The sequence below is a fragment of the Cetorhinus maximus genome, chromosome 1 (assembly GCF_964194155.1).
Source record: "Cetorhinus maximus chromosome 1, sCetMax3.hap1.1, whole genome shotgun sequence".
NCBI classification, from domain to species: Eukaryota; Metazoa; Chordata; class Chondrichthyes; order Lamniformes; family Cetorhinidae; genus Cetorhinus; species Cetorhinus maximus.
Genome location: NC_135879.1, coordinates 241,091,745 through 241,156,807, shown reverse-complemented (window position 1 = coordinate 241,156,807; position 65,063 = coordinate 241,091,745). Strand labels below are relative to the sequence as shown.

Below are 65,063 nucleotides of genomic sequence, written 5' to 3'. Positions count from 1 at the left end.
CCAACAACCTCACCCTCATACTTTATTCGTTAACCCCTAAAGGAACCGGGGTGGGGTACTCACCTCGATAGAACAAAGAAGGTCGTTGATCCACTTGCGACAGTGCAGCCAGAGGGCGGTCCCATAGCTATTGACCTCCTTGGTAATCTCCACGCAGGCTTGCTTGATGAGGTAGGGGGGGGTCTCCTCTTTCTAGCCCTGGGGAAGAGGACTTCCTGTTTTTCCCAAGTCGAAGCAGAACCTACCGGCAGTGGTCACTGATCTTCCCTCTGCCATGTTGACAGTGCCTCAGTCCTCAAGCCCTCACAGTGTTGCTTCACTGAGCTCAGCCTTCTCCCACTGGCAGGGCTGCACTGCTGGCTGGCTCTTCAAGAAAGGCTTCAGTCAGGGATGTCCTCAGCTGCATCCCGGGTGCTGGCAGCCCTTTAAAGAGGGTACTAACATATCCGTCGGCGTCAGGTGAATGCATGATAGTCACCTCAATGCCTGCCTCCGTCCCTGGAATGGTTGTCCCACCCCTGACCAAACCCTCCTGCTCCACTTGCCAACAGTTAATTGGACAGCCAGAGAGACAGTGTTGCTACAGAGGATCAGTTGGGGGCGTCAGCACCACCATCTTGGGGCCCTGGCTGCCACTTCTTGGCTCTGTACAGAAAATACTGGCCAAAGTATCCAAAGCAGGGTCATAGAAGAGGCAGCTTATTGGCCTGAAGATCACGTGATATTCAACTGGTTTAATCCCCGAGGAACATAGGAATAGGAGAAAGCCATCCAGCCCTTCAAGCCTCTTCCGTTATTCTGATTTGGATGCCAACTCAATGATGCTACCCTTGTTTCGTATCCCTTGATGCTCTTACCCAACCAAAACCTCATCAGGTCAGGCAGCATGTGTGGAGAGAGAGAGACAGCTAGCTGTCTGACCCTGCTGAAACATTAATTCTGTTTCTCTCCTCAGATGCTGCTTGAGCATTTCCAGCCTTTTTTGCTTTCATTTCAAAATCGATTAACCTGCGTTGTGAAACCTTCAGCACATTTACACTATTGACCCAGTATCAACTACCATTGGTGGAAGAGAGTTCCAAACCTCTTCCTCCCTTTGCATGCAGATTTCACTCCTGAGAGGTCTGGCCCCAAATCTTTAGGCTATGTCCTGATTTCTGGTTTCCCCAACTAGTTTTGCTCCAATTACCCTGTCAATATCTTGAAGCCTTCAATCAAATTCTTTTAAAGTTTATTCTTCCATGGGATATGGGTGTCACAGGCAAGGCCAGCATTTGTTGCCCATCCCTAATTGCCCTTTAACTCAGTGGCTTGCTCAGATCCACATTGTTGTGGGTCTGAAGTCAGAACAGATAAGGGCAGATTTAACTTCCCTTTCCTAAAGGGCATCGGTGTACTAGACAGGTGATAGTTTCATGGTCACCATTACTGAGGCAAGCTTTATATTCCAGATTTTAATTAAGTGACTTTAAATTCCACCAGCAGCTGTGGTGAGATTTGAATCCATGTACCCAGAGCATTAGGCTGGGACTCTGGGTTACTAGTTCAGTCACATTACCACCACGCCACCATCTCCCTTCAGAGTGCTCCTTAACATTCTAAATTCCAGGGAATCTAGTTGTAGTTTGTGTAACCTTGCCTTGTATTTTAACCCTTGGAGTCCAGGAATCATGCTAGTAAATCTACACTGCACTCCCTCCAATGCCGATCTATCTCCCTAAGGTTCACAGGAAGCTAAGGAATTTCCCACTGAACCATCAGCTCAAAACACAGCGGGAGAAACATCAAGGAATTTTACCCCTTCCACCTAAGCTGATGTGCAAGGCTTGAGGTAAGATAACAGAGTGCTGTCAGTGACAGCTGAACCAAATCTTCCCCCCACCACCCCGCCAAAGTCTGTTCCCTCTTTTGGGAAAAAAAATAGACTGAGCGAGAAAGAAACCCTGAATAAGGATGAGTTGTTGGATCTTACCATGGTGCTGACTGGGAAGGTTCAACTAGTTGAAGAAGTTCAGAGGCCAACCTCAGAAGAAGAAAAAAAGGATAATTAAAATCATATTATCTCGAGGTGCGGAAGTGAAATGAAAATTCAAGAAATAAGATTGTCAGGGATAATTATTTTTGCCCCTTCTCAGGATGTGGGCATCACTGGTAAGTTTGGCATTTATTACCCATCCCTAGTTGCCCTGGTTTGATGCTTGCGAGGGCCAATGAGAGTTGATCACACTGGTGTGCAACTGGAGTCACATATTGGTCCACACTAACTAACGGTGGTAGATCCCCTTCCCTTCAGGATATCAGTGAAGCATTTCGATTCTTATGCCATTGTGATAGCTTCATGGTCACTTTTACTGATGCTGGTTTTGCTATTTAAACTGGCCAGATGGAATTTGAACTCATTCTAACTGGATACTAATCCAGTAACATAACCACTATCTTTTTTCTTTCATGGGCTGCGAGCATTCCTAATTGTATTTGAACACATTTCAGAGGGGCAGTTAAGAGTCGACCACATTGCTGTGGGTCTGGGGTCATACATAAACTAAACCAGTAGATTTCCTTAGTGAACTAGATGAGTTTGTTTTTTTTTAATGACAATCGATGATAGTAATAGTGACCATGAAACTGAGGCTAGTTTTTCAATTCCACATTTTATTAATTGAATTCAAACTCCACCAGCTGTAGTGGGATTTGAACCCATGTTTCCCAGAGCATTAGCTTGGGCCTCAGGATTATTACTAGTCATACCAATCATATTACCACTACACAACCATCTCCACCCCGCCTCTCCACTACCGTGCCCCGAATTCAGGTATTATCTTCCAGACACTCGTGAAGCCATGACACCTGGATGTCATGATGAGGGTCTCGGGTCTTTAATGGAGTCATATGGAGCAGACCTAGTCAGATTCTGGATGTCCTCATTCAAACCTTAACCATGTTAATTGGTTAAGTTTCACTTTAATATTTCTCTGCTTGAACGACAAAAGCAGCAGGTCCTTGGGAACACCATGACCTCCAAGTCACACAAACTCTTGACTGAGATATGTATTGCTGTTCCTTCACTGTCACAGGGTCAACATCCTGGAGCTCCCTACCTAAAGGCACTTTGGGACCACCATCGTCACTTGGGCTGCAGCAGTTCAATAAGACTCACCACCACCTCCTCAAGGGGCAACTGGGGATGGGCAATGAACTCCAGCTTTGCCAGCAATGCCCACCTCCTCCAGAATGCATTTTCTTTTAAAACATCACTTATGGGAACAAAGTTAGCCTAAGGAGTTTCTTTGGAGTTCATAAATTACCTCCTGTTAAATTGTTCTAGTAACTCCACGATTCTCTTTGTCCTGCTTCTTCAAAGATTTACAATATACTTTCTTCCAAGTTAATTGTCATAAGGCCTATGTGTGTTTGTGTGGGCTTGTGTGTGTGTTTGGAGATGAACTGTGCTGTTACATTTTATTTTACAAGAAGAAATATAGTTCATTCATTATGATGTCAATGTCAACTCTTATGACATCAATGCCCACAGTAATTTATTTGACCAATTTTCTCCCCACTCCTGGAGCTCCCATTTCTTGCTAGGGTAGAGTTCCAGCTCATCAGAGTTCCAGCTTTCTTGCCCAGATGGGCAGTCGTTATGCATGAAGATGACTCAGTGGGTATCACACACTTCAAGAGTCAGAAGTGTTAGACTTAATCTCGTTGGCGCATTTGTGTAATTAATGAGGCTTAAATTATCAAATTGTACTGTACATAAGCTTAGTCATGAAAAGTCTTAATTTGGATGTAATATGGGGATAATTCATGAACTTTCATTAAGAAGTCTGAAAATTGACATGGAGCTTTAAGAAAAAAAAACATGAAGTTATGGTCAAGAAGGTGGTCAGAGTGCCTGGCGTTCCAGGACCTCCTGTCAAAAAAGATAGAAGTTATAGTCAGCAGTTAGAAGGGACGCCAAGTCTGCAAAGCTGATTGGCTTAATTTATTGTGGGAAATTGTTCCCATTCTCCAAGAGTTGCAAATGTTTGTTTAGAAGTTGTTAGTTGTGTTGACACAGGTGCACATACTTAGGCCAAATGTTGATAAACTACCTGCAAAAAGGCTATAAAAATAGGAGTGCATCACTGAGCACTTCACACTTGCCGGGGAACAGCATTTGTCGCAGGACACTGGCTGACTGGCATTTGTCAGGAGAGACAGTTAGGAATGGCATTGGACATTGCCAGTTGATGGGCAATTGTAATGGGCGGATGGGTTACCCTAAGAACCCAACAGTGACTAAACTAATTGTCACAGGTTTGGAATTGCTGTGAGAATCCTAAATTCAGGCTAAAGTGTTTGCCTTAAGAGAAAGTGAATAGTCTTTGTGAGGAAGCTGCTTTCAGCTAGAGAGACAGACAGCTGTACAGCTTCAGCAGTTCAGGTGGACTGGGGAACTAGAGCTGAAGTCTTAAAGCTGCATAGGGGTTTATGTGCATGTTAGTGTTAAGTTGACAAAGTTAAAATCTCAAAGGACATTATAAGTCAAGAGACTAGATTCAATGAACCAAGAAGAAGGATCTCAGAAGTCCCGGGATCCACAGAAAGTCAGACCAACATGTGTGTCATGCCGAGCCTTGACTAGTGGAATGTTAAGTGTTAATCTTTGCAAACTAACAAGGTTTATCGAACAACAATCTAAATTAGTGATTGTCCTTTTTTGCCAATAAGGCTATTACTCAACAAGAACTTTCTTACTCTGGGGTTTAGTATAGAGCCCAAATCCCAACAGAAGATTGTGGGTTCGAAGCCAACTCCAAAGACTTGAATGTGTGCAATCCAGTTTGAAGTTCCCAGTACATTACTGAGAGAGTGCTGCACTCGTTGGAGGTGCCATTTTTTGGATGAGACGCTAAACCGAGACCCCATGTGCCCTCTTTTGTGGATGTAAAAGATCCCATGGCACTATTTTGAAGATTAATTCTTCAAACTTGGTTGCACATTTCCTACATTCTGACAGTAACTACACTTCAAAAGTACTTAAATCAGGAAATCTGAAATAAACAGAAATTTCCAAATACTTATTTCAATTTAGTTTAATGTAGGCACTGCTCAAGATACGGTCTCCTCTACATTAGGGAGACAAAGAACAGATTGGGTGACCACTTTGTAGGTCACCTCCTTCAGTCCACGTGATGCTGAGCTTCTGGTCACCTGTCATTTTAATTCTATGGTCCACTTGCACTCTGACCTCTCTATCCTCTGCCTTCTACACTGTTCTAATGAAGCTTAACCTAAGCTCAAAACAACTATTCACCTTTTAATTAGATGCAAGACAGCCTTCTGGACTTAACATTGGGCTCAACAATTTCAGATCATGACCACTGCCCTCATTTTTTTCAGACAGCAATTGTTAGTATAAGACACTCATTAGACCTCAGCTGGAATATTATGTACAGTTCTAGGCACCACATTCTAGGAAGGATGTGAACACATTGGAGAGGGTGCGGAAGAGGTTTACTAGAATGGTTCTAGGGATGAGAAACTTCAGCTATGAGGATAGATTGGAAAGGTTAGGACTGCTCTCCTTGGAGAGGAGAAAGCTAAGAGGAGATTTGATAGAAATGTTCAAAATCATGAGGGGCCTGGGCAGAGTAGATAGGGAGAAGCTGCTCCCACCCATAGAAGGATCGAGAATGAGAGGGCACAGATTTGAAGTGATTCGCAAAAGAAGCAAATATGATGTGAGAAAAAACTTTTTCACGCAACGAGTGGTTTGGGTCTGGAATGCACTGCCTGAAAGTAAGGTGGAGGCAGGTTCAATCGAGGTATCCAAGAGGATATTAGATGAATATTTGAATAGAAACAATGTGCAAGAGTACAGGGAAAAAGGCAGGGCAATGGCACAAGGTCATAATGCTCATTTGGAGACATGATGGGTCGAATGGCCTCCTTCTGTGCCATTAAGATCCTGTGAAACAGTGGTAATGATCCTACAATTCCCATTTACACTTCTCCTAGACCCATCGTTTGTTTCTTTACTTGTCCCAATATTGTCGTCTTTTACCTTGCACCATCGTCCCTTTCGTAACTTAATTTTCCCTGCCCCCCGCCCCATCATAGGCCTTCCCTTTGGTTCTTTCCCCCCCACCCACTCCTTTCCCTGCCTCCGCACTTGCTTTAAAAAAAACTGCTACATCTCCACATCTTGCCAGTTCTGAGGAAAAGACATTAACCCGAAACGTTAACTCTGTTCCTCCCTCCACAATACTGCCTGCCCCGCTTAACGTTTCCTGCATTTGCTGTTTTTACTTCAAAATACTTCATTGGTTGTAAAAATGCTTCAGGTCACTTATCTGGCCATGAAACCCCAATAACAGAGATGAACTTAACGGTTGAAAAACCTTTAAACTATATAATATAAATCAGGAAATGGTTAGCTGGTCTATAAAACATCAATTTTAATAAAACATTCAAAGGAAGTGCACATAGCTGGAACACTGACAAGACATAAGGCAAAAAGCATGGGGAGCATTTGTCGCACAAGGATCCGTGTTGGGGCCCCAACCACTCACTGTACGTATCAACAATGTGATACAGAGCCACACAACCCAGCTTGTCGATGGCACATAGACAGGCGGCATTGCAAGCAGTAAGCAAATGGAAACTGTAGTAATTATGGGTTTTATTTAGTGTGCAATGTGCCTTTAAGAATAATTCTTGTTTGGAAAGATCACACGATCTCTCATAGCCAATAGGAACGTAGCTCAGGTGACCTCAGCAGACCGTGTGGAGATAGAGTTGGAGTTGAAAGCACCCGTGTCGTTGCTGCTGAGTACATTGTAAATAAACTTAATGTTTCCACGTAAGAAGTGTCTGCTGTTCAACTTTATCAGTAGTAGCGACTCGGCCACCCTCACAACAAACTGGCGATGAGGATAAAACAGGATTGAACAGAAGAAATCAAGTTAGAACAAAATTGGCACTGCACCTTGCCCAGTGATTGTAAGTAGCAAGTTCTGTTAGAATTAAGGAAGCTATCCCCTCTCAAAATGCCACAAGTTGGGAGGAGTGATCCTTTTGAACCAGCCACAGATAATTGGTCTCATTACATAGAAAGCCTCATATTCTCTTTTCAAGCGAACGAGATTACAGGGGAAGAGGAGAGGCAAGCGACCCTCTTGAGTACATGTGGGAGTAAAACTTACGATTTGATTCAAAGTTTGACGGCACCCAGTGCCCCAGACTCGAAAAATATCGATGAATTGGTGGACCTCGTGAAGGGTCATTTCCAACAAAAGCCCTCAGTCACGCTGCAGCGGTTCAGGTTTAATTCATGAAATGGAGCCCCAGGTGAGGCAATTGCATGCTACGTGGCAAATCTGAAGCATCTGAACACTGTGAGTTTGGTACGACTCTGAATGACATGCTCAGAGATCATTTCGTGTGTGTGTGAATGAGGACTATTCAGAGAAGATTATTGTCTGAAGTGAATCTAGCGCAGAACTTTCCCCTTGTCGGGCAGGTGGACCCAGGAGCAGTTGCGCAACAGTCTGCCACCCGTGATTGGGCCCTGACTGCGATTTCACACTGGCTGGCCAATTAACAGCTAGCCAGTGTGAATCGTGCGCTGAAACACTCAAAGCTGCCTGGGTGGGGGTGGGGGTGGGGTGTGGGAGGGGGTTGGGTGAAGAGGAGGGCTAGTGTGGAAGTCAGCGCACGTGTGCAGGTGCGCTCAGTAAAAAGCTCCCTGATGCACAGAGCTGCCTCAGGGAGCTGATGAAAAATAAAGAATGGAAAAATAAGGGAAACATGTCCCTCATGCGACCCTATCACATGAACATGTGGATGAGATTTTGCAAAAAACGCAAATGCCGTCTGGCTTATTCGCCTGCCCGCCCACCGAACAGCTGGACAGGCAGTGAAAAATTCCATTTAATTAATTGATTAAGGGCCTTAATGGGCCTCTTAATTGTCGGCGGGTGCGTTGCCGCCTCTTGCGCAAGCCCCACCGAGCAAAATATCGCTAGAGGTGCGCGATGAGGTCGGGACGCTAGCCCGATGACATCGCGCGCTATTTTACTCCCATTTGTGTCGGGCGCGCACCCACGCGACGAGGGAAAAATTCTTCCCCTGGATTTCAAGAAGGCGCTGGAGATAACACTGGCCATGGAAGGCACAGTAAGAGATTCAAAAGCCATACAGCCTGCGCAAAATGGCGCCGCCCTCCATATTGGCTGGGGTTTCCCAGCTGAAAAGGGCGAAATAATGCCAGGAAGCGGGAAACAGCCCCCACTAGCCAAAGAATAAAGAAAATAACTTTGCAGCGAAATCAAAGAATAATTTTAATAGAGGTGGAAACAAGCAGTCTTTCATCGATTGGCAGTTTAAAAAAAACCGAATGCTACTATTGTCACAGAAATGGACATATAATGAGGCAGAGCAAGGAAAGATTCAAGCAGGCTTGTAAACAAAAGAATAAGCCCAATGGAATCGACAATGTAGAAGAGCCTGAAACAACAGATTCTGACAAAGACTCATTGTGTAATCTGAAAGTTGGAAAGACAGAACCAATATTTGTCACAGTGAAAGTTAACGGCAAACCTGTTAGAATGGAAGTGGACACGGGAGCTTCCACTATAGCAATTAGGGAACATACCTTCAGATATCTGACTAATGGTGACTATCAATTATGTTTAGAAGAAACAACTGTCAAACTAAAAACATACATGGGTGGAGACATTTGAGTAAAAGGCATAAGCAGAGTAACTGTCCATTGTGGAAGCCAATCGGCAAAGCTACCAGTGTTGGTATTGAGAGGCGGAGGACCAAGCCTTCTAGGGCGAAATTGGCTAAGGGAAATCGATCTCGATTGGCCACTAAGATTCCAAAAGGAAGCTGGAAAGAATTCCCGTTTTGAAAAAGGAAAGTGTAAGGACTCAACAACCTGAAGAAATGCAGGCTGTCTTAAGCCAAAACCTGGAAGAACATCAGAAGAAACTTGGAGGGACCCTTCATGGTGACAGAGTTCAAAACGAAGTGAGCAACTTCGCAGGGAAAAGGAAAACTTGTTGAAAGACCTTCACACACTACAAGATGCCCTCAAGTCAGAGTTTGTACCCATGGAAAAGTACAAAGAGAAACAGAAAGAATTCAGTATTTCTCTGAACAAACTGGAGAATGAGTTGGCAGAGAAGACACAACAATGTTCAATTAGCATTCAAAGCCAGATTTATTAATTGAATTCATTTTTCTATGGTGGGATTTTAACTCATGTTCCCAGACCATCAGCCTGGGTCTCTGGATTACTAGTCCGATGATATTACCACGACACTACATTTCCCTTTGCCTTTACAAGGTCTGGTCCATTCTATGCTATCAGTGCTTCAAGACGGAGGTCCATCACTATCTTCTCAAGGACAACTGGGGATGGACAATTAATGCTGGCCTTCACAGCCCCCGCAAAATTTTATGTTTCAATTAAGATCACCCTCTCATTCTTCTATACGCCAGTGAATATAAGCCCAACCATTTCAGCCTTTCCTCATATGAGCAACCCCGTGTTCGAGGAATCAAACTAGTGGACTGGCTCCAATGCAGGTATTTCCCTGCTTAAATAAGGTGACCAAAACTGCATGCATTACTATTGGTGTGATCTCAACAACACCCTGTACAGTTGTAACAAGACTTCCCTACTTTTATACTCCATCTCCTTGCAATTAAGCCATTCCATTGTCTTCCTAATTATTTGCTGTGCCTGCATGCTAATGTACCAGGAACCCAACATTCTGTAGCCTCTGTCCATTTAAATAATATTCTGCTTATCTATTCTTCCTACCAAAGTGGATAACCTCACATTTCCTTCATTTTACTTGATCTGTCAAAATTATGCCCACTTAATTAACATATCGATATTCCTTTGAAGACTCTATGTTCTCATAATTTGTTTTCCCATCTATTTTGTATCATCAGGAAATTTGGCTACAATACACTCTGTCCCTTCATCAAAGTCATTAATATAGATTGTAAATAGTTGAGGCCCCAGCACTGGTTCCTGTGGCAATCCATTAGTTACAGTTTGCCAACCTGAAAATCCATTTATTCCAACTCTTCTTTTCCTGTTAGTTAGAAAATCTCTCTATCTATGCTAATATATTTCCCCCAATATTCTACCTTATGGTAGGTCTTATCTTGTGTAGTAAACTTCATGTGCCAACTTACCAAGTGCCTTTTGGGAATCCAAATACACTACATCCACTGGTTCCCCTTATCCATCCTGCTCGTTACATCCCTATATATAATATAAATATATAATATAATAAATTTGTCAAACATGATTTACCATTCATACAGTCAGACAGATTCAACATGGTTTTATTATCATTTTCTGAATGTCTACTACTACTTGCTTAATAATGGATTTCAGCATTTTCCCAATGACAGACGTCTGGCTGACCAGCTATTAGTTTCCTGCTTTCAGTCTCCCTCCTTTCTTGAATAGAGGATTTATATTTATGGTTTTCTAATCCTCTAGGACCATTGCAAAATCTAGGGAATTTTGGAAGATTACGATGAATTCATCCACCACCTCTGCAGCCACTCTAGGATGCAGGCCATCAGGTCCTGGGGACTTGTCAGCCTTTAGTCCCATTAGTTTGCCTAGTACTTTTTCTCAGGCTTCTCCCTCTCTTTTGCCCCTTGATTTTCTACTATTCTTGGGATGCATTTAGTGTCTTCTGCCACGAAGACGGCTGCTGCTTGTAGCTACTCCTATAAGGAGACTGGTATCTCACGCTTATCTGTCTTAAGCCATCCTCACACATTCACTGTAGCTCGTGTGCAACCACTCTGTGATATCTGTCATCCAACTATGCTTAGGGTGACCCTTCTTTCTGCTGCCCTCCAGGGAGCTCTGTAGCTTTTCAAATTCCACTCAAATGGCCAAAATAGACGTTTTCTTTTCTGGATATCATTTCTGAGTCCTTTTTACTTTTGCAATTTTAAGCATATGTCTTAGTATTCACTTTTCAAAGGCCTCTATTTTCCTCCACATATCTTTACTTATTGTCCAAGGCACACAGGAAAATGGATAGAGTGCCGAATCTTATGAGTTTTTCTGAGTTACAAGCTTGAGTTTTCTTGTTACAAATCCTTCATTTTCACAAAATTCTGGCTATCTCTAGCCTTCTTCTGACGTCGGCATCGCATCTACCAACTTCTTTGAACATTTTTTTTAAGTAACAAACCTACCTACTTATACTAGTGTGACACCATGAAGACATACAAAGTATTTGTTCAAAATCTCTGCCATTTCTTTGTTTCACATTATTAATCCCCCAGTCTCATCCTCTAAGGGACCAGTTTACTTTAGCTACTGTCTTCCTTTTTATATACTATAGAAATTCTTACTGTCCATTTTTATATTTCCTGCAAGTTTACTCCCATATTCTAATTTCTCCTTCTGTTAATAATGCTTTGCTGATTTCTAAAATTCTTACCAATCTTCTGGCTTACCGTTAATCTTCACAAGATTGCACACTTTTTCTTCCTTAAATGTTTGCCACTGCTTATCGATGGGCTTACTTTTTAAACCTATTTCCCCAGTCTAGTTTAACCAACTCTGTCTTCATACCCTTGCAGTTACCTTTATTTAAGTTTAAGTCATTAAGTCTTAAGTTTCTCATCCTCAAACTGAATGCGAAACTCGATCATATTATGATTACTCTTCCCTAGAGAATCCTCTGGGGATATTTGTTCCCTTTTCCTTACTGCAGAGCACTCATTTGTGCTCGTGTTGGTAGTAATCATAACTGTATGGAAAGAAAGGATTGTTTCAACATCCTAAATTCCTGATATGTTGATTATTTAAGATTATACCAGTTATTTGGCCCATATAAACCTAGTTTGTAAATTAATACTCAGAAAGAATAAAAATAAACCTACTAAGCTTTAGAGATGAATCAGTGGGAACTTGCTACCAGGAAGGTGTGTTTCTTCACTTTCTTTCTGTGCAGACTGGCAGAAGAACCACAGGTGACATGAGGAATAACATTTTTAAACAGCATGTGATTAGGATCTTGATTGCACTACCCGAGAGTGTGGCAGAGACAGATTCAATCATGGCTTTCAAAAGGGAATTGGATAATTATCTAAAGAAATTTGCAGGGCTATGGGGAAAAGGCGGTGGGGGGAGGGGAGGGGCTCGAGACTAGCTGAGTTACTCACACAAAGAGCCAGCACAGATATGACAGGCTGTATAGCCGCTTCATGTGCCATAATCATTCTATGATTATATTCTACCGCTTTAAGGCCCATGCTAGACACCCTGACACTGCAACCAATGCAGCTCATGATTATTGTCTGAGAAACCTCTTCCAGAGATCTCCCCTGCTCATCCACCATTCCTCATCTCACTCCTGAATGGCCTATCTCTGATTTGAAGGCCAGGTCCCCTTGTTCCGGACTCCTCCATCAGACAGAATAGTTTCTCTGTACCTATTTTATAGAATTGTTTAGTCATCTGTCATGCCCAGTGAATGTCATGTCATATTCCTACCTTTCAACTGTATTCAATGCTGACTCTGAAATGACCTTTTCTTTTTAAAAATAGCCAATATGCTGTAAAGATGGCTGTCAAAGGTCAGACGTACATGGCTTATGTATTCAAAAACTGCCTCACTGTCTCAAGGACAAAAAGATACATTACCACCTAAGAGGTGTCAACTTTCTCCCATCCTGCAACCAACAGGAGATATTCATGAATTGAACTGATCTTTTTGAAACAAAGAAAATGATTGTATTAACCCCCTCAGGATGAATGTCTTCAAACAATAAACTAGGATCTGGATCTGGATATGGTGCTGTTGTTGTCTGGCGCACTGACCTCTACCTCGCAGAGGCTGAGCGTCAACTCGCAGATACTTCCTCCTACCTCCCCCTGGACCATGACCCCACCACTGAACATCAAGCCATTGTTTCCAGGACTGTTACTGCCCTCATCTCCTCTAGAGATCTTCCCTCCAGAGCTTCCAACCTCATAGTCTCCCAACCTCGGACGGCCCACTTCTACCTCCTACCCAAAATCCACAAACAGGACTGTCCCGGCAGACCGATCGTGTCAGCCTGTTCCTGCCCCACGGAACTCATTTCTTGCTATCTTGACTCCATTCTCTCTCCCCTTGTCCAGTCCCTTCCCATCTACATCCGTGATTCCTCATACACCTTACATCATTTCAACAATTTCCAGTTCCCTGGCCCCAACCGCCTCCTCTTCACCATGGATGTCCAATCCCTCTACACCTCCATCCCCCACCGGGATGGTCTGATGGCTCTCCGCTTCTTCCTCGAACAGAGGCCCGAACAATCCCCATCCACCACTACTCTCCTCCATCTGGCTGAACTTGTTCTCACACTGAACAATTTCTCCTTAAGCTCCTCTCACTTTCTCCAAATAAAAGGTGTGGCTATGGGTACCCGCATGGGCCCCAGCTATGCCTGTCTCTTTATGGGGTATGTGGAACATTCCTTGTTCCAGTCCTACTCTGTCCCCCTCCCACAACTCTTTCTCTGGTACATCGATGATTACTTCAGTGCTGCTTCATGCTCTTGTCTGGACCTGGAAAAATTGATTAATTTTGCTTCCAATTTCCACCCCTCCATCATTTTCACATGGTCCATCTCTGACACTTCCCTTCCTTGACCTCTCTGTCTCAATTTCTGATGATAGACTGTCCACCAATATTCATTACAAGCCTACCGACTCCCACAGCTACCTCGACTACAGCTCCTCACACCCCGCTTCCTGTAAGGACTCCATCCCATTCTCTCAGTTCCTTCACCTCCGTCGCATCTGTTCTGATGATGCCACTTTCAAAAACAGTTCCTCTGACATGTCTTCCTTCTTCCTTAACCGAGGTTTTCCACCCACGGTGGTTGACGGAGCCCTCAACCGTGTCCGGCCCATCTCCCGCGCATCTGCCCTCACACCTTCCTCTCCCTCCCAGAAAAACGATAGGGTCCCCCTTGTCCTCACTTATCACCCCACCAGTCTCCGCATTCAAAGGATCATCCTCCGCCATTTCTGCCAACTCCAGCATGATGCCACCACCAAACACATCTTCCCTTCACCCACCCCGGTGGCATTCCGGGACACCCTGATCCACTCCTCCATCACCCCCTACACCTCAACCCCCTCCCACGGCACCTTCCCATGCAACTGCAGAAGGTGCAACACCTGCCTCTTTACTTCCCCTCTCCTCACCGTCCAAGGGCCCAAACACTCCTTTCAAGTGAAACAGCATTTCACTTGCACTTCCCTCAATTTAGTCTACTGCATTCGTTGCTCCCAATGCAGTTTCCTCTACATTGGAGAGACCAAACGCAGACTGGGTGACCGCTTTGCAGAACACCTTCGGTCTGTCCACAAGCATTACCCAGACTTCCCTGTCGCTTGCCATTTCAGCACTCCACCCTGCTCTCATGTCCGTCCTTGGCCTGCTGCATTGTTCCAGTGAAGCTCAATGCAAACTGGATGAACAGCACCTCAACTTCCGACTAGGCACTTTACAGCCTTCTGGACTGAATATTGAGTTCAACAATTTTAGATCATGAACTCTCTCCTCCATCCCCACCCCCTTTCCGATAGCCCTTTTTTCCAATAATTTATATAGATTTTTCTTTTCCCACCTATTTCCATTATTTTTAAATGTATTTCCATCCATTGTTTTATCTCTACCTTTTAGCCTTTTTCAATTCCTTCACCCCCCCGCCCCCCCACCCCTCCGCCCCCCCACCACCCCCACTAGGGCTATCTGTATCTTGCTTGTCCTGCTTTCTACCCTTAATTAGCACATTCCTTAGATAATATCACCACCTTCAACACCTCTTTGTCCTTTTGTCTGTGACATCTTTTGGTTATCTCCACTTATCACTGGCCCTCTATCCAGCTCTACTTGTCCCACCCTCCCCTTAAACCAGCTTATATTTCACCTCTCTTTTATTTTTACTTAGTTCTGTTGAAGGGTCATTCGGACTTGAAATGTTAACTGTGTTCCTCTCCGCAGATGCTGTCAGACCTGCTGAGTTTTTCCAGGTATTTTTGTTTTTGTTCTGGATAATCAATCCAAGACCAGCAGCGGATTTGGGAAAGGTACTATCATTGTGAGGATTTCAGCAGTTTTTTAGCACTCTGTCCATAACATGCCTTAAAACATCTCATTTAGATAATATTCCTCTCCGCAGATGCTGCCAGACCTGCTGAGTTTTTCCAGGTATTTTTGTTTTCGTTTTGGATTTCCAGCATCCGCAGTTTTTTGCTTTCATTTAGATAACCCCCTTTAGCTATACTGAGAGGGATACAAGCCTGGTCCATTAAACCTTTTATATTCTTGATCATCTCCTATCATACATTTTTGCCGGAGAGGTCAGCAATACCAGATTAAGGTCATGCCTGATCTTTCTGCACACTTAAAGGCTGTGCTGCTGTTACATTGTTCAAAACTTATGAAATGGGAGTTGGAGTAAGCTATTTAGAGTATGCATAAACGGGTCTTTGTCTGATCAGCGGGATGTGACTAGTGGAGTCCTGCAGGGGCCTGTGCTGGGGCCTGAAATTTTGCAACTTACATCAATGACTTAGATGAGGGGAATGAAGGCATGGTAGCTAAATTTACAGACAACACAGATAGGTAGGAAAGTATGTTGCGATGATGACATAAGGAGTTTGCAGATGGATATAGATAAGTTGAGTGAGTGGGCAAAAAATCTGTCAGATGGAGTATAGTGTGGGAAAATGTGAAGTTGTTCATTTTGGCAGGAAGAATAAGAAAATCAGAATATTACTTAAACGGAGAACGATTGCAGAATTCTGAGGTGCAGAAGGATTTGGGTGTTCTCCTGCATGAGTCACAAAAAGTTAGCATGCAGGTACAGCAAGTAATCAAGAAGACTAATGGACTGCTATCCTTTATTATGAGGGGAATTGAACATAACAGTAAGGATGTTATGCTTCAGTTATACAGGGCATTGGTGAGACCACATCTCAAATACTGTGTGCAGTTTGGTCTCATTTAAAGAAGGATGTAAATGCGTTAAGAGGCGGTTCAGCGGAGGTTTACTGGATTGATGCCTAGAATGAGCAGGCTGTCTTATGAGGATAGGTTGGAAAGACTGGGAATGTTTCCACTGGAATTTAGAAGAGTAAGGGGTGACTTGATAATATAAGATCCTGAAAGGTCTTGACAAGGTGGACATGGAAAGGATGTTTCTTCTTGTGGGTGAGTCCAGAACTAGGGAGCATTGTTTTAAAATTAGGGGGGGCACCGTTATAGAACTCTCTGCCCCAGAAGGCGGTGGGAGCAGGGCCACAATATTTTTGAGGTAGATAGATTTTTGTTAGGCAAGGGAATCAAAAGTTATGGGGGTTAAATGGGAAAGTAGAACACAACACAAACAGATCAACCATGATCTTATCAAATGGTGGAGCAGGCTCGAGGGGCCGAATGGCCTACTTCTTTACTCACTGCCTGAAAAGATGGTAGAGGCAGAAACCCTCATAGCATTGAAGAAGTATTTGGATGTGCACTTGCGATGCCATGGCATACAGGGCTATGGGCCTCGTGGTGGAAAGGGGGATTAGAATAGTTAGGTACTTGTTTGACCGGCGCAGACTTGATGGGCCGAAGGGCCTTTTTCTGTGTTGTACGACTCTATGACTCCATTTCATATGTTCATATTTGACTCTTTTGAGCCCGCTCTGTCACTCAACAAGATCACGGCCGATCTTCTACCTCAAATCCACTTTTCTGCACTAGTCCCAAGAATCTATCGATCTCTGTTTTGCATATACTCAATGACTGAGCATTCACAGCTCTCTGGGTAGAAAATTTCAAAAATTTGCAACCTTCTGGGTAAAGAAACTTCTCATTTCAGTCCTAAATAGCTGACACCTTGGGGAGAATTTTCCCCATGTTGGGTAGGCCGAGCGGGAGCAGACTTGATTGTCACCCACGATCAGGTCCACACTACCATTTTACGTGGGCAGGCCAATTAAGGTCCGCCCAGCGTGCTACACGGCTCCTGTGCATAGCGGGAGTGGGCGGGCGGTGGTGGGTGCACTCAGCCCGCTGGGTCCAATGGCGACCCGGCGGCCTGTATAAAGGAAGGCCTGGCAGCCTTGGAAAGGCTGCTCGCAATGGCTGGGCAAAAGGCTCTGCAGAGGGGCAATGGAGGTGATGCAAGTCCGGAGGGTAGGCCATCGGGGCAGGCCAGGCCGGAGGATAGGCCATCGGGGCAGTGTGCCCCTCACTTTTCAGACGAGTGCCTAGCTGCCCTCCTGGAGGAGGTGGCAGTGTGGCGGGAGGTCCGTCTTCCGAGGGATGGGAGGTGGAAGCCCCCTCACCTGACCAAACGTGCCTGGGAGGAGGTGGTCAAGAGTGTTAGCTCCCATGATGTGGTGCGGTGCACATGGCCCCAATGCCGCAAAAGGTTCAATGATCTCCTGCGCTCGGGAAGGGTGAGTACCATGTTGCCTCAAGTCACTTAATGCAGCCGCCACCCTTTCCCCCCACACCCCCACCAACTCTGAGTACAGTAACGTCATTGAATCCCTCACTGCACGGCTCCCTCGCTGGGTGTGACAGCAGAGATTGCCCTTATCCAGTTCACCCTGAGAAGGTTGAGCTAGGATGTGTTCTGCATCCTCAGCATGTGCGACACTGACACCCAGAGTATAGAATGGGGTTGAAAGTCAAGGGTCTGCACCTAGGCAGATTGCTGGAACTGCGAAGCACGTCAAAGTCAGGGTGCTAAGATGCTGGGAGGGGAGCTTCCAGTTGGCGGGGCACCAATCCATCTTCTGGTGTTTGCGCTCCATGGGCTTGTGCCTCCTTGCTTAGCAAAGAGTCACCTTGCGATGCCACGCATGTGAAGGAGGCAGCATTTGGGCAATGGTGGAGGCGGGGTGAGGGAGGGGGAGGTCAGCCCTGGCTTGTTTGGGTGAGTGTGCGGCAGCTGCGGGCTGACGAATCACTGGAATCCTGCAATGTCCCACTCTGGCTGGGTTGGCAGGGATATGATGGGAATTCAGGTGCAGGCTGGACTAATCAATGCTTCTCTCGCCTTTTCAGGAAAAGACGGTGCACAATGCGTCGGAACAAATGCGGACGGGTGGAGGCCAGGCCCAGTTGGCCATTCTTACGCCTTTTGAACAGCAGGCCATGGACCTTGAGAGGTGCCATACCCCCCGAGTCCGCCGGTGGCAGTGAGGCTGGGGTGCCACGGGGAGGTATGTTTGGCAAGCACTCAGGCCACCGTGTGTGTCATAGAAGCCACGGCACTGCTGAATGCTCCGTGATTGAACTTAGCAACATGGGTTTACCCTTAACTATGGAAGGACAAGCGCATAATAATCTGGCGGAGCGGCATGCAAATTGACATTGTCCGCACTGTAACTAATCAAATGTCCTTTTCCTTCCTTTCAGCATCACTGGAGCAGGGCCGGGAGCAGGAGACAGAGGGCCCACCTCTCACCCCTGAAGTCCCTGAGCCAATGCACTCTCCAGCGTCACGCCATCACAGCCAGGGAGGCACCAGCGCAGATACTAGCTCCTCGGTGGGAATTAGATCTTTGGCTCGTGTCCCGGGGCATGGCGGTGAGGGCACTTCATACTCGAATGAGGTGTGGGCAGAGACAGAGAGTGCCCAGGGCACCAGCAGTCAGAGGAATGCTGGGGGCCAGGTACTTGCTTGGTTGGTGTGCCTCTGGAGTCGTCCGTGAGGCAGTGAACGCTGGAATTGCAGCAGAGTATGCGGGACGATCTGGCAGAGATACATGAGGCTACGCGTGGCATGGTGCCCATGCTGGAGGAGCCAACGCAGAGCATCACCGATGCAATGAGTCTCATGGCCGAGCGCCATGCTTCCTCCATGGAGAGAGTGGCGACTCTCATGGAGAGGCACGTCCAGGAGAACAATCATCCTGGGGTTGCGCTCGGGCCTGCAAGCCCTCACAGTGGCATTGGCCACAGCTGGTCAGTGCCAGTGTGGGAGATGGTCTGGGCACTAATTATCCCAGCTCAGCGCCCATCCATCTACTGTGAGCAGGGAGGTCCGAAGCGACCTCACATTGGCGCAGCAGCTGCCTGTCGTCTCTGCGGGCTCTTCTCAAGGCACTCGGGATGAGGGCAGCAGCTCTTCCACCCCTCTGCCAGTGACCTTGGCATCCGATGGGGCTGCGGCAACTGGAGAGAAGCCAGCTGTGGAGCTGGCCGCTCCCTCCCAGGCAGGGTCATTTAATGCTCCGTGGGCTAGGGGATGACTGCCCAGGTCATCGAGGCCAACAAGACAGCACAGTGAGCAAGCTGTCTCAGATGTCAGTACCAGCGAGGGGACAGCACCTAGACGTAGCACCTGTACGTGCAAATTTAAGGCACCTTAGGCACACCACGGGTTTCTCACTGGTGCTTTTATGTTGGCCCATAGTACTTAGTCGAAGACTTGGCGTAATGTCTAACACTGTTTTTGTTTTGCTTTATGAATTTACTTTTGTTTGCTCATTAAATTTTGACATGCTGCCATGCCTCAGGGTGATTCCTTACTTCTGCATGTGTACAGGAAGCCATGATGTTATGAGTGAGTTGTTTGACTTTGAGCTTTATTGACAAGGGCCTTAGTTAATGTTATTATCCAGGCTGACTTAGCACTCAGGTATCGAGTATGGAGCCTGCAACCCTGGCATGTATGGAAGGTCTACCTGTGGTGGGTTAGCTGAAGGTTCTTTAGATTAAAGTCTCCTGGGTGTCCTGCCTCCCTGGAGTGTGCCCAGGTTAGCGTCTACCCCCTCAACATTCTCCTGTGCGTGCTCATCCTCGGACTCACTGCTGGATTCATCGTGTGCATCTGGAGCAACTGTGTCCACATCTTCCTCGTCCACTGCGTCACCCTTTTCCAGTGCCAGATTATGGAGAGCGCAGCATGCAACCACTATCAGCGACACACAATCTGGGGTGTATTGCAGTGTGGTCCAGGCACCGGAAGCGCATCTTGAGAAGACCGATGGTTCTCTCTACCACAGCCCTTGTGGAGGCGCGGCTCCTATTGTACCGCAACTCAGCTTCTGTTCTTGGATGGTGGAGAGACGTCATGAGCCACCTTCTGAGGGGATAGCCCTTGTCACCCAGCAGTCATCCATCCAGCCGGGCTGGAGCACTGAAGAGCCTCAGCACCTGGGTGTGTATGTAAGTGTCGTGGGAGCTGCCTGGGTACCTGACACAGACTTGTAAAATCAGCACCCTGTGATTACACACTATCTGCACGTTCATGGAGTGGAATCCCTTCCTGTTCACAAAGGCACCGGGCTCACCTGCTGGCGCCTTGATGGCCACATGTGTGCAGCCTATAGCACCCTGGACACGGGGGAAACCAGCAATCATTGCAAAGCCTCTGGCTCGTTCTGTCTGACTGGCATCATCCCAGTGGAAGTGGATGAAAGTCAATGCATAACTCAGTAGAGCGTCTGTCACCTGCTTGACACAAGTGTGGACAGCTGATTGGGAGACTCCGCAGAGATCACCCACCGACCTTTGGAAAGAGCCAGAGGCATAGAAGTTGAAGGCAGCTGTGACCTTTAGGGGCATTGGCATGGGATGTCCACCCACAGAGTTTGCGGAGGTCTCAGGGCCTATCATCTGACAGATGGAGGTGACCAACTCCTTTGAGAGACGGAGCCTCCTTCGGCACTGGACCTCAGACATATTGAGGTAGCTGCTTCACCGCCTGTAAACCCTGGCAGCAGGATATTGGTGTCTTCTGCGGCCCCTTCCGCCTTACACTTCCTGTTGGCCCTGCTCCCCTTGTGCCTGCACCTCTCCTCCCAAAGGTGGCTCTCCTAGAGGCTGAATATGGACACCTGGCCTCCTCCCCTTTCTGGCCCTCCCTTCCTCCTCAGCGGAGGTGCCTCCAGTGGAGAGCAGCATGACTCCCATTCCCAGGCTAAGGGAAGGCTTCCTGAAAGCTGCCGGCCTCGGAAATGATTTTTACCGTAGAGTCCTGACCAAGGCTTTCACTCCTGTCCTAGCAGCTGGTATGAGTTTTGAAATCTCCCTGTTCACTCAGGCAAGTAAAATTTACTTTCACACTTAAATCCCTCAAATATCACATTCACGACCCCACTCACCCCTCATCTCACCCGTGGATGAGCTTTGTACAAATGGCTCCTACCCGCCTGCCCGAGCGACGTCCTGAAGATCGCACAGGCTGCGAAAAATCGAAATCAATTGGCTACCACAGGGGCCGTAACTGGCCCGTTAATCGATGGTGGTTGCGCATCCAAACTTATAGCACCCACCTTCCCAAATATTGCGAATGGCACCTGGTGACGTTAGGACGCTCGCCTGACGTCACCGCGCGTCACTTTACACACGGACGTGCAGGGCCCGCCTCCGCACGCCAATGGGAAAGTTCTGGAACCTTATTTTGTGACAGTGACCCCAGTCAGCCTGGTTCAAAAAAAAAGAGGGGAGTAAAAGCAAAATACCGCAGATGCTGGAAATCCGAAATAAAAACACCAAGTGCGGGAAATACTAAGCAGGTACGGCAGCCTCTGTGGAGACAGAAAGAGAGTTAATATTTCAAGTCCAATCTGACTCTTCCAGCACTTCCTGTTTTTACTGGCCCAGGTCTTCCGATCTGCAGATCGCTGGAGACTGGTCTCCTCAGAAGTCCCAATGCGGGACTTTCCTGGGAAGTCTGAACTTCCGATGGACAATTCCCCTGCTCCCCGGGACCACCTGAAAAAATCTCTAATTCTGTGGGAGTTGGAGACTTCGGACAGTTCCGACTTGCTTAAATGGGATAGTTAGTTATCCAGGGAATGTTAGACAAAAGAAGTCTTAGTCTCGTTCTTGGGTAACTATACAAATGACCCCCCTGCCCCCAGCAACCCTGACTGCCCCACTCTACTGCCGACCTGACTAGCCCCCACCTACCCCCTCACTCGCCTGCCTCCCTATGCACCTGCCAAATTACCTCACCCACCTACCCACTTACACATTCACCCACCCATTCACTAACACACCGAGAAGCTCGGGGATCTTTTAAACACTTGCTAGAATACAGCAGCTGCTGCCGTAAAAAGGGGACATGGCTTGTCTTCGCCCCCAGCCCCGACGCTCCAGCACCACGATGAAGCTCTCCAAGGGACTGTTAAACCCCACGTTTCTGGAGGTTGGGATTGTGGAAGGGACTAGAACTAGGGGACAGAGTTTAAAAATAAGCGGTCTCCCATTTAAGACGGAGATGAGGAAAAACATTTTTTCTCTGAGCGCTGAGAATCTGTGGAGCTCTCTTCCTCAGAGGGTGGTGCAGGCAGTGTCATTGAATAATTTTAAGGTTGAGTTAGATTCTTGATTGACAAGCGACTCAAAGGGTATAGTAGGCATGAAGGAAAGTGGAGTTGAGGCTACAATCAGATCAGCCATGATCTTACTTGATGACGGAGTGGGCTCGAGGGGCCAAATGGCCTACTGCTCCAAATTCATACGTTTGTATGTATGGAACACAACAGCAGGTCAAGGACAGAAATGTGAGCATGACAGCAGGGTGGTGAATTAAAATGGCAAGCAACTGGAAGGTCAGGATCATGCTTGCAGACTGAGTGGTACTGCTCTGCAAAGCAGTCACCCAGTCTGCATTTGGGCTCCCCAATGTAGAGGAGACTGCAATGTGAGCAAGAATTCAGCTGCTGACAGTTACAGAGAAACACCCCCCATCAGGCCAACCTGTCCACATTAACTATAAACTGGGTCATCAGCAAACATTTCCCTCAACTCCAATGCTTCACGCTGATCAGCCATATAAATACTGTGGACTACAAGAGCAGGTCGGAGGCTAGGAATCATGCAACGAGTAACTCATCTCCTGACTCCCCAAAGCCTGTCCTCCATCGACAAGGCACAAGTCAGGAGTGTGAAGGAAGACTCTCCACTTGCCTGGATGAGTACAGCTCACGCAACACTGAAGAAGCTTGACACCATCCAGGACAAAGCAGCCCGTTTGATTGGCACCACATCCACCAACATTCACTTCCTCCACCATCGACGCACAGTAGCAGCGGTATGTACCATCTACAAGATGCACTGCAGGAATTCATCAAGGTTCCTTCAACAGTACCTTCCAAACCCACGACCACTACCATCTAGAAGGACAATGGCAGCAGATAGCTGGGAAAACCACCACCTAGAAGTTCCCCTCCAAGTCACTCACCGTCCTGGCTTGGAAATATATCGCCATTCCTTCACTGTCGTTGGGTCAAAATCCTGGAACTCCCTAACAGCATTGTGGGTGTACCCACACCACATGGACTGCAGTGGTTCAAAAAGGCAGCTCACCACCACCTTTTCAAGGGCAACTAGGGATGGGCAATAAATGGCCAGCCAGCGAAGCCTACATCCCATGAATGAATAAAAAAGATTAGATACGGTATTGGGCCAGTGTGGACAGCCAGCAACTTGTACTTAAGGCCTCAGATGCCATGCATCCACCAGAGAGAATTATGCACAGGTTGACCAATTCCACCAACCCTCCACCCCACCCCACCCACCCTCTAACCTCTTTTCCAAAGACAAGCAATCAAGAAAGGGTTCAATTATCTCAGAGAAGGAGTAAGGTACCATCTCCCTTAGGGAAAAGGAGTCACCAGTGAATGTCCATCTAATAGGGAGAGAAAGACTGAGAGATACCAGTCAGTATATAGATTTCTGAGAGAGGGGGACTGAGAGACACCAGGGAGCAGATATCTCCCTGAGAGAGGGACTAAGAGACACCAGTGTACAGTTATCTCCCTGAGAAAAGGAGAGGGACTGAGAGACACCAGTCATTGTACAGGTGTCTCCCTGAGAGAGTGGGGACAGAGATATCAGTGTACAGGTATCTCTTGCAATGAGATTGTTCAGTAATATCAGGTGAATACAATGCGTCTCTGATCAGGAAGTGAGTGTAATGCAATTAGACCTCGAATAAATTGATTTTTTTTTGGTCACGGAACATATACAAAACCGGTCAATTAAAAAAAAGCACGTTGAACAATATCACATCCTGAGTTATAAGACCATGACCTCAATGGCCAAAGTCAATCATTCTGTTGTCAAAACAATATATAAGTCTCTAGAGACTGAAGTAGTGTTGAAAGAAGATGTCTACATTTTCTGCATAGTTCATTGGTAAATTGTGACCAATGTGTCTGGCACCAAGACTGGCTGCACCCAGAGCTGAAGAGTATTTCAGTTTCATCATGGTAAATTTGTATAGATTCCTTCCCATTGGCTTTTGTCTGGCTTCCTTCAACACCTCCATAAATCCTAGGAAAAAGGAAAGAACATGCATTTATATCATACCTTTCACAGCCTCAAGCCATCCCAAAGGGCTTCACAATAAATTATGTATATTTACGTTTTTCCAATTTGCACATAGCAAGATTCCATAAGAACATAAGAAATAGGGGCAGCAGTATGCCATACAGCCCATCCAGCCTGCTCCACCATTCCATATGATCATGGCTGATCTTGGGCTTCAACTTCATTTTCCTGCCCGCTCCCCATATCTCTTAATGTCCCGAGAGACCAATAATCTGTCTATCTCAGCCTTAAATGTATTCAACAATGGAGCATCCACAACCCAAGATTCACATCCCAATGAGCGAAGAAATTTCTCCTCATCTCAGTCTTAAACGATCGGCCCCTTACCCTGAGACTGTGCCCCCCGTGTTTTAGATTCCTCGGCCAGCGGAAGCCATCTCTCAGCGTCTACCATTATCAAGTCCCTTCAGAATTTGAAACAAAAATAAAAATAGCTGGAAAAATTCAGCAGGTCTGACACCGTCTGCGGAGAGGAATACAGTTAACGCTTCGAGTCCGTATGACTCTTCATCAGAATGTTGTCGGCTTCAATGAGATCGTCTCTCATTCTTCTAAACTCCAGAGATTAAAAGCCCAATTTACTCAGCCGCTCATCATAGGACAGTCAACCCCCTCGTCCCAGGGACCAATTTAGTGGACCTTCACAGTACCAGCTGCAGTGCATTCCACTATGTTATGACACAGGAAACGGTAAATGCTGAGCTGTTCAAATCTGAGAGGGAAACTTGAAACAACTGTCACAACCAATTTTCAGTTTGTATGCATTTCGAGATGCGTGCTTCGAATTCAGTAGTAAAAAGGCCACCCCGAGTCATATAGTTTTTTTTTTATAAAACTAGATTAAACATTTATTAATATGAGAAAATGGTTTTAAATACATACATAGATCTACAAATTACTATGATAACTTCTAAATCCCCAAATCAATCTAACTCCCAGTTACGCTTTCGTTAAGGCAACAGTAAGACACATAGATTTTAAAAGACCCAGGCAAAGAAACATGATATCCTGAACAAGTCGACTTCCAAGTGAGTTTTCTAAACTTCAGTCCTTTGAAGACAACAGCTTGAGGCATAGATGCTGAATCAGGCTTTTCATACTTAAAAATGCCTTTCCCTTATACACAGTCTTTGCTCCTTTATACATATCTTCCTCTTTGAATGCAAATACCCATTGTTTCACTATGTCTTTGGATTTTATCTTCCTGATAATAAAACCCTCTCATAGCACTAAGTTTTACCAGTAATCTTTGGGAAAAACAAACACACAGTTTCTAAACTTCACCTGTCTAGGTGACACATTTCACCCCTCCTTTGAAAACAATCTAGTCCGGTTTATTTCAAAATACAAATGCTCCCTTTACACCTATGTTTCTCAACTTCCCCATGTTTATCTAATTGTTTCAAACCTAACCTCTCTTCTTAGACCAAAGCACCCAGACTAGCTGCCTCTAATTCAATTAAATCTCTCACACATAGGCGCATCCCACTATTACACTATTTTACAATAAATTCCAATTACATTATGAGGATTATTATATCCTCTTGACAACAAACAACAATGCAATAATGACCAGGTCATCTGTTTTCTTTTCAAATGATGTTGGTTGGCCAAGACACTGGGGGAAAACTTCTTCCTTTTTACGTCCATCCGACAGGGTGGGGCCTGGGTTTAACATTTTGTCTGAAAAATTCTCAAAAACAACATAATTTGCCTTGGACAGGAGATTTATTAAAATAATACCAGGGGCTTCAGTTACATGGAGACTGAGAAAGGTGAAATTGCTCTCCCTAGAACAGAAAAGCTTAAGGGGAGATTTACTAGAGGTGTTCAAAATAATGAGGGGTTTTGATACAGTAAATAAGGAGAAACTGTTTCCAGTGGCACTAATCAGTCCACAGATTTAAGGTAAGCAACAAAAGAGAGAGGGAGGGGAAATTAGGGGAATTCTTTCTTTAAACAGTGAATTGTGATAATCTGGAATGTGCTGCCTGCAAGGGTGGATGAAGCAGATTCAAGAGTAACTTTCAAAAGGGAACTGGACAAATACTTGAACGAGGGGAAATTGCAGAGCTATAGGGAAAGAGCAGGGGAGTGGAACTAATCCGGCACAGAGATGATGGGCTGAATGGCTTCCTTCTGCACTGTATATCTATGTTCCCAAATGAGTAGTTCTTTCAAAGAGCCTGCACAGGCACAATGGGCTGAATGGCCTCCTTTTGTGCTACAATGTTCTATGATGGTACCATCGAAACTGAGATCAGCTGACGAGGCAAAGTCAGTGGACTGAACCGGAAATATGCTAGTCGCAGTAAATTACTACACCACAGGTAAATCACTCCAGGTCCTCTCCCGCAGAGGCACAGGGATGTCCCATCACAACTTACCATCTCTCAGGAAGTTCCAGCTGTTCCACACGGATCCCACACAGACTATAGGTAGACCAAGCTCCCCCTCAAGCAGCCTCTGGAACAGGAAGAGCAGTTAAACACACACCCAAATCTTTCCAAAGAAACAGGTCGGCTCCAACAGCCGTCCACCAACAGATGTAAAGAAGCAATAAAGGCAGCACAGCCATTCAATCTCTCCCCGTCATAAGTTCACTGCATTCACTCTTTCTTAAAGCTCATGTTGCCCCTCGGTAACATCATCCGAAAACAATAAGTCAGCTTCCATATGCCCACATTGACGATACCCAGCTCTACCTCACCACCAAGCTCTCTCTGGTCACTGTCTCGAGGTTCAACCAGACTATTTGCAACGCCATGGCCCTGGGCTGAGCTTTCGACCCCATATTTGCTCCAACACCGGTACTGCCTATGTCCACCTCTGCAACATCTGTTGTCTGTGCCCCTTGCCTCAGCTCATCTGCTGGCGAAACCCTCACCCATTAACGTTGTTAGCCCTACATTTTTCCAACGCTCTCGTGGCTGGCCTCCCACCTTGCACAGTTGGTAAACTTCTGCTTATTTTTTTATCCATTCATTTATGGGATGTGGGCTTCGCTGGCTAGGCCAGCATTTATTACTCATCCCTAATTGTCCTTGAGAAGGTGGTGGTGAGCTGCCTTCTTGAACCGCTGCAGTCCATGGGGTGCAGGTATACCCACAGTGCTGTTAGGGAGGGAGTTCCAGGATTTTTACACAGCGACAGTGAAGGAATAGAGGTATATTTCCAAGTCAGGATGGTGAGTGGCTTGGAGGGGAACTTCCAGGTGGTGGCGTTCCCATGAGTTTGCTGCCCTTGTCCTTCTAGATGGTAGTGGTCATGGGTTTGGAAGGTGCTGTCTAAGGAGCTTTGGTGAGTTCCTGCAGTGCATCTTGTAGATGGTATACACTGCTACTACTGTGCATTGATGCTGGAGGGAGTGAATGCTTGAGGATGTGGTGCCAGTAAAGTGGGCTGCTTTGCCCTGGATGGTGTCGAGCTTCTTGTGTGTTGTTGGAGCTGCACTCATCCAGGCAAGCGGAGAGTATTCCATCACACTCCTGGCTTGTGCCTTGTAGATGATGGACAGGCTTTGGGAGTCAGGAGGTGAGTTATTCGCCAAAGGATTCCTAGCCTCTGACCTGCTCTTGTAGCCACAGTATTTATATGGCTGGTCCAGTTCAGTTTCTGGTCAATGGTAACCCCCAGGATGTTGATAGTGGAGGATTCAGCGGTGGTAATACCTTTGAATGTCAAGGGGCGATGGTTAGATTCTCTCCTGTTGGAGATGGTCATTGCCTGGCACTTGTGTGGCATTTAAAATTCTGCTGCCTGCACCCCAATTCACACCACTTGTGCTCGCTGACCCTCAATGTCCACCAACCTTTTGTAACTTTCGTCAGCCCTACAACTGTCAGCAATCTCTGCCCTCCTCCAACTCCAATTGGCCTTTCGAGCCAATGATTCCTTTGCCTGCATCTTGGCTGCATTTTGGATCTGCTGCAGCTCGGTGTTAATGCGGGGCCACTCCATCTCGTGGGGTGCCGTGCCCACAAGAAGAAACATAAAGGCATTCGATAGGGCGGGTAGGGAGAACAACTTCTCCTGTTGGAAATCCAGAACAAAGGGGGAATCTAAGGCTAAATGGCCTAGCTCTAGGTCAACTGAAATTTTGAAGGCTCCGATTAATAATTTTTGTTGGGTCAGGGAAATCTGGTCATTATCACATTGCTATTTGTGGGAGTGTGCTGTGCTCACATGGACTGCCATGCTTTTGATTTTGAAGAGTTGCATAGGGCGTACAACACAGAAACAGCCCGCCCAGTCCATGCTGATGTTTACGCTCCATTTGAATCTCCTCCCTCCTTTCCTCAACGAACCCAGCCTTCAATAACACGAAGATAAAAGCAAAATGCTGCGGACGCTGGAAATCTGAAATAAAAACAGAAAACGGTGGAAAAACTCAGCAGGTCTGGCAGCATCTGTGGAGAGAGAAACAGAGTCAACGTTTTGAGCCAGACCTGCTGAGTTTTTCTAGCATTTTCTGTTTCCAGCCATCATAACCCTCTATTCCCTTCTCCCTCATATGCTTATCTAGCCTCCCCTTAATTGTATCTATGTTATTCGCCTCAATCATCCTTGTGATAACATTCTCACCACTCTCTAAGTAAAGAAGCTTCTTCTGAATTGCGAAGAATTGAGACTAAAGGTGTTAAAGGGCTCAAAAGCTTGACTTCTGAACCAACAGACAGCTTTTCATTTTATTTTACCTTGTCTGCATGTGGCAGCACAGCCACAACGTGCCGGGCAAGTTCCTGACCCGCGCTTCTGAAGATATGACAAGATAAATGGTCTCCAGCAGCTGCCCCTGAAAATAAGTTTTAAAAGATATTTTTTAAGTGCGTTTTCTTCTCCCCATTCAACCCCATCCATCACGGTTAACTGGGCTGACAGAAATAGCAGAGGCCATAGCATGGTGATAATGTCACTGGATTAGCAACCCAGAGGCCCAGGCTAATGCTCTGGGGACATGGGTTCAAATCTCACCATAGCAGCTGGTGGAATTTAAATTCAATTAAGAAACCTGGAATATAAAGCTAGTCTCAGTAACGGTGACTGTCGTACAACTGATTGTTGTAAAGACCCATCTGGTTTCCACTAATGTCCCTTCGGGGAAGGAAATCTGCTGTCCTTACCTGGTCTGGCCTACATGTGGCTCTTACCTGCACTCTGAAATAGCCGAGCAAGACACTCCAGTTCAAGGGCAATTAGGGATGGGCAACAAATGCTGACCTTGCCAGCAACGCCCACGCCCCATGAATGAATGAAAAAAGGCTTCATACTGAGTCACCCATTATACCAGCACCGCTCCACAAGCTGAGAATGGGTCGGGTAGCCTAGCGGTTATGCTACTGGACTGGCAGAGGTTGTGAATCTTAATCCTCCATTGCAAGCAGAGAGATTGAAATCAATAAATAAGTTGCATTTGCAGTAGTTATTGCACATGCAGTAGTCGCAGTAGTAATGTGGGAAATACTGCAGGTAATTTGCTTGTGCACAGCAAGCTCCCACAAGCAGTACTGTGGTGAATGACCAGGTAATGTGTTTCAGTGATGTTGGCGGAGAGATAACAATTTCGGCCTGCACAGCAGTGAGACCAATCCTGTTCTTCTTCAAAATACTGCCATGGAATCTTTCATATCCACCTAAGAGGGCAAGACAAAGCCTCGTTTTAAGGTTTGACAGTGCAGCATTCCCTCAGTGTTGCACTGGACTGTCAGCCTAGATTTTTTGCTCAAATCTCTGGAGTTGGATTTGAACTCTGAACCTGTTGACTCAGGAGGCTACCAACTGAATCACAGAAAACACGGCAATTTAAGAGCCGCTGCCAAACTACGACCAAAATAAAAAAGGTGTAATTATTCATTTAAAATTAGGTTTACCTTCTGCTAGCCTTCGACAAAACCCAGCAATTTTGGACTTCTCAAAGGTACGATACAGGTGAGTGAGGAGGGCCATTCGATTAGATACCTGCGTAACATGGAGAGAGAATAAAAAGTTGGTGTCAAATCTGAAGAGTTCATACAATCACAGAACAGAAGGAGATTGCACCAGCTCTTTTAAAGAGCAATCCAATTAGTCCCACTCCCCAGCTCCTTCCCCAAATCTTTGTAAATATTTCTCCTTCAATGTTTATTCGTAGCAGCTTGATACCACCGAGTGGCTTAGTAGGCCATATCAGTTAAGAGTCGACTACATTGCTGTGGATCTGGAGTCACATGTAGGCCAGATCAAGTGAAAGATTTCCTTCCCCAAGGAACATAGGTGAACCAGTTGGGCTTTAATGACAATCCGTTAGTTTCATGGTCATCATTACTGGGACTAGCTTTTAAATTCCACGTTTATTTTGGTTGAATCTAAATTCCCCTGCTGCCATGGTGAGATCTGAACTAATGTCTCCGGAGCATTAGTTCAGGCCTCTGGAATTATTAGTCCACAGTTACCGCTATGTTATCGATCTCATTCGATGCCCAGGCTAGGAATCATGCGGCGATCATGACTCCCCAAAGCCTGTCCACCATCTACAAGGCACAAGTCAGGAGTGTGATGGGATACTCTCCACTTGCCTGATGAGTGCAGCCCCAAAAATACTAAAGCAGCTTGACACCGTCCAGGACAAAGCAGCCCACTTGATTGGCACCCCATCCACAAACATTCACTCCCTCCACCACCAACGAACAGTGGCAGCACTTTGCACCACCTACAAGATGCACTGCAGGAACACACCAAGCCTCCTTCGACAACATCTTTCAAACCTACGACCACTACCATCTAGAAGGACAAGGTCAGAAGACACATGAGAACACCACCACCTGCAAGTTCCCCTCCAAGCCACTCACCATCCTGACTTGGAAATATATCACTGTTCCTTCACTCTTGCTGGGTCAAAATCCTGGAACTCTCTCCCTAACAGCACAGTGGGTGTACCTACACCACAGGGACTGCAGCAGTTCAAGGCAGCAGCTCACCACCACCTTCTCAAGGCAAATAGGGATGGGCCAGCGATGTCATGAATGAAAAAAAAGTCCTGTCCGCAAAAAAGCAGGACAAATCCAATGTGGCCAATTACCACTCCATCGGTTTACTTTCAATCAACAGCAAAATGAGGTGTCATCAACAGTGCAATCAAACCACACTTACTCAGCAATACCCTGCACACCAATTTACAGTTTACATTTGCCAGGAAAAATCGGCTCCTGACTTCATTGCAGCCTTGGTTCAAACATGGACAAAACAACTGAACTCCAGAGGTGAGCTGAGAGTGACTGCCCTTCAGATCAAAGCAGAATTTGACCAATTGTGGCATCAAGGAGTCTTGGGAAAATGGAAGTCAATGGGAATCTGGGGGAAAATTCTCCACTGGTTGGAGTCATACCTAGTACAAAGGAAGATGGTTGTGGCTGTTAAAGGCCAATCATCTTAGCTCCAGGACATCACTGCAGAAGTTCCTCAGGCTAGTGTCCTTGGCCGAACCATCTTCAGCTGCTTCATCAATGACTTTCTCTCCATTATATGGTAAGAAGTGGGGATGTTCATGGATGGTTGCATAAAGATCAGTACCATTTGTGACTCCTCAGTTAATAAAGCAATCTTTGCCCACATGCAGCAGGATCTAGGCAACATTCAGACTTGGGCTGATAAGTGACAAGTAACACTTGCAACATATAAGTGCCAGGTATTGGCTATCAACAATTGACAATCAATGGCATTATTGTCACTGGCCCCACCAATGACCAGAAACAGAACTGAACCAGCCATATAAATGCTGTGGCTGCAAGAGCAGATCAGAAACTAGGAATCCTGCAGTGAGTAACTCACCTCCTGACTCCCCAAAGCCTGTCCATCATCTACAAGGCACAAGTCAGGAGTGTGATGGGATACTCTCCACTTGCCTGGATGAGTGCAGACCCGACAACACTCAAGAGGCTTGACACTGTCCAGGACAAAGCAGCCCACTTGATCGGACTCAATCTACCACCAGAAATATTCACTCCCTCCACCACTGACATACAGTGGCAGCAGTGTGTACCATATACAATTTGCACTGCAGCAACTCAAGGCTTCTTCAACAGCACCTTCAGGATATAATAACATAAAGTTGGCCATTTGGCCCCTCGACTTTGCTCTGTCATTCAATAAAATCATGGCTAATCTGATTGTGGCCTTCACTCCACTTTACTGTCTGTCCCCCAAATTCCTAGTCTACCATACATCTTAAAAATCTTTATAACTCAGCCTTGAATATATTCAATGACCCAGCCTTCATTACTATCAGAGATAGAGAATTTCAAAGAAATTCCTTCATTACTATCAGAGATAGAGAATTTCAAAGAAATTCCTCCTCATCTCCATCTTAAATTGGAGACGCTTTATTTTTAGAAACTGTCTCTCCTAGTTCTAGATTCGCCAACACTCACCCTGTCAGGCCCCCTCTGAATCTTATACACTTCAATAAGATCATCTCTAATTCTTCTTAACTCCAATGAGGGTAGGCCCACCGTTTCTCATAAGATAACCCTTTCATTGCAGAAATCAACCTAGTGAACCTTCTCTGAACCGCCACCAATGCAAGTATATTACTTCTTAAATAAGGAGGGCAAAACTGTAGGCAGTGCTCTAGATGTGGTCTCACCAATGCACAGTTGTAGCAAGATTTCCCTACATTTATACTCTATTCCCCTTGCAATAAAGGCCAAACTCATGGCCTATACCACCTAGAAGAACAAAGACAACAGGTGGATGGGAACACTATAAGCTGCAAGTCGCACACTGGAACTCCCTCACTAATAGCACTGTGGGTGTACCTACACCACATGGACTGCAAGAGTTCAAGAAGGTGGCTCATCACCACCTTCTTAATGGCAATTAAGGATGGGCAAAAAATGCTGGACTTGCCAGTGATGCCCACAATCTATGAATTGAATTTTTTAAAAATCCAACTCTTCTTTCCAAGGCTACAATCAAACCTTTATCCACTACTCTATCAGGCAGTACGTTCCAGATCATAATCATTCGTTTCTGGAGCAGGGAAGGAGTTTGAACAATGCAAGCTTTGAAAGGAGTTATATAATTACAAGTCTCTCTATTCTTTGCCTCGTGCAGCATTTATCAGTCAATAAATAGCAACCATAAAACAGATCAACAGTCATTTACCTCATTGCTGTTTGTCGGAAACTGTTGCCACATTTAGTTAAAGAAAGGACTTTCATTTTCTTTTATTCTTTCATTGGATCTGGGCATCAATGGCAAGGCCAGCATTTGTAGCCCATCTGTAATTGCCCTTGAACTGAGGGGCTGGCTAGGCCGTTTCAGAGGGCAGTTACAAGTCAACCACATTGCTGTGGTTCTGGAGTCCAGTGAACCAGATGGGTTTTTACGACAATCGACAACAATTTCATTATCACTATTTCTGAAACTAGCTTTATATTTCAGATTTTATTAATTGAATTCAAATTCCACCAGCTGCCATGGTAGGATTTTAACCCATGTCCCCAGAGCAATAGCCTGGGCCTCTGGATTGCTAGTCCAGTGACATTACCACAATCTCCTTACAAGTGCCCTTCATGATCTCTGGACGTGCAAAAGCACTTTTATTGCCAATGAAGTACTTATGATTTTTAGTCATTGGTCAAATAATGGAAATACACAATAATTATTGAGTTTCAGAAATAATGAAGTCCTAACAAGATTTTCTATAAACTCAATGATGGTATTGTGTTTATTGTTTTGGATATAATTTTTCCTCCATGAACATTCGCAAGGTTAATTACCTGCCCTGCAAATCACCATCAGATAATCTATTTTAGTGGTGTTGGTTGAGAGACAAAGGCCGTTCAGTACACCGGAGGGAATGTTTCTACTCTTCTTTGCATAGTGCAATATGATCATTTATATCCACCCGAGTATGCAGATGGGTAGGGGTGTAGTCTCCTGTTAACACTGCGTCCGAAAGATGATAGTACAACACTCCCTCAGTACTGTATTGGGAGTGACAACCTGGATTATGCATCCAGTTTCTCTGAGTAGTTCATGAACCCATGACCTTTTGACTCGGTGGCAAGGGTGCTACGTACTGAGCCACAGTCGACACCACATGCGGAAACCATTTGGGACCTGCAGGCCTGGAACATTGCAGATTTGATCTCCCTCTCAGGATATTCAATCTGAGGTGGAGTGGCAACAGCTGGCCTCAGCACCCTTTACCTAGTGAATGCAGGACATATGAATGGCTTCAGATGATGATAAATTTCATAGCTTCAACAGCACAGAAACCTAGTCCGCCCAACTGGTCCATGCCTCCACCCATCTCTCTACATCTATCCCCATGGAGGTGTCGGGGGAGTTGGTAGTGTAATGGTAATTACTAGACTAGTAATTCAGAGGGTCAGGTTATTGCTCTGGGGACATGGGTTCAAATCCCAGCACAGCAGCTTGTGGAATTTAAATTCAATTAATCAATCTGGAATTGAAAGCGAGTCTCAGTAATGGTGACCATGAAAATATCACAGATTGTCATTAAAAACCCATCCGGTTCACTAATGTTATTTAGGGAAGGAAATCTGCTGTCCTTGCCTTGGTCTGGCCTACATGTGATTCCAATTTGATTGACTCTTAACTGCCCTCTGAAATGTTCAGTTCAAGGGCAATTAGGGATGGGCAACAAATGCTGGCTTTGCCAACGACACCCACGTCCCATAAAAGAATAGAGAAAAAAAATGAGAATAACCTTCTTTCCTCTTGTGCTTATCTAACTTTTCCTTAACCTATGGTAGTCGCCCCAATTCCACGTGGTAGTGAGTCGTACATTCTATGGGAGGAGTAGTGTTATTGCCACTGGACTAGTACTCCAGAGACCCAGGGTATTGCTCTGGGGACCAGAGTTCGAATCCTACCGTGGCAGATGGTGAAATCTGAATCCAATTAAAAACATGGAATTAAAAGTCTGAAGATGACCACAAAACCATAGCCGATTGTCGTAAAAACCTATCTGGTTCTCTAATGTTCACTAATTTAGGGGAGGAAATCTGTCACCCTTACTTGGTCTGGCCTACATGTGACTTCTGACCCACAGCAATGTGTTGACTCTTGAATGCCCTCTGAACAAGGGCAATTGGGGTTGGGCAACAAATGCTGGCCTAGGCAGCGATGCCCACATCCCATGAATGGATAAAAAAAAACTTTCATTGGCTGAAGCCTAGAGTATAAGAACAGGCAGGTAATACTTAAACTGTATAAAATAGTTAAAATGCAGCTACGGTATTGCTTAGTTCTGACCACCACTTTATAGGAAACATGTGACTACGTTAGAGAGGGAACAGTGAAGATTTACAAGAACATTGCCAGGAATGGAGAATTTTAGCTATAGGAAAGATTGGATAGACTGGTGTTACTTTGTTTGGAACGGAGGAGGCTGAGGGGAAATTTAATTAAGGTGTATGTAATTATGACGGCTGAGATAGAGTGCACTGGAAGGACCTATTTTCATTAGCAGAGAGATCATTAATCAGGGAGCATAGATTTAAAGCAATTGTTGAATGAATTAGGGGGTATTGAGTAGTAATATTTTTCAGCAGAGGAGTCTGGAAACACTGCCTGATAAGCTGTTCGAGGCAAAGGCTCTCGTCACTTTTAGAAAAGATACTTGGGCATAAATTTGAGGTGCTGTAGCCTGCAGGGCTAAAGGCAAAGAGCTGGAAAGTGGAATTAGATTGGGTAGCTCTTTTATAGCTGGCAGACACACAATGGGCAGAATGGCCTCTTTCTGTGCCATAAACCATTCCATTTTTATATGCTCAGCATTTTTTGGGTAAGGAAATTTTTCCTAAAGTCACTATGGCATTTATTAATCACCATCTCATATTTATGGCTCCACGTCTTCTCCACGTCTATCCTATGAAGCTCTTTTGTAATCTTAAAGCCCTTCATTAGGTCACTGCTCAGTCTTCTATTTTCTGGAGGAGAGTTAGTCTTTCATGATGGCAATAATCTTGCAGGTCTTCTTTTCACCTTCTTCAGTGCTTCTACATCCTTTTTTGCAATATGGAAACCAGAACTGCACAATGAATTCTAAATGTGGCCCTCTAAAAGGCCCTCATCAAACAACAGATCACTATGGTGACAGCTTCTAACCTGGAAGTAATTGTACATGGCCTCCTCGACCAGGCAGATGTTGAACGGTGTGTGCTTGAAGTTGTCAATAGAATCATACACGGTCTTTATAGCCAAGTGAGACATCCAATAAGCTGCAAATAAGAAGTGAAGCATTTCAGCTATGTCTATTACCATTATCTCTTCCTCACTGCTCCACCATCAAAGACACTTACTGTTGCTGGGGGAAGGGGCTGGGGTGGGGTGGGGAGTGTGGGTTAGAGGGTTCAGGGGAGATAGTTCCACAGGCACCAGCAGCCTTACTAACAAGTGCTAGCAGGCTGATTGACAATGACCTAGTGGTAAGACCAACTCTGGATTTTAGGTCCAGCAACCTTTTCATTGGCACAGACCACTACAGTCTATCCTTTCACAGATAAAGGCTTTCTTCCAGAGTGGATACAATAGGCAGTTGTCTTTATCGAGTGGGCATCCTTCATTGAATCTGGAACTCCAAGGCCTTGCTATACTACCACTCATGGTAGGCAGTTCCACATTCTAACTGCTCTCTAGGTAAAGAAGTTCCTCCCAATTTCCTTATCGGATATATTCACGACTAACTTGTGTTGATGATCCCCAATTTTAGACACCCCGCAAGTTCTCTACCTCTACCCTATCAATCCCCTTCATAATTTTTAAATCCTCCGTCAGATTGCCCCCTCATTCTTCCCTGTTATTGAGAAAAGAGGCCCAGCTTGTTTAATCAATTCCCTCAGATCTGGTATCATCCTCGTTATTTTGCACTTTCTCCAGCAGAACTAATGCTGTACGAGAATGGTGCAAAATTCCAAACTCTCTGGAACAAGTGTAAAATACTGGAACTCTTGCAACATACTGAAAGAAAGGCCAGTGTCTTGCCCGCACACACCCATGCCTGTACTCTAAAGCCCGGGTTTCTTAAAACCGCGATTCCTCCTCACTCACCTGATCCCTCGTCTCCGATCAGGTGACCCCAACCTCCACAGCCTACCACCGATCCATCTGGATTGACGAGTTTGCAGTTGGAACCAGTTCCTGAGATCAACACAATTCCACCTGGTGTGCATTTGTTGGGGAGGGAGGGTGGGGGTGGTAAGGGGTAAAGAGGTTACACGACTTGCATTAGTTCCTGATGCAGCATACCACACAATCGGTCAACACAAGAGGGAACCCTTGGCAGCAGGTCTGGCAAAAGAGTACAGGCTTACCCTGGAAGCAAGTCTGACCTCACCCAAACAACTGGTGCCATTTGTAGATTGATGCAGAAAGCTAACATTTATTATCAAAGCAACTCGCTATCAGGAGCCAAGTATGGGCTCAAGTTTGGGTGTGGCGGAGGGGCATGGTGCAGTGACATCAGGCAGCCACTTGACTAATTTCTTGGTGTGGTTTGAAACACCATTCACCATCCCAAGCAACTCTCCTTGGGAAGAGACACCTTGCAACTATCTAGACAAATGGTGATAATGGTTACATGACATTACTGGACTAACAATCTGGAGTTCAAATCCCAACATGACAGCTTGAGAATTAGAACTCACTTTTTAAAAATTCTGGAAAATTAAAAAACGGTGGAAGTAAAAGTGGATCGTGAAGTTGCTAGATAGTCAAAAAAACTCAACAATCTCCACCACCCCGCCACCTTAAACCAGCTTATATTTCACCCCTCTCCTATTTTTACTTAGTTCTGTTGAAGGGTCATGAGGACTCGAAACGTCAACTTTGTTCTTCTCTGCCGATGCTGCCAGACCTGCTGAGTTTTTCCAGGTATTTCTGTTTTTGTTCAACAATTTCACTGATGTCCCTCTTGAGAAGGAACCCTACCATCCTTACTCAGACTGGGCCTTTATGTGACTCCGGCCCCACATTAATGTGGTTGACTCTCACCTACCCTCTGAAATGGCCTATCAAGACACTCAGTTATACCGAACCATTTGCAACAGTTCAAGAAGGCCCACCACCCGCTTCTCGCGGCAACTAGGGATTTTTTTCCTTTATTCTTTCATGGGATGTGGGCGTCACTGGCAAGGCCAGCATTTGTTGCCCATCCCTAATTGCCCTTGAACTGAGTGGTTTGCTCGGCCATTTCAGAGGGCGGTTAAGAGTCAACCACATTGCTGTGGATCTGGAGTCACATGTAGACCAGGCTGGGTAAAGATGGCGGATTTCCTTCCCTAGAGGGCATTAGTGAACCAGATGGGTTTTTGCGACAATCGATGGTAGTTTCACATCTTTCAGTCGAGCTTTCAGTTCCAGATTTTATTAATTGAATTTAAATTCTAGCAGCAAACGTAATGGGATTTGAACCCACGCCCCCAGAGCATTAGCCTGGCCCTCTGGATTATTAGTCCAATGGCGTTACCACTATGCCACCATTTCCCCCAAAATGGGAGAAGGCCAATAAATGCTGGCCACGCCAGCTGAGGCCGGATCGATAGTGCAGAGAGCGAACTTTAAAGTGCAACCACTGGATGAAACAGAAAGCACCCAATTCCCCAGCCTATAAATTCATAATCTTAAAACACAAATGAATTGTCTGTCTTGAATCTTACCCATATCGGTGGCAGTCGATATCCCCCCGATTGCATCTGTAGTGATGCAGTAATTCTCACTCAGTTTTGGGAACCTCTCCTTCAGCTGTTGAATCAATTTGCCAATAGCCTCCTCCTGCTCCCCTCCACTCAGAGTCATTCCCTGAGAAAGCAGCAAGGACAGAGATAAATCCAGCACCCTTAAGGTAGGGAAAACATCCCAAAGTGGTTCACAGGAGCATCGTCTGACACTGAGCCTAAGATGGAGACATTGGGCCAAAAGCTTTGTCAAATCGGTAGATTTCAAGGTTAAAAATAGGGGTACAGAGGCAGAGAGGGGTTTAGGGAGGGAATTCCAGTGGTGAGGGCTTAGGCACAGCCACCATTGGTGGGGTCAAGGAAATGGGTAGCACTCATGCCTCGGATTCAAAAGGTTGTGTGTCTGAGTCCCATTCCATAGAGTTGAGCACAAAATCTAGGCTGACACTCTGGGTGAGGTACTGGGGATGGTGTCATCTTGTGAAGACCCTGCCTGCGCCCCCTCAGGTGGTTGCAAAAGACCCAATTACACAATTTCGAGAAGGAACAGGGGAGTTCCTCATTTCTCAACCTATATCACCAAACCAAATGATCTGTTGAGGCTATATAAAGTTATGGATGGCCTCAATACATCGGATAGAAAGGAACTGTTTTCATAAGCCAAGGATCAATAACCAAGGGACATAGATGCGGTACAGAGTCAGCATGGAGTCGTTGGGCTGAATAGCCTCCTTCTGTGCCATAATGAGTCTGACTCGAAGGCAATTGTAGGAAGGATTGGAAGGGAGTCAAGGAGGAATTTTTTCACCCAGAAGGTGGTAGGGGTCTAGAACTCTCGGCCTGAAAGGGTGGCAGAGCAGCAAACTCACCCCTCCTCCACCCCCATCTCTCTCTCTCTCTTTCTCTCTCACCCCCCCTCCAGCCACATGTCTCTCTCTCCTCCCTCACCCCTCCTCCCTCACCCCTCCTCCACCCCGTCTCTCCCCCCCCCACCCCTCCTCCACCCCGTCTCTCCCCCCCCCACCCTTCCTCCACCCCGTCTCTCTCTCTCTCACCCCCCCGCCAGCCGCATGTCTCTCTCTCCTCCCCACCCCTGCCTCTCTCTCTCTCTCATCCCTCCTCCACCGTCTCTCTCTCTCCCCCTCACCCCTCCTCCACCCCGTCTCTCTCCCCCCTCACCCCTCCTCCAGCCCCATCTCTCTCCCCCTCACCCCTCCTCCAGCCCTATCTCTCTCTCCCCCTCACCCCTCCTCCAGCCCCATCTCTCTCCCCTCCCCACCCCACCCCTCCTCCAGCCCCATCTCTCTCCCCCTCACCCCTCCTCCAGCCCCATCTCTCTCCCCCTCAACCCTCCTCCAGCCCCATCTCTCTCCCCCTCACCCCTCCTCTAGCCCCATCTCTCTCCCCCTCGCCCCTCCTCCAGCCCCATCTCTCTCCCGCTCACCCACTCCACCCCATCTCTCTCCCGCTCACCCACTCCACCCCATCTCTCTCCCGCTCAACCACTCCACCCATCTCTCTCTCCCGCTCGCCCACTCCACCCTCGTCTCTCTCTCCCCCTCACCCCTCCTCTAGCCCCATCTCTCTCCCGCTCACCCACTCCACCCCCGTCTCTCTCCCGCTCACCCACTCCACCCCCGTCTCTCTCCCGCTCACCCACTCCACCCCCGTCTCTCTCCCGCTCACCCACTCCACCCATCTCTCTCTCCCGCTCGCCCACTCCACTCTCGTCTCTCTCTCCCGCTCACCCACTCCACCCCCGTCTCTCTCCCGCTCACCCACTCCACCCCCGTCTCTCTCCCGCTCACCCACTCCACCCCCGTCTCTCTCCCGCTCACCCACTCCACCCCCGTCTCTCTCCCGCTCACCCACTCCACCCCCGTCTCTCTCCCGCTCACCCACTCCACCCCCGTCTCTCTCTCCCGCTCACCCACTCCACCCCCATCTCTCTCCTGCTCACCCACTCCACCCCTCCTCTCTCCTGCTCACCCACTACCCCCCCAATCTATCTCTCTCCCACTCACCCACTACGGCCCCGTCTCTCTCTCTCTCTCCTGCTCCACCCCATCTCTCTCTCTTTCCCTTTGCCCTGTTCCACCCAAGTCTTCCCTCCCACTCACCCACTTCACCCCCGCCTCTCTCTCCCCGCTCACCCACTACCGCCCCGTCTCTCTCTCTCTCCCGCTCCACCCCGTCTCTCTCTTTCTTTCCCTCTGCCCCGCTCCACCCCAGTCTTCCCTCCTGTTCACCCACTCCACCCCTGTCTCTCTCTCTCCCCCGCTCACCCACTCCACCCCTGTCTCTCTCTCCCACTCACCAACTCTACCCCCGTCTCGCCGGCCCATCCACTCATTGGCCTCATTATGAATTCTTGGCTGAGCTCCAAGAATCACTTCAGCCCTTGGGGGTCTGTTTCCACAGCTTGAAGGAGATTGTTAGATTTGTTTGATTGACAATTTTATGAGCTTATATTAACTACCTTCCATGAAGTGGTTTATGAATGCCTCTTTGTTTATTTGGATATTAGGGATTAAAGGTTTCTTCAATGAGGACTTTTACTTCTTGTGTTTTTATGAGGAAGAGGTTGAGCAGGTTGGATGTATAGTCATTGAAGTTAAGAAGAATGAGAATGAATATTGGAATGTTAAGTTTCTGAGGGGACTTGAAAAGGTAGATGCTGAGAGGATGTTTCTTCTCGTGGGGGAATCTAGAATGAGGGGCCACAGTTTAAAAATATGCAGTCCTCCATTTAAACAGAGATGAGGAGTAATTTCTTCTTTCAGAGGGTCATTAGTCTTTGGAATTCTCTTTCCAAGTGATCAATGGAAGCTCATTGAATATATTCATGGCTGAGTTAGATTGATAAGAGAATCATGGGTTATCAGGAGCAGGCAAGAAAAGTGAAGTTAAAGCCACAATCAGATTCAGCTTGATCTTATTGAATGGCGGAAGAGGTTTGATGGGCTGAACGGCCTACTCCTGCTCTGATTACTTATGTTCTTATGTTGACAGCTTTATGAGAATGTAAGGGGCAATTTTTTCTCAGGGATTTTTGAATAGCTGAGTGCTTTTTTTTAATTTTATGAACATTTCAAAGGCCTGCCAGTATTGTTACATGGCTCATTGGTTCTGTACCTAGTGGACACCGGATGAGTAAGTGTGGAGGATGCGCAGGATGGATGGGGGTGTGGGAGATATGAGTAGGCACGAAGGGCCATGAGAAATATGAGGGAGCATGGTAGGTTGGGGGGACAGGGAGTGCTAGAAGGCCTAGCAGGGCTTCTGATGCCCCAGTAGGTGGAAGCGGGCCTTCTAACCTGCTTTGCCATCCGCCCACCTCCGTTGCTGCCTGGGGTCTGCCTCAGGAGGTGGCAGCCCCAACTCCAGTCTGAACCCGACTCCCGGATACCAAAATATAGGGTGAATGCACTACTTTTTAGAAGCCGGGGCTATCATGTCAGCAAATGGACCGACTTGCGGTTCCCAACCAAGGGTGAAAATCTGTCCCCAGGTCTCCAGTGCTATTGGGTCTCCAGGCTATGGGACGCACACGAAAATACCAATTGAGGCACTCTATCCCCGTCAATATAAACCATTTTAGTAACACATTGGCATGATCATATAACCAATCGTCTGGACACTAAAGTAATTATTTTCCTTGTTTTTGGATTAATATTTTGGTAGGAAAATCATATTCAAAATTTTTGCCATTTTAAATGGTGGAACTGCAGGCAAATTAAATGAACTTTATCGGAAATGATTATAAATTAATCTATACCCTAAAATTTATTCTACGTATCAGCTTTTACTTCACGTAATCCGTGCTGTCATAGTACGCATATTTCATGCAAAAATTGAGTTCAGTAATTTGGGAATCATAATCGCTGCTTCCATGTTTTTTGGATAGCAGTTGCTAATAATGATTCTGGCATTAGCACCCTCAGCTCTAGACAATCTTTTGTTTCTTTTCTTGTCCCATTATCATTCCCTTTGGCTTTGTGCCATCATCCCTTTTGTCATTTAGTCACTCTTACCTACCACCCTATCACAGACCTTCCCTTTTGTTCTTTCCTGCTCTCCCCATCACCCCCTCCCCCCCGCTGCCTTTCCTTGCCTCTGTAACTTTAGATGTCTATAACCTTTTTCCAGTTCTGACGAAAAGTCATTTCTTCTGAAATGACCTTATTTAATATTCTGGGTGCTGCACTTTAGGAAGACTACAAAGGCTTTAAAATAGGAGGAGTAGACCACAAGGCCCATCAAACCTGTTCTGTCATTCAATACGATCATGGCTGATCTTAGGCTTGAACTCCATTTTCCCACCAGCTCCCCACATCCCTTAATCCCCTAAACCACCAAAAATCCATCTGCCCGGCCTTAAATGTATTCAACGATGGAGCATCTACAATCCTCTGGGGTAGAGAGTTCCAAAAATTCACAGCCCTTTGAGTGGAGTGATTTCTCCTCATCTCTAGAATGGTACCAGCGATGAGGGACTTCAATTCTGTGGATAGGCTGGGATTGTTCTCCTTTATTCAGTAAGGAGGAGAATTGATGGGGGTCGTCAATATTTTAGAGGGTTTTGACAGAGTAAGGAAGAAACCGTTTCCAGTGGCAGAGGATATCAGACTTAAAGTAATTGGCAAAAGTGAGAGATCTGATTTTTCTTAAATACAGCAGGATATTTATCTGTAATATGCTGCCTGAAAGAGTGGTGTAAGCAGATTCAATAATAACTTTAAAAAGGGAATTGTGTGAATTCCTGAAATGTAGAAGTTTGCAGGGCAATGGGGAAAGAATGGAGGAGGAGATGGTTGGAACTAATTCAATAACTCTTTCAAAGAGTTGGAACAGGCATAATGAGCTGAATGGTTGCACTCAGTGCCATTTTATTCTATGATTTCATTCATTCTCACTTGGGACTCGGCAAGGCCATCTTTAGTTAAGAGGAGATTTACTAGAATAGGGCCAGCAATGAGGGACCTCAGTTATGTGGAACGACTGGGGTTGTTCTCCTTAGAGCAGAGAAGGTTAAGAGATCTCTAGTTGCCCTGACAAAATGGCCTTCCTGAACAACTGGAATCGATATTTTTTTGGAGCAGTTTTGGAGTAATTGAGTAGCTTGCTTGGCCACTTCAGAAGGCAGTTAAGAGTCAAGCATGTCGGTGTGGGACTGATATCAGACCAGCTAAGCGAGGCAGAATTTCTTGCCTTAGGACCTCCGGGCAAACTTTAGGACGACGCGTGAAGTGAATCACAGGCTTCGGCTGAGACCTGGAAGCAGAGCAACAATCCCAACTTCTCCAATCTACGAAACTGAAGTTCCTCATCCGTTCTCATGAATTTCTTTTGCACCCTCTCAAATGCCATCAGTTCCTTCATAAATTGTGGTGCCTAGAACTGGACGCAATATTCCAGTTGAAGCTGAACCAGTACCAGTTTTTTGATACAGGTGTAAGGAGCCCGTTTTTTGAAAAATTTGAAAGGCATTGAATTTTGGACATTCTTTCTCAAGTTATTTTTAAAAGTTTGCAACGTTCACAGAATCACAGAGTGCAGAAGAGGCCCTTCGGCCCATCGAGTCTGCACCGACATGTGAGAAACACCTGACCTACCTACCTAATCCCATTTACTAGCACTTGGCCCATAGCCTTGAATGTTATGATGTGCCAAGTGCTCATCCAGGTACTTTTTAAAGGACGTGAGGCAACCCACCTACACCACCCTCCCAGGCAGCGCATTCCAGACCGTCATCACCCTCTGGGTAAAAAGGTTTTTCCTCACATCCCCCCTGAACCTCCTACCTTGAACTTATGTCCCCTTGTGACTGACCCTTCAACTAAGGGGAACAGCTGCTCCCTATCCACCCTGCCCATGCCCCTCATAATCTTGTACACCTCGATCAGGTCGCCCCTCAGTCTTCTCTGCTCCAATGAAAACAACCCAAGTCTATCTAACCTCTCTTCATAACTTAAATGTTTCATTCCAGGCAACGTCCTGGTGAATCTCCTCTGCACCCCCTCCAGTGCAATCACATCCTTCCTATAAAGTGGCGACCAGAACTGCACACAGTACTCCAGCTGTGGCCTCACCAAGGTTCTATACAACTCCAACATGACCTCCATACTTGTGTAATCTATGCCTCGATTCATAAAGGCAAGTATCCCATATGCCTTTTTCACCACCCCACTAACATGCCCCTCCGCCTTCAGAGATCTATGGACACACACGCCAAGGTCCTTTTGTTCCTCAGAACTTCCTAGTGTCATGCTGTTCATTGAATACTTCCTTGTCAAATCAGTCCTTCCAAAGTGTATCACCTCTCACTTTTCAGGGTTAAATTCCACCTGCCGCTTATCTGCCCGTTTGACCATCCCGTCTATATCTTCCTGTAGCCCAAGGCACTCAACCTCACTGTTAACCACCCGGCCAATCTTTGTGTCATCCACAAACTCATTAATCCTACCTTCCCACATAGTCATCTATGTCGTTTATATAAATGACGAATAATAGGGGGCCCAGCACAGATCCCTGTGGTACACTGCTGGACACGGGCTTCCAGTCACTAAAGCATCCTTCTGTCATCACCCTCTGTCTCCTACAACTAAGCCAATTTTGAATCCACCTTATCAAATTACCCTGTATCCCATGTGCATTTGCCTTCTTTATAAGTCTCCCATGTGGGACCTTGTCAAAGGCTTTGCTGAAATCCATATAAACTACATCAACTGCACTACTCTCATCTACACACCTGGTCACTTCCTCAAAAAATTCAATCAAATTTGTTAGGCATGACCTCCCTCTGACAAAGCCATGCTGACTATCCCTGATCATACCTTGCCTCTCCAAGTGGAGATAGATTCTCTCCTTCAGAATTTTCTCCAATAGTCTTCTTACCACTGACGTGAGACTCACTGGCCTGTAGTTCCCTGGCTTATCTCTACAACCCTTCTTAAATAGTGGAACCACATTAACTGTTCCCCAGTCCTCTGGCACCTCCCTCGTGGCCAGAGAGGAATTAAAAATTTGGGTCAGAGGCCCTGCGATCTCCTCCCTTGCCTCACTCAGCAGTCTGGGACACAAATCATCTGGACCTGGAGATTTGTCCACTTTTAAGCCTGCCAACACCTCCAATACCTTGTCACTCCCTATATCAATTTGCTCAAGAACCTCGCAGTGTCTCTCCCCGAGTTCCATACCTTCATCCTCATTCTCTTGGGTGAAGACAGATATGAAGTATTCGTTCAACACCCTAGCAATGTCCTCTGGCTCCACCCATAGATTGGTCCCTAATGGGCCCTACTCTTTCCCTGCTTATCCTCTTCCCATTGATATACTTTTAGAATATCTTGGGATTTTCCCTACTTCTACCAGCCAGAGCTTTCTCATATCCCCTCTTTGCTCTCCTAATTGCTTCCTTAAGCTCCACCCTGCACTTTCTGTACTCCACTAATGCCTCCGCTGATCTGCTCCCCTTGTACCTGCTAAAAGCCTCTCTTTTCCTTCTGATTGTATCCTGAATATCTCTGGTCATCCATGGTTCTCTGGGCTTGTTACTCCTTCCTATCGCCCTAGAGGGAACATGTTGAGCCTGTACCCTACCCCATTTCCTTTCTGAACGCCCCCCCCCCACAACTGCTCCTCTGTAGATTTCCCCACAAGTAGCTGTTCCCAGTCTACCTTGGCCAGATCCTGCCTTATTTTACTAAAATCTGCTCTCCTATAATCCAAAGCTTTTTTTTGCAACTTGTCTATTTTTTTGTCAATAACAAGCTTAAACTGTACCATGTTGTGGTCGCTATCACTAAAACGCTCCCCCACCACCACCTCAGCCACCTGTCCAGCTTCATTCCCCAGAATTAGGTCCAGCACTGCGCTGTCCCTTGTTGGACCCTCTACATATTGAGCTAAAAATTCTCCTGTACACATTTCAAGAAATCCACTCCACCCAAGCCCTTAACGCTATGTCTATCCCAATTAATGTTGGGAAAGTTGAAATCAACTAATATAATTACCCTATTGTTATAGTTTTTACACACCTCCACAAATTGTGCACATATTTGCTCCTCAATTTCCCATTGACTATCTGGGGGTCTATAATAAACACCTAACAATGTGGCTGCCCCTTTTTTATTCCAAAGCTCTACCCACAAAGCTTCATTCGATGCCCCCTCCAAGATATCATCTCTCCTTACTGCAGTAACTGACTCCTTAACTAATAATGCAATGCCTCCTTCTCTTTTACCCCCTCCCCTGTCTCGCCTGAAGATTCTATATCCCAGAATGTTGAACTGCCAATCCTGCCCCTCCCTCCACCCACATCTCAGTGATGGCTACTATATCACAATTCCACGTGTCAATCCTCACCCTTAGCTCATCCGTTTTACCTGTAATACTCCTGGCATTAAAGTAGAGGCCATCCAGCCTTGCCTTATTCCCTTGAAACTTAATGCAGCTGTACTCCCTCTGACTTGATTGTTTTACTGTATTTATTAACTTGTCTTTAAAAAGTCGTTTGGTTATAATAAATCAGTATTTTTTGTGTTTACTGAAAGAAACCTGGTTAGAGTTTTTTTTATACTGGGAATTACAGTATCCAAGGTAAACAATTGGCCAGTTTTATGGATGAATTAAACATTTAAACTATTGTTACAACCTGTGGAGAAGTGCGGCTAGAATTGACTGCGCACTCCTCCCATCTTAGTGTGTAACACAGGTTTAACATAACTTCCTTGCTTTCTCAATGATGGCTTCTATTATTGTCAGGAAATTGAGACCAAGAGCAAATTACAACCAAAGCAGAGGAACTGAGCCCCTCCCATTACCGCTCCCTTTTTAATTTGCATATCAGTGCCAATCTCTCCCTATAGAATTTATTTCACACTGATCTCTGCTCTTTGAACCCTCAAACTCAGACACTGCATGAGCTTATCAATAGAGTCCAAAGAGCAGCAAATTTCACAATCAAATTACACAATTAAAAACAAGTAGATAGATATATATATATATATATATATTATGTACACACACACCGCATATGGAAAATAAAGTATTGCTCCAGAGGAAATACTCCTAATGTGTTCTCAGAAATATAGCTTCCCCATTTCTGGTACCATCCTGTTGAAATTACACTGCCTGCGCTCTAGAAAATAAGAAATAGGTACAGGAGTAGGCCATTCGGTCCCTTGAGCCTGCTCTGCCATTCAATAAGATCATGGCTGATCTGTCTGTGTTTCGAATTTCACATTTCCATCTGCCCCCGACAACCTTTGATTCCCTCGCTTAATAAGAATCTATCTACCTCCACCTTATGAGGCACAGAATTCCAAAGTCGTCCTACATGAAGTTACCCACGTTGGTAGGAAAAACAGAATGGCAGAGTATTTCTTAAATGGGGAGAGATTGGGAAGTGCAGATGTCCAAAGGGACCTGGGTACCCTTGTTCATGAGTCAAATGAAAGCTAACATGCAGGTGCAATAAGCAATCAGAAAGGCAAATGGTATGTTGCAAGAGGATTTGAATACAGGAGTGAACATGTTTTGCTGCAATTGTATAGAGCCTTGGTGAGACCTCACCTGGGGTATTGGGTACAACTTGGTCTCCTTACCTAAGGCAGGATACATTTGCCATAGAGGGAGTGCAACGAAGGTTCACCAGACTGAGCCTTGGGATGGCGGGATTGTCCTATGAGGAGAGATTGAGGAGACTGGGCCCAAACTAAGAATGAGAGGCAGTCTCATTGAAACATACAAAATTCTTATAGGGCTAGATAGGGTGATGGCAGGAAGGATGTTCCCTCTGGCTGGTTGGTGGGGGGAGGGGGGAGGTGTCTAGAACCAGGGGACACAGTCTCAGAATAAAGGTAGACCATTTAGGGTTGAGATGAGGAGGAATTTCTTCACTCAGAGGGTACTGAATCTTTGGAATTCTCTACCCTGCAGGCTGTGGAGACTCAGTCATTGTGTATGTTCAAGGCCAAGGTCGAGAGATTTCTAGATATGAAAGATAGCAACGGGCGTGGGGGTAGTACAGGAAAATGGCATTGAGGTAGAAGATCAGCCAGGACCTAATTGAATGGCAGAGCAGGCTGGAGGGGCCGAATGGTCTACTCCTGCTCCTGGGGCTTTCATGCCCCCCTACAATGAGACAATAACTCCAACTCCAAATATTGCTTTCGCAATATTTTGTACAAATTCATCATTATTTCTCAAGATTTGAGTTTTAAAAACTTATATTTTGTAACACGAAAAGGAAGTTGAGGGAGCTTCCTGGGAAGAAATGGGTTCAAGCAGCAGACTGTGGGTTCATTTCAACATGCAACAAGAATGCAGAGAGAAAAGGAGAACCAAATTTGCAGCTTAGAAGTATTTAACAGTGCAGTATTAAGACGTCACATGCAGAAAGGAGGGCCAGAGAGTGGAGAGAGGTCATCCAACAGAAAACTGTTATCTTCCTTGTATTCTAAGCGTTACTGAAAAAGCTAGATTAGTGTTGGACAGGCTTGAGCTCTGTAGAGTTACAGTTTACCTACCAAGGACTTGAGCGGTATGTAAGGATTAACCCCGGCTGCTATCTTGGCTTCCTGGACCATATTATTGATGCTTTCTAAACATCTGTCCACTCCAACCAGCTGTCGAGGGGTAAACACAAAGAGGCCAAAGTTCAGCAAAATCATCACATGGCACCGCCTCCCACCCCACCAGCCACCCAGCCCACCCTATCCAACCCACCCCACCAACCAATCATTCTATTCGTCCCAAACAGCCAATCACACCCCACCCCACCCATCCCAAACAGCCAATCACCCCTCCCGTTGGTCCCAGCCAGCCAACTGCCCTCCCTGCCCATCCCAGACAGCCAATCGCCCCTCTTGTTGGCCCCAGTGCTCCTTGTCTGCCCCAAGCAACCATATATAAATTTGTTAGAATCATCTCTCTCAGGGCTGAGTTTTTCTTTTACACAATGGAAGGACATGGCATGATCTGGATATCTGGATGCTAACCCGGGGATTTTTTTTTTTAAAAAGTCATAAGTTCACCTTGAAACTGTCAACAAGCAGGCCTCTTCCAAGAAATCATCTGAGCAAAATCATACTTGAGAAGGAGTTGTTTGTTTGTTTGTTTTGAACTGTAAAGCACTCTAATGAAAAGCTGGAAGACAAAAAGGCCATCACATGGCAGAGGCAAACATTAAGTTTGAACCTATTGTTTGGCTTTCAGTCTTGTTGGGGAACAAGATGAGAATGGAAGGCTTCCTTAACTGGCTCCCTCTCTCTACCTTGCCTAAAATTGTGTGGGGCTATCAACCTACAGTCAGAGAACCCTCATCTGGGTGTCATTAGTCTGCATTTGGACCTGCAAAGCTGAGACCGGTTGGTGAGAACTTCCAGCCATCTCACACAAGTGAACTCCAGGTCGACAGCATCGAGACCCTGCAGACTTTATCCTTTATTTTATAACGCCCATCCTCCAAAGCCCATCTCTGCAGAGGGGGACTATCTATTTGTCCTTTGTTTGTCTGTGTGTGTGTTTGTGTGTGCGCGCGCGCGCGTATACTGGGGGAATTCTTTAGGGAGAGATAGATAGGTATACTTTCTTTTCCAATTGTGTTAACTAGTACTTGCAACTTAAAAGAGGTTTTGTTTTAAAATAAATTAATCATTCTGAGTATTTGAAAGAAGGCAGGTCAGAGTCTCTTCTTCTGGGTACTTACTATAAGTATAGGTACAGAATTGGCCATTTCGGTGAGAAAATTAAACATTTGAATTAATGGTACAGCCTCTGGAGTACTGAGGCTTGGTAACCCGCGCACTCCTCCCATCCCTCTCGCAACATAAACTGGGGGCTCTTGCAGGATTTGGAATGCAGACAGCAGGTGATCAGAAGCAGAATAATAATTGGTATGGGGTAAAAGGGCAGAGACCAGGTTTCTTAGGCATTGGTAAACTAAAACGGAGTTGGAAGTTGCTAAAACTTTTCTACAGATGGAAATGTAATCCTGGCTGGTTTACAACAAGTAACCAAGACCCAGCTAACGGAATTGGCGGATAAGTTGGAGTTAGAGTTATCCATAGGGGTGAGGAAAGCAGACACAGTTGAGGTAATAGCACGGCATTTGAAACTAGAAGGGACACCAAAGAGACCACATTCTACATGGGTTGAGTCAATTGAATATAAAATTGTTAGAATCATCTCTCTCAGGACTGAGTTTTTCTTTTACAAAATGGAAGGACATGGCATGATCTGGATATCTGGATGCTAACCCGGGGATTTTTCTTCTAAGATTCAGTTGCAAGTGAAGAAACTTGAATTGGAGGCAGAAGAAAAGGAAAAGGGAGAGCATTTCAAAGGGAACAAGCAAAAAGGCAGGAATGAGAGAAGGCAAGAGAGCTTGAGTTCCAGAGGGAGAAGTTAGCAATGGTGGAAATAGAGAAGGAACAAGAAAGGGAATACCTGCTTAAAAGGCTGAGCTTTAAAAAGAGGCCTCAGATACAGAAGAAGGTTCTGATGATGAAAAAACCTCTAACCCAAAGCCCAGTGGAGAGACGTTTAAGTTTTGCATGCCCTCCCAAGGTTTGAGGAATGGGATGTAGAGGCATTCTTTACTTCGTTTGAAAAGGTGGCTAAGCAAATAAAGTGGCCGAAGGAAATCTGGACCTTGCTCTTACAGAGTAGGTTGGTGGGTAGAGCTCATGAGGTTTATGCATCGCTGTCAGAAGAGGTATCTGGGGATTATGATGCAGAAAAAAAGCTATTCTGAGTGCATATGAGTTAGTCCCCAAGGCATACAGGCAGAAATTTCAGAATAAAGAAACAGCCTGGGTAGAACTATATTGAGTTTGAGAGGGTAAAGTAATTTTGACCACTGGATACAGGCATTAAAGATAGAGACAACACATGAAGCTCTTGGGGAAATAATTCTCCTGGATTTAAAGGTTCACTTCCTCCAGCAGTTAGAACCCATATTGAAGAACAGAGGGTCACCACACAGACAGGCAGCAGAGACAGCTGACGATTATGAGCTGATCCATAAATCCAAACCCTTTTCCGTTTCCCCCTCCCCCCCACAAACCCAGAAATATAGAAGGTGGGAAGGTGAAAGGAAGGTAAGTAGCCAGGGAAGAGAAGGGACAGCTGGGAATTCCCCGGAAACCCCTCCTCTGGCCAGAAAGGAAGATGCCGAGGATGGAAGTGATATTCGAAGGGCTAAGTGTTTCCATCGTAACAAGGTGGGACACGTTTGTGCAGAGTGCCAGAAGTTGCACAGTAAATCCATTGAACTTATTGGGGTACATACGGGTGATTCAGGAAAAGGAGCCCTGACTGAAAGTACAACAGATCAAGTTTAGCGATAACTGCAGCTGTGAAAGTGTGTGAACACCTCAGGTGAGGTGAATGAGAGAATGAGAGTTTTAGAGAATTTGTGTCAAGGGGAAATGTAACCCCTTATCCCTCAAATGGGACAGCTAAACCTATAATCATACTTAAGAGATACAGGAGCCAGTCAAACACTTTTGCTGGGGAAAGGCATAACTTTTCCACCAGAGAGCGCATTAAAAGCCAAAGTTTTAGTCAATGGCGTTGGAGGAGAGTATATACCTGTAGTTTGTACTGGGTGTAAGTGGAGTGTGACCTAACGTCTGGGACAGTGACGGTAGGGGTTGTTCAGAAGTTACCAGTAGATGGAGCTGATTTACTCCTGGGAAATAATTTAGCTGGAGCAAAGATAGTAGCTTTTCCCATAATTACAGTAAACCCAAGTGAGGTTAAAGAGACAAAGCAGTTACAGGAAAAGGTTCCAGGAGTTTTTCCTTCGTGTGAGATAAGCCGAGCACCGGCTAAGCAAAGCCAATCATCGAAGGCCAAAGTGATACCACAGACAGGTATTTGGCTAGCTGAAACTTTCTTTAAAGACTTAAATAATCTGAAAGAGATGTTGAACAAACCCTCTCTAGTTGAGGCTCAACAAGCTGATCCAGAGTTAAGAAAGATAGCACAATCAGCCCAAACTGAAGCTGAGGCAGTTCCAGAATGTTATCGTTATAAATGGAATCCTAATGAGGAAGCGGAGACCTCCTCACAGACCTGCAGAGGAGTGGTGGAGGGTTGTTCATCAGGTAGCAGTACCGCCCAAATATTATGAAGAGATATGACAGACAGCACATGAAATTCCTACGGCAGGACAGGTAGGGATACGGTAAACTCAAGCGCAGATAAACTAGCAGTTTTACTGGTCAGGTTTTCATAAGGACATGGTGTAGTTTTGTAAAACATGGCATATCTGCCAGACGGTAGGAAAACCTCAAGTTGTAATCAAACCAGCACCCTTAATTCCCATGCCAGTTTTTGAGGAACCATTCAGCAGGGTGTTAGTGGACTGTCAAAGGGTTTTACAGCACAGAAACAGGCCCTTCGGCCCATTGTGTCCGTGCCAGCCATCAAGCACCTATCTGTTCTAATCTCATTTTCCAACATTTGGCCCCTAGCCCTGTATGCTCTGGTGTTTCAAGTGCTCATCTAAACACTTCTCAAATGTTGTGAGGGTTCCTGCCTCTACCGCCCCCTCAGGCAGTGTGTTCCAGATTACAACCACCCTATGAGTGAAATATGTTCTTTCCTCAAATCCGCTCTAAACCTTATCTTAAATCTATGCCAAACAAAAACAGAAAATGCTAGAAAAACTCAACAGGTCTGACAGCATCTGTGGAGAGAGAAAAACAAAGTTAACGTTTCGAAACGACCCTTCTTCAGAGCATCTCTTCGCAGATGCTGTCAGGCCTGCTGAGTTTTTCCAGCATTTTCTGTTTTTGTTTCAGATTTCTAGCATCCGCAGTATTTTGCTTTTATCTTAAATCTACGCTCCCTGGTTACTGATGCCTCTGCTATCTATGCCCCTCATAATTTTGTATACCTCTATCAGGTTCCCCCTCAGCCTTCTCTGTTCTAAGGAAAACAACCCCTGCCTATCCAGTCTCTCTTCATTGCTGAAACGCTCCAGCCCAGGCAACATCCTGGTGAATCTCCTCTGCACCTTCTCTGGTGCAAAATCACACCCTTCCTATAGCGTGGCGACCAGAACCGCACACAGTACTCCAGCTGTGGCCTAACTAGTGTTTTATACAGCTCCAACATAACCTCCCTGCTCTTATATTCTATGCCTCAGCTAATAAAGGCAAGTGTCCCATATGCCTTTTTAACCACCTTATCTACCTGTCTTGCTGCCTTCAGGGATCTATGGGCATGTACACCAAGGTCCATCTGATCCTCTGTACTTCCTAGGGTCCTACCATTCATTGTGTATTCCCTTGCCTCATTAGTCCTACCAAAATGCATCACCTCACACTTCTCAGGATTAAATTCCGTTTGCCACTGCTCTGCCCATCTTACCAGCCCAGCTATATCGTCCTGTAATCTAAGGCTTTCCTCCTAGTTACGACACCACCAATTTGCGTGTCATCTGCGAACTTACTGATCATACCTCCTGATTTCACGTCTAAATCATTAATACACACTACAAACAGCAAGGATGCCAGCACCGATCCCTGCAGTACACCACTCATCACAGGCTTCCAATCCCAAAAACAACCTTTGACTATCACCCTCTGCCTGCTGCCACGAAGCCAATTTTGGATCCAATTTGCCAAATTGCCCTGGATCCCATGGGCTCTTACCTTCTTTACTATTCTCCCTTGCGGGACCTTGTCAAAAGCCTTACTGAAGTCCATGTAGACTACATCAACTGCACTACCCTCATCTACACAACTAGTCATCTCCTTGAAAAATTCAATCAAATTTGTTAGACATGATCTCCCCCTGCCAAAGCCTTGCTGACTATCCCTGATTAATTCCTGCCTCTCCAAGTGGAGATTAATTCTGTCCCTCAGAATATTTTCCAATCGTTTCCCTACCACTGATGTTAGACTCACTGGCGTGTAATTACCCGGTTTATCCACACTACCCTTCTTGAATAATGGTACTGCATTCGTTGTCCTTCAGTCCTCTGGCACCTCTCACGTGGCCAGAGAGGATTTGGGGAAGTATCCACTTTTAAGCCCACCAAAACGGCTAATACCTCCTCCCTTTCAATGCCAATTTGTTCAAGTATATCTCAGTCCCCCTCCCTGATTTCTACACCTACATCGTCCTTCTCCATAGTGAACACAGATGAAAAGTAATCATTTAAAACCTCATCTATGTCCTCTGGCTTCACGCATGGATTGCCACTTTGGTCCCTTATGGGCCCTACTCTTTTCCTGGTTATCCTCTTGCCCTTAAAAGTTATAGAATACCTTGAGATTTTCCTTTATCTTGCCCGTCAGTGTTTATTCATGCATTATTCCCTTGTGCCTTCTTAACAGGTCCATATTTGCTCTGCCTTCCATACTGACTTAATTTCTCTTCTATATTTGGCTGTGCATCACCCCTTACTGTAACTCCACTCTGTATCCCATCCCCCTGCCAAATTAGTTCAAACCCCCCCCCAACAGCACTAGCAAACCTCCCCATAAGGATTTTGGTCCCGTTCCAGTTCAGGTGTAACCCGTCCGACTTGTACAGGCCCCACCTTCACCAGAAACAGACCCAGTGATCCAGGAAACTAAAGCCCACCTACCTGCACCATCTCCTCAGCCACACATTCATCCTGCCCGTTGTTCTGAGAGTTTTATGGTACCTCTCTAAAGCTCCCTGTGTTTGTGCATAATATGCTATGGACTTTAATTGTTTTATATCCAAACTCCTCATTATGTTCTGAAAAATTTTAGACATAAAATTGGAAGTGTAACCTGACTAGGTCCTCCCATTCCTATACTCACTAGCACGTGGCACAAGGAGTATTTCAGAGATTACAGCCTTTGAGGTCCCGCTTTTTAATCTGCTAACTAGCTCCCTAAATTCTTGTTGCAGGACCTCGTCCCTCTTTCTACCTATGTCGTTGGTACCAATGTGAACCACCAATGATGTGGGACCATTATCAAAAACTAAAGCAGGACACCAGCACATCCTTACTATTATGGTTATGAAAACTCGACTTCTAGAGGCCATCTCTTAAGGACAATTATGGCTAAAGTAGTGATAGAGAAGTTATCCCAATTTTTTACTTGATATGGATTACCAGTAGAGACCTAATCAGGTTACAGTTCCAATTTTACATCTAAAATTTTTCAGAACATAATGAGTTTGGGTATAAAACAATTAAAGCCCACAGCATATCATCCACAAACGTACCATCAAACTCTCAAAACAATGATCAAAGCATATTGTCATGAATATCCCCATGATTGGTACAAGGGACTGGATTTTCTATTATTTGCCCCCAGAGATTCACCAAATGAATCTATTGGTTTTAGCCCTTTTGAATTAATTTACAGACATGAGATAAGAGGTCCTCTGAAGTTAATCAATAAAAGTTTTTAGGAGAGATGGACGAACCCTCTATGTTAGATTATGTGCCTGTGTTCCAGGAATGGCTCACGAGAGCCTGCAATATGGCTCGAGAACATCTTAAAGTTTCTCAAACAAAAATGAAAGAATGGGCAGATAAGCAAGCTATGACCCGAACATTACAACCAAGGGGAACAACAGAGGGAACCTCGGGAAGCACGGGGTTCAGTGGTCCATCCAAGGTAATTAAGAGGGTTAGTAAAGTAAATTATTTGATAAATACCCCAGATTGTAAGAAAAAGAATCAGCTGTGTCATATCAATATGTTAAAACGATTCCATCATAGAGAGGAAGATGGGAAAGGGCAGGTATGTCGGGTCATAAGCATAGTGGAGGATGAAAGAGACAGTGACAGTGAGGCTTAGACAGTTCACAAATTGACTATCTGGTTGGCTAACACTGAAATATTAGGACAGTTAGATACCATAGTTTCATATTTAGAAGTAGGACAACGAGAGGATCTAGTGAGGTTCCCTTTAAATTCTGCAGGTATCGGTAGGGATAAACCAGGGTCTACAATTTTAGCCACACATGATGTGGATGTAGGGGAGTCTTCTCTTATAAAGCAACGTCCTTATTGTTTAAGTCCAGAGAACAAGCACAAGTGACAGCAGAAATTTAACATATGTTAGAAAATCACCTAATTGAACCTAGTCAAAACAGTTGGTGTTCTCCAGTCAATTTAGTGCCTAAACCTGGTGGGTCAACCAGATTCTGCACTGACTATAGAAAGGTTAATGCTGTAACAAAAACGGATTCCTCGTCTAGAAGATTGTATTGACAGGGTTGGCAGTGCCATGTTCCTAAGGTAGATTTGTTGAAAGGATACTGGCAAGTACCTTTAACATCGTGAGCTAATGAAATATTTGCTTTTGTCACGCCAATTGGGCTATACAAATGCCGACGAATGCCATTCGGACTAAAAGATTGCTCTAGCCACTTTCCAAAGATTAATGAATCAGGTGATCATTAATGTTCCGAACTGTGTGGTTCGCTTGGATGATGTATTGGTTCATAGCAACACATGGGAAGACCATTTAAAACAACTGGAAGCCCTATTTATACAATTACAATTGGCAGATCTAGTAATAAGCCTTGCACAAAGTGAGTTCACAAAAGCGCAAGTAACTTATTTAGGGCACATCATGGGCAGGGACAAGTCTTGCCAAGAACAGCAGAGATACAGGCTATGATGGAATTCCCTGTCCCTAAAACTGAACGGGAAATCGTGAGATTTTTAGGGATGTGCGGTTTTTCTATCGTAAATTTGTGCCAAAACTTCGGCATAATAGTGGTTCCAGTAATGGATTCATTGCCAAAGAAAGCAAAGGTGGTATGGTCAACAGAATGCCAGACAGCTTTTGAGAAGGTGAAGGCAATTTTAACTAAGGAACCAGTATTAGCCACCTCTAATTTCGCCAAGCCTTTCAAGCTGGAAATCGATGCACCCAGCCCCAAGTCACTAACAGTCTTATTGCAAGATGATGAATTGGGCATTGAGAACCCTGTGGAGTACTTTTCTAAAAGAATTAAATCAGCATCAAAAGAGATACTCTATGGTAGAAAAGAAAAACCTGGGATTGTTATTGGCTCTTAAGCATTTTGAGGTATATATAATCTGCCATGGCATTGGTATATACGAACCATAATCCTTTAGTCTGTTGAAAAATGTAAGACTCAGAATGACAGACTGTTCTGGTGGAGCTTGCTAATACAGCCTTATAACTTAAAAATTGTTCATATCGCTGGAAAAGATAATTTAATTGCTGATGCATCATCAAGAATGTAAATTTTTATAATTGTCTGGAAAGCAAGAAAGTCAGAAAACTGTACAGATTCTGTATAAGGAGCGAATGGCGCAGTGAGTGCACGTTTGAATTCTGTTTATATGTTGCACTTATCTTTTTCTGTATCCTTTGCAATGAACCACATTTGAAAATGGCGTTTCATCACTTAAGAGCGGAGAGGCATGTTAGAACCATATCCCTCAGGACTGAATAACTCGTTTACAAAATGGAAGGACATGGCATGATCTGGACATCTGGATGCAAACCTGGGATTTTTTTTTAAAAAGGTCATAAGTTCTTCTTGGAACTGTCAACAAGCAGGCCTCTTCCAAGAAATCACCTGAGCTTTATGGTACTTGAGAAGGCGTTGTTTGTTTGCTTTGAACCATAAAGCACTCTAACTAATAAAAAGCCGGGAGACAAAAGGGCAATCACCTGGCAGAGGCTGAACCTGTAGTTTTGCTTTCAGTCTTGTTGGGGAACAAGCTGAGGATGGAAAGCTACCCTTAACCGGCTCCCTCTCTCTACCATGCCTGAAATTGTGTTTGGCTATCAACCTGTAGCCAGAGAACCCTCATCTGAGTGTCATTCGTCTGCATTTGGACCTGCAAAGCTGAGACCGGTTGCTGAGAACTTCCAGACATCCACCGGGACCAGTGGCCTGTTTTCACACAAGAGAACTCCAGGTCGACAGCATCGAGACCCTGCAGACTTGATCCTTTATTTTATAATGCTCATCCTCCAAAGCCTGTCTCTGCAGTGAGAGAGACTATATCTGCTCGTCCTTTGTTTGTCTGTGTGTGTACTGGGAAATTTTTTACGAAGAGATAGATATCTATACTTTGATTCCAATTGTGTGTTAACTAGCACTTGCAACTTGTTAAAAGAAGTTTTGTTTTAAAATAAATTAATCATTTTGAGTTTTTGAAAGAAGCCTGGTCAGAGTCTCTTTTCTTCTGGGTACTATGAGTATAAGTGCACAATTAGCCATTTTAATGAGAAAATTAAACATTTAAATTAATGGTACAAACTGTGAGGTAGTGGGGTTTGATAATTCACGCATTCCTCCCATCCGGTTGTAACAAAGTGACATAAATCTCACTAGGAATTGACAGCTCTTCATGCCATTTTACAAGTAATTTGTTTCATCTCTGCTTAAACAACAACAGATTGAGGGAATGGAGGAATTGCCTTAGGATAAGCGATTATGTAAATTGGGTGTGGAAGGAGAAAGTGAAGAGGTGATGTGATTTCTGTTTTTAGGATTCTAAAGTGACAAGATAATGTAGATAATGTTCAGGAGAATCAAAGTACCTCACCTCCACTGGAAAGGTTATTTCAAAACTAATCTGAGGAAACAATAGTTAAATGATCGAATGGTCAATTTGTGGAACAGACTACATAAGAAAATGGTGGAAGAGACAGACAGACAGGCAGAGAGAAAAGGGCCAAGAGGGAGCGATAGAGAGAGGGGGAGAAAGAAAGAGAGAGAGGAAAAGAGAGACAGAAAAAAGGGGGGAGGGGAGGGGTAGAAAGAGAGAGAGGCAGAGAGAAAGAAAGAGAGAGAGCAACAGCACAGACCTGATCAGAATTCACCAGCAGCAGTTGTGGAAAATAAGAGAGAATGCTGGTGAAGAGCACGGACTCGATATGTGTATTTCCAAAAACACAAGGAGTGACATCAGAAAGGTGATTAGTTGATGTGGATCTACCCAAAAGTGTGGAAAATTGTCCAGGAAATTGTCCTGTACACAAAACCCAGGACAAATCGAATCAGCCAATTACTGCCCCATCAATTTACTCTTGATCATCAAAGTGTTGGAAGGGATCGTCGACAGTGCTATCAAGCAGTACTTTTACTCAGCAGTAATCTGCTCACTGCTGCTCAGTCTAGATTCCGCCAGGGCCACTCAGTTCCTGACCTCATTACGGCTTTGCTACAAACATGGAGCTGAACTCTAGAGGTGAGGTGAGAGCGACTCGACATTAAGGCAGCATTTGGCCAAGTGTGACATTTTTTTTATCTTCATTCATGGGATGTGGGCTTTGCTGGCTGGGGTAGGCATTTATTGCCCATCCTTAGTTGCCCTTGAAAAGGTGGTGAACTGCCTTCTTGTACCGCTGCAGTCCACGTGGTGTAGGTACACCCACAGTGCTGTCAGGAAGGGAGTTCCAGGATTTTGACCCAGCGACAGTGAAGGAACGGCGATATATTTCCAATTCATAATGGTGAGTGACTTGGAGGAGAACTTCCAGGTGGTAGTGTTCCTATCTATCCGCTGCCTTTGTCCTTCTAGATGGTAGCGGTCGTGGGTTCGGAAGGTGCTGTCTAAGGAGCCTTGGTGAATGTTGTGAGGAAGAAATTTTTTTGCACAGTGACTGTTAAGAACTTTGAACTAGGTGCCTGGTGGTGGAAACTGAGGCGATCAATGATTTCAAAAGGAAACTGGGCGGGCACTTGAAGGAAATAAACTTACAGGGCTACGGGGATGGAGCAGCGGAATGGAAGTGACTGGATTGCTCGGCAGCAAGAGCGACAGGCAGCACGGGAGCAGTGAGGGTTTGGGGGGGGGGGGGGGGGGGTGTTGCAAGTAAGAACTTTTTTTTAAACATAGTGACAGGTGCCTACAAGGGTGGTGGAAACGGAGACGATCAGTGATTTCAAAAGAAAACTGGATGGGGAATTGAGGGAAATAAACTTGCAGGGATACGGGGATGGAGCAGAGGAATGGGACTGACTGGATTGCTCTACAGATAGCCATCACGGAATTGATGGGCCAAATGGTCTCCATCTGTGCCATAATGACTCTATGACTAGGATGTTTGTATTAATTCCCTCAAAGGAAAATAGGATTAATTTATTTCAAAATGCTATCGTTTGGGATAAAGATTCAACACACATGACATGGTAAATATAATACACTTTGGAAAAACATGTGACACCAGATTTATGACTTCCAAAACTCCCCCAATTTGCCTCATGTCTGGGTCTGCTGTAAACTGACAGAGTTTGATTTGTCGAAAACTTGCACTGCCTGACTACCGGGACGATAGACACTATTCCTTACCCAGTGGTTGGTGGCTGGACCATCTACCTTGGACTTGATCTTCCCATTTGCATCAATAAGCACCACATTCGATCTAGTTGCTCCTCTAAGAGGGAAATTAAAATTGATTTCTGTTTGAATATATAAAAAGTCCTACTATTCCATCTTCTTCCAGCACTTTAAAAAAATTCTTTCATGAGATGTCAGCCTCGCTGGCTAGGCCACCGTTTATTGTCCATTCCTAATTGCCCTTGGGAAGGTGGTGACCTCACAGACACCCACAACTACCTACAACTCTCCTTTCACTTGCTTTCTCCTCCACTCCTTTAAAAGTATCACTTGGACATCTTTCCCTGTGAGGTGCCATCCGTTCTTGCAATGGGATACTTTGACCATGGAATGGGCACATTTTCCACAAAGGAAATCGCTGATAAAAATTGTCTTCCCTGGCTACGGGGCCAACTGCGACCGAGGGTCAAAACCCTGGAACGCCATCCTTATCAGCATTGCAGGGGACAACAACACATGGACTGCAGCAGTTCAAACTCTTTCGAGTTATCAGTCACAGATTGCAACTCTTTCGAGTACAATCACAGTTCTTGGTTTTCCGGGAGTGGGACATGAACCCACAACCCTCTGATTCAAAGGCGAGGGTGCTATGAACTGAGCCACAGCTGACACCTCTCTGCAGCAGTTCGAGAAGGGCAATTAGGGATGGGCAATCAATGCTGGCCTTATAATAGTGACGCTCACTCCCCATAAATTAATGAAACAACATAAAAAAGGAAAACGAGTTGAATTGTGACTGGTGGGGTAACAGCCCAGCCTAGTTGCGGAGCAGGCATGGGTACAGAGGGAAGGTGAGAGGGTTAGGCTGCAGGGGATATGGAAGGAGGGGTGTGAGGAGTTACCAGCGTGGGAAAGGGGGTCGGGGGGAAGGTTGCGATGCCCCAGCCCCGGGCGCTTGAACCCTCTCCCAGTAATTCCCCGATTCCGCCGGGAAGGCGCCTCCGCTGCCGGCCCGGGAGCCTGGCCGCTCGTTGCGGGGGGGATCGAACCAGCCGACAGCCGCTAACTAAGCCCCTCCAACCCGAGGTTAAAGCAAGGCTTCAGTTCTCCGCTCGCTCACTCACTCACTCACCCCTCCACTCCACCGTACAGTTGCATCATTTTCCAGTGTCTGAGTCCGATCATGTGACAAAGGAGAGCGTAACAAAAGCGATCACGTGACAACTTGGGTCACATGACAGGGAGGGGCGCGATGGAGAGAGATAGTAGAGGGAGGGAGGTAGGAATAGTACAGAGAGAGCAGAGATATAGATAGGGGGACATTGGGGGGAGAGATGGAGAGGTTGAGATAGATAGATAGATGAGAGACACAGACAGTAGAGAGGAAGAGGTTAAGATGAGGGGGGAGAGAGTCAGACAGACATGGACAGAGTAGAGAGAGGGAGATAGCAGGTGTGGAAAGATAAAAAGACAATAGAAAGGGAGAAACAAGAGAGAGAAAGTAAAAAAATAATAATTGGGTCATGAGGACTCAAAACGTCAACTTTGTTCTTCTCTGCCAGACCTGCTGAGTTTTTCCAGGTATTTCTGTTTTTGTTAAGAGAGAGAAAGTGGTGTGTGGTGGGTAGCAAGAGACAGTCAGGAAGGCAGATAGATAGATAGTTAGAGGTTGAGATGAGGGAGGGGGAGATTTACCAGAGAGGGGCAATGAAAGACAATAGAGAGGGAGAGGTCGAGCCAGGAGGGAGGGAGATAGTAGAGGAGAGGATGACAGAGCGATGGAAACAGTATGGGGGGAGAGGTTGAGGCCAGAGAGGAAGGGATAGAGGGAAGACCTGGATGTAGGTAGAGAGGGAGTAATAGAAATAGGAGGGAGGTAGAGAGAAACAGGTACAATAGCAGCATAGTGCTTATATAATCCATCACTACTCCCCTAGACAGTTTGTTTACTACTCCCTTTGACCCTGCACCATGAAATCTTTTGACATTTTAATCTCTCCTATCTTCCATCCTATAACAGACCTTCCCTTTTGTTCTTTTTCCCACTCTCCCCCTTTTACTTGCTCAAAACCTATTACATTTCTAACATTTCCCAGTTCCGACAATGGGTCACAAACCTGAAACGTCAATTTTGTTTTTCTCTTCAAGATGCTGCCAGATCTTGCTGTATATTTCCAGAATTTTCTGTTTTCATTTCAGATTTCTAGCATCCACAGTATTTTCCTTTTTTATTTATTCTGTCTTGGGATGTGGGCTTCGCTGGCTGGGCCAGCATTTATTGCCCATCCCTAATTGCCCTTCAGAAGGTGGTGGTGAGCTGCCTTCTTGAACTGCTGCAGTGGCATAGGTACACCCACAGTGCTGTTAGGGAGGGAGTTCCAGGATTTTGACCCAGCGACAGTGAAGGAACGGCGAATATGGTTCCAAGTTCAGATGGTGAGTGACTGTAGGAGGTAATCCAAGGGAGAGTAGCAATTTGTATACAAAATTGGTTTAGTAGCAGGAAGCAAAGCATAATGGTTGATAGGGATATTTTGTAACTGGAAGGTCTTTATCATGGGGATTCTGCAGGGCTCGGTACTCATTCCCTTTTTGTAGTTTATATTAATGATTTAGACTCAAATATAGTGGGCATTATAAAGACGTTTGCGTTAACAGTGAGGAGGAAAGCCTTAGGCTGCAGGAAGATATAAGTGCTGCTAGTTGGGCAGAAAAGTTAAAAATGGAGTTCATTCCAGAGAAATGTAATGTGATACACTATGGGAGGTGTAATAAGGCAAGGGAGGATACAATAAATGGGAGGATACTGTGGAGGAACAGATAGACCTTGGAGTGTATGTCCAGAGGTTCTGAAAGCTAGCAGGACAGGCCAATAAAGCGAGTAAGGAGTCACATGGCATGCTTTCCTTTGTTAGCCTGGGCATAGAATATAAGAGCAGGGAGGTTCTGCTAGAACTGTATACAACATTCATTAGACCGCAGCTTGGGTTCTGGTCTGATCTCTGGATTACTACCTGGGCCTTGAGCAAATTGGCGTTGGGTAAATGAGATTAGAGAGTTGAATAAGTGGAACAAAGATTGGTGTAGGAGAAATAGATTTTGATTTGTGGGGTACTGGCACCAATACTGGTGAAGGGAGGAGCTGGCGGAGTAGCTCTGTTAATTAATTATTACTCAGTACGATAGTGAGAGATGACCTTAGTTCAGAAGTTCAAGATGTAGAATCAGTTTGGGTAGAGATTAGAAATGACAAAGGTAAGAATTCACTTGTGGAAGTAGTTCATAGGCCCCATTACAGTAGCTACACTGTGGATAAAGTACATAGGAAGAAACAATGGTACGGACTTGATGGGCTGAATGACCTCCTTCTGTGTCATAAATTTTCTATGGTGAGTCCATGGAGGGATTTGAACACAAGGATGAGAATTTTAAATTTGAAGTATTGCAGGAATAGGACCCAGTGTAGGGCAGTGAGCACAGAGGACAATGGACTTGCTGGAAGCTAGGATATGGGCATCAGGGTTTTGGATGAGCTCAAGTTTACAAAGGTTGGAGAGCAGCCTGGAAATCTTTGGAATAGTTGAGCCCAGAAGTGGTAATGGCTTGGATGAGAGTTCCAACATCAGCAGGGGCAGAGACAGGTAATGTTACTGAGATGGTATTGAGTGTTCTTGATGATCGAAAGGATATGGAGTTGGAAGC

General features: G+C 45.4%; 1 protein-coding gene across 2 annotated transcripts; it reads right to left on the bottom strand.

The window, feature by feature from the left end:
• Positions 1 to 23,989: 23,989 nt before the first annotated feature.
• On the bottom strand, positions 23,990 to 62,590 carry nagk (N-acetylglucosamine kinase). 2 transcript variants are annotated; one of them, XM_078554824.1, is made up of 10 exons: positions 62,494 to 62,590; positions 61,374 to 61,458; positions 49,609 to 49,707; positions 39,059 to 39,200; positions 37,452 to 37,562; positions 36,510 to 36,622; positions 30,263 to 30,350; positions 29,090 to 29,187; positions 26,780 to 26,858; positions 23,990 to 24,335 (listed from the first exon to the last, which is right to left on the bottom strand). In XM_078554824.1, the coding sequence occupies exons 1-10, from the start codon at positions 62,544 to 62,546 to the stop codon at positions 24,142 to 24,144; spliced, it is 1,062 nt and encodes a 353-aa protein (XP_078410950.1). In that variant the 5' UTR covers positions 62,547 to 62,590; the 3' UTR covers positions 23,990 to 24,141. The 2 variants fall into 2 exon arrangements, with proteins under 2 accessions (XP_078410950.1, XP_078410958.1); XM_078554832.1 differs by lacking the exon at positions 61,374 to 61,458 and having other exon boundaries at positions 62,494 to 62,557.
• Positions 62,591 to 65,063: the final 2,473 nt, after the last annotated feature.

What these genes read in the sequence shown, in the direction of transcription:
- nagk (XM_078554824.1), bottom strand. Translation starts at nt 62,546, where the DNA reads ATGATCGGACTCAGACACTGGAAAATGATGCAACTGTACGGTGGAGTG. An exon ending in ACATACCGCTCAAGTCCTTG is followed by an intron (nt 39,201 to 49,608) that starts GTAGGTAAACTG and finishes CTGCTTTCTCAG; the next exon opens with GGAATGACTCTGAGTGGAGG. An exon ending in TTGTCGAAGGCTAGCAGAAG is followed by an intron (nt 29,188 to 30,262) that starts GTAAACCTAATT and finishes ACTTATTTTCAG; the next exon opens with GGGCAGCTGCTGGAGACCAT.